At 41.8% G+C, this 72089-nt stretch overlaps 1 protein-coding gene across 4 annotated transcripts; it reads right to left on the bottom strand.

Moving 5' to 3' along the window:
* Positions 1-45926: 45926 nt before the first annotated feature.
* On the bottom strand, positions 45927-67182 carry LOC122233249 (spermatogenesis-associated protein 31D4-like). 4 transcript variants are annotated; one of them, XM_042965055.1, is made up of 7 exons: positions 67150-67182; positions 66743-66831; positions 62869-63000; positions 51967-52121; positions 51108-51153; positions 50496-50556; positions 45927-50212 (listed from the first exon to the last, which is right to left on the bottom strand). In XM_042965055.1, exons 4-7 carry the CDS (start codon positions 52102-52104, stop codon positions 45967-45969), a joined length of 4491 nt encoding a protein of 1496 aa, XP_042820989.1. In that variant the 5' UTR covers positions 52105-52121; positions 62869-63000; positions 66743-66831; positions 67150-67182; the 3' UTR covers positions 45927-45966. The 4 variants fall into 4 exon arrangements, with proteins under 4 accessions (XP_042820989.1, XP_042820990.1, XP_042820988.1 ...); XM_042965056.1 differs by lacking the exons at positions 62869-63000; positions 66743-66831; positions 67150-67182 and adding an exon at positions 52325-52338; XM_042965054.1 differs by lacking the exons at positions 62869-63000; positions 66743-66831; positions 67150-67182 and having other exon boundaries at positions 51967-52239.
* Positions 67183-72089: the final 4907 nt, after the last annotated feature.

Below are 72089 nucleotides of genomic sequence, written 5' to 3'. Positions count from 1 at the left end.
GTTAATACACACAAATTTAAAATATACGTGAAATGAAGTTCTGACTGATTATCAGGGCTACATAATAAATAGAAGGTCTTGATCAAAATTTCATTCAGTAATACATGTGGAACTTTGGATTCTCCAGGGAAATACTGGGTCCAAACAACAGCTGTTTGACAACTCTTTGACTGAAATAGTGAAGGCCAGTTCAAACTAGTTTCAGCAAAAAGGAAATTTAATAATTTACTGAATCGGGAAGCCATGGTATATATGATGTCTGGCACAGGAAAATCCATGGGCTCAAACAATATTATCAGGGCCATCATTTTTGCTCAATTTCATAATTCTATTACTCTACCTACCTACATTCTGCATGCAGCTATCCACACAAGGTAGTCCATATAGCCACCAGCAAGCCAACCATATCATTCCAGCTTAACATCCCCGGCTTAACATTTCCAGAAACAGAATTTCACTCTCCATCTATATATCAATCCTATGGAATTCTCTACTTACCCTTACCCGAAGTTGGTCAAACTCAAGGTTTAAGACAATCCTCTAGACTGTCAAATCTGCTCAAAACTTCTGACACCAACAGCAATGATCAAGCCAAAGTGCAAAATCAGAGGGAACAGTCCAAAGACTGCTTTTTAGACATCAGTCACAAGTTCAAGGATTCCAAAAGACTAGCCTCACTTCAGATCAGCTGCATACAAATTCAAGGGTTCCCATGTCCACCGTCATTTTCAATAATTCACTAGAACAACCCACAGGACTCAGGAAAATATTAGATTTATCATTATGATTTTATTAGAGCAAAAGGATACATATTGAAGCCAGCCAAAGGAAAAGATGCCTAGAGGAAAAGTCTGGAAGAGTTCATGATGCACAGTTTTCTTCATCTTCAGGGACACATTAATTCTCCCAGCACCAAAATATGACAATACTCTAAGAGCACTGACAGCTAAAGAAGCTCACCCAAGTTTCCATGTTTAGAGTTTTTATTTTGGGTTTAATATAAGGCATGATTGATGGAATAATTGCCTACATGGTTTCATTCAGTCTCCAGTGCACATACTTCCCAGAAGTTCATCTGACACCATGTGGTCTGAGGGGCCCACCATGAATCACGTTTTTAAAATACACTACCAAGTGTGTCCAAGAGGCCCACCATGACTAATAAAGACACTCACAGCAAGAAATTGCAAGAGTTTAGAGGTTACCTCTTAAGACTGGGGCAAAGGCCACACTTCTCTTTGAATTTAGGCCAAATTCTTTCTTATACACTCCTACTTACCTACTCTTAAAGAAACTGTTATTAAGGGTTAGTGAATGAAATAATTGTTTAAGTAAATGGTTCCATCCCACTGATGGAAGAATGGGGTGCTGGAGAGAAAATCCCCAAAAGGAAGCATAACAATAACACTAGGATAATACTTATAGGGAACAGACATAATCTTTACTCCACTACAAATGGTCACAAATAATACAGTAGCCCCCCCCCCCACCCTTAAGCATGATTTTGCTTTAAGATGTTTTAGTTACCCAAGGTCAAATTCAGTCAGGAAGCATATTATCCTCCTTCTGACCAATCAACAGAAGGTCAGTAGTAGCCTAACATTACATCACGATGCTCAGATCATTCACCTCACTTTTCATCTCATCAAGCATGCATTTTATCATCTCACATCAACCACAAGAAAAAGAATGAGTACAGTACAATAAAATATCTTGGGAGAGAGAGAGAGAACACATTCGTGTGATTTATATTATAGTAAGTTAAAACTGTTGTATTTTATTGTTTTCTATTGTTAATCTCTTACTGTGCATAAATAATAAAATTAAACTTTATCATAGGTATGCATATAGAGGTAACAACTTTACTTCAGTAAGGTTGCAGGATACAAAACTAATGTACACAAATTTGTTGCATTTGTACACACCAATAATAAAGCAGCACAAAGAGAAATTAAGAAATCTCCATTTACAATGGCAACAAATTAGGGGTGCCTGGGTGGTTCAATCAGTTAAGACTCCAACTCTTGATTTCAGCTCAAGTCATGATCTCACGGCTCTGAGATCAAGCCCCATGTTGGGCTTGCACTGAGTATGGAGCCTGCTTAATTTTTCTCTCTCCCTCTCCCCTTCCCCAATTCACATGAGTATGCACACACTGTGTCTCTCAAAAAAAAAAAAAGAAAAGAAAAGAAAGAAAAACAATAAACAAAAACAAAAACAAAGAAATATTAAAAACAATTGCATCAAAAATCATAGGATACCTAGGAATAAATCTAACTAAAGAGGTGAAACATGTATGCTCTAAAATCTGCAAAACACTGATGAAAGAAATTCAAGACCACACAAAGAAATGGAAAGAAATTCCATGCTCATGGAATGGAAGAACAAATATTGTTAAAATGTCTATATTACCCAAAGCAATCTACACATTTAATGTAATTCCGGTCAAAAGACCAACAGCATTTTTCACAGATACAACACTAATCCTAAAATTTGTATGGACCACTAAAGACCCCGAATAGCCAAAGCAATCTTGAAAAAGGAAAGCAAAGCTGAGCTGGAGACATCACAATTCCAGACTTCAAGTTATATTACAAAGCTGTCATAATTAAGACAGTATGGCACTAACACAGAAACAGGTGCACAGATAAATGGAACAGAAGAGAAAACCCAGAAAGAAACCCACAATTATATGGTCAAGTAATGTTTGCCAAAGCAGGAAAGAATATCCAATGGAAAAAAGAATATCCAATGGAAAAAAAGAATATCCAATGGAAAAAAGGCAGTCTCTTCAACAAATGTTGCTGGGAAAACTAGACAGCAACATGTAAAAGATTGAAACTGGACCACTTTCTTCCACCACATACAAAAATCAATTCAAAATGAATTAAAGACCTAGATGTGAGACCTGAAACCATAAAAAAAATCCCTAGAAGAGAACACAGGTAGTAACTTCTCGGACATCGGCCATAGCAACTTTTTTCTAGATAGGTCCCCTGAGGCAAGGAAAACAAAAGCAAAAATAAACTATTGGGACCACTTCAACATAAAAAGCTCCTGCGCAGCAAGGAAACAATCCTCAGAACTAAAAGGCAACCTATGGAATGGGAAAAGATATTTATTAGCAAATGACATACCCAACAAAGGGTTAGTATCCAATATAGACAAAGAACTTATAAAACTCAACACCCTAAAAACAAATAATCCAATTAAAAATGGACGGAAGGCAGGAACAATTTTCCAAAGAATGGCCGACAGACACATGAAAAGATGAAAGATGCTCATCTTCATTTATCATCAAGGAAATGCAAATCAAAACTACAATGCAGTATCACCTCACACCTGTCAGGATGGCTAGAATCAAGAACACAAGAAGTAACAGGTGTTGGTGAGGATGTGTAGAAAAAGGAACCCTCTTGCACTGTTGGTGGGAATGCAAACTGCTGCAGCCACTACAGAAAACAGTATGGAGGTTCCTCAAAAAATTAAAGATAGAGCTACCTTATGACCCAGTAATTTCACTGCTGAGTATTTACCCAAAGACTACAAGAACACTACTTCAAAGGGATATATGCACCCCTATGTTTATAGCAGCATTATTTACGATAGCCAAGCTATGGAAGCAGCCCGGTGTCCATCAATAGATGAAGAGGAAAAGAAGACATATAATGTCATATTACTCAGCCATAAAAGGAATGACATCTTGCCATTTGCAACGATATGCATGGAGCTAACGAGTATAACGCTAGGTGAAATAAGTCAGAGAAAGACAAATACCATATGATTCCATTCATATGTGGAATGTCACAAACAACAAAGGGAGAAAAATAAGGGAGACAGAGAAAGCAAGAAACAGACTATGAACTCTTAGAGAATAAATTGATGGTTAGCACTGAAGAGAGGTCGGTGGGGGATGGGTTAAATAGATGATGGGGATTAAAGAGTGCACTTGTCATGATGAGCACCAGGTGATGTATGGAATTGTGGAATCACTATATTGTACACTTGAAACTAATATAGCACTGCATGTTAACCAACTAGAATTAAATTAAAATAAAAACTTAAGGGGTGCCTGGGTGGCTCTGCCAGTTGTTGGTCTGGCTCTTGATTTCGGTTCAAGTCATGATCCCACAATCTTGGGATCCAGCACAGAGTCAGACTACACACTGAATGCAGAGCCTGATTATGATTCATTCTCTCTCTCTCTCTCTCCCAAAAATAAACAGTTTTTTGTTTTTTGCTTAATTAAAAAACAAAATAAAACTTCAAAAATTTAAACATTACCATAGGTATATATGTAGAAGAAATAACACATCATACATAGGGCTCAGTACTATCTGCGGTTTCAGGCATCCACTAGGGGTCTTAGACTATACCATTGTGGAGAAGGGAGGATTACCATACTTCATTATCCAAAAATTTTTCAGGCTTTAAAAACTAACATGTGTCTTAGGGGAGATAGGAAGAAATGATTCTAAAAAGAACTATCATTAGAAATTAATCATATCGAAATCTAAGTCAAACATTAAGCATACAATTAAGAAAGCTATTTGAAGAGTTTGGTTTCAATAAATATTTGTCTATAGTGTGAACTTTAAAATTAGGAATACATTTTTCCATTTCTTCTTTCCTTTGAACTCTACTGACAATAAATACAACTGTTGTAATTTGTGAAAGAAAAACATCATTCTGTCAAGAAAACATCAGTTTTCTTATTTACAAAATTGGGTTATTACTTACCTACCATATAGGATTATTGAGAAGATTAGGCAAATGTTTGTAAAATGCCAAGCACATTCTCTGGCATCCAACAGATAGTATCAAAGTGAGATCTGTGGCTGTTGCCACTTCTGTGGCTCCAAATTAAAAGCCACAGCTCCCATTTGGCCAGTAAGAGAACCAAATCACAATGATCACTACACCTAGGAAGAGCAGAGCTCAGAAGAATCACTTTCCAATGCTTTCCAATGAGAAAGAAGTACATAAAGGAAAGAGATTTGAGTTGGGAAACCAAAGTCCTGATTTCGTGCTTCCTTCCCACCACTTTATGTACTCAGCAACCATGGGCAAGTCACTGTACCGGCCTCAACTATCACACATGTCAAGTGGGGATACTAGTACTTAGTTTCCTACCTTACCGGACTCTTCATGGGATTTGTTGAGAAGTATTGTACAAAATGAGTGGCACCAGTCGTTATGACTATTTTTTGCCTTGTGCATATAAGGAAATATTACACAATTAGGGCAAAATATGTAATTTCAATTGCTTGCACAATTACCGTGTCATGTGAGAAAAGTTGTTCCCACTATTCCACAAACATAAAAGGAACCACACCACATTTTTAAAAGAGCATAAAATGTTAACGATATATCTAGTAATGTATGTTCCCTCAAGGGTTATAATTTATGACTAAAAAGATAAGATAGATGGCCATAAACATATATTTAGCAATAATAAAAATAGCAGAACTAACCAATGGCAAACCTGTCAACTAAAATACTGTTACACAGTACGACAGAGGATGATGAACACCATCTTCTGAATACCCAAGCTCCACGTTCCATGGGAACAAACTTCCCAGGCCACCTAAGATATATTTAATGATATTACAGATCTTTGATTTAAACAATCACTTTTAGTCTGAAAGAGTTAGCAGAATTCTAAATTTTTTAAAAATATTTTCTTTATTTTTGAGACAGAGAGGACAGAGCATGAGCAGGGGAGGGGCAGAGAGAGAGAGGGAGACAGAATCCGAAGCAGGCTCCAGGCTCTGAGCTGTCAGAACAGAGCCTGACGCGGGGCTCAAACTCAAGAACCACGAGATCCTGACCTGAGCCAAAGTTGGATGCTTAACCGACTGAGCCACCCAGGCGCCCCAAGAGTTAGCAGAATTCTAAGTTGTGACTCAAGAATAATCTAGGCCCCAGCATACGCTTTCTCATTGATAATAACCATCATCTCTTTTACATCTGAAAATGTCAAAGGGCTTTACTGACACAATTTTCCATACTGTCTGAGCATCACAATATCTCAATGAACATTGCTTCAAAGCCAGACTCCCAGCCTGGAAATCTTCAAGCCAACTTTGACCCCTCTATCCCTTCAAGCCCTCATTTTCAATCAGTTACTAAATTTCCTGGTTTTTCCCTTAAGTATGTCTCAAGTTTGTTCCTCTGTCTCCCATTTTTCCTGCCATCACTGCAGTCCACATCATCAACTTTTGCCAATACTCTAGTCTCCAGGGTTTTTTTTTTTTTCCCTTCACTCTAGCCTTTAAAACCCTGCCCAATTATCTCCCTAACATAGTACTTACATCCTGCCACACCCTTGCCCATGAGCCTATACTCCAGTCAATTCTTTGGTCCCAGAGGAGGAGCTTTTAAAAGCATTGATGCCCAAGTTCTACCTAAAAAGGTTCTGATTTAATTCATCTCGGGCGGAACCCAGTCATTAAATTTTCTTTAAAGGTTTCTCGGGTGTTTTTAATGGACAGCCAGGTCTGGGAACCACTGCGATGAATCTCTACTGCCTATGAAGTCAAACTAGAACTCCTGTAGCAGACCCTGCAGGTAATATGCTCAGATTCTTTCCCATTCCTTTCTATGTGCCCATCCCATGCTTCAGTGTGATTTTTTTTCTTTCAGTTAATCTATTTATTTTGAGAGAGAGAGTAAGTGCCAGAGGAGTAGAGAGAGAAGGAGAGAGAAAGAATCCCAAGCAGGCTCTGCACTGTCAGCTGAAGGAGCCAGAGGCAGGGTTCAAACTCAAGAACTGGTGATATCATGACCTGAGCCAAAATCAAGTGTTGGATGCTTCACTGCCTGAGTCACCCAGGTGCCCCAGAGTGATTTGTTTCTAATGACCATCAGCACATGCTACTCTCTAATAATGGCCTTCGTGTGACTAAAGCTACTGCCTCCTTGCTCCTGCAGAGAAAACAGGGTTGGGGATTTATATCCCTTGGGGTAGCCCTTAATCAATACCTAAGTAATGTGGGAGTATAAATGTCTATGGATCCGGGCATATTCTGAGTATAATTTGCACTTTGGAACGGCCTCACAGGACCAGACTAAGACAGGGACTTTACCTAAAAACACACATACCCTTGCTTGGCTTTTTCTCCTTCCTTTCACTCCCTTACTCATTTTATCTGGGAGGACTTTCTTAAGAAATCACTTGCACACAAAACCTCATCACAAGGTCTGCTTATGAAGAATCTAGCTGTCTGACATCTTGGTCAAAACAGTTCAGAACTTGGTCCCACCATGTTTTCTGCAATTATCCATCATCTACCGGGGGTGCTAGTTTTCTCATCCACTGTATTTACCCACAGAACTCTTTAAGTTTCCCTGCTATTTCCCAAGTGACCTCTGTGAGTATCAAAACTTCCTACCTTTCACAAACAAACTCTAGATATCACTCCCACCCCATGCATAGCCCATGGCCCTACCCATGGTAAGTGCTCAATAAAAATGATTTGAACTGGTGCTGTCTCCCCCATGAAATTTACTTTGACAATTCTAGCACACATAACTCTAGCTGTATTCTCCAACTTCTGTATTTAATGTCATATCCTCATTCATTTGTTGACTTATTCAACATGTATTTATGTGATTATTAGGCCCCAGGGACTGTGCTCATCATGAAGAATAAAACAATGAGTAAGGATATTTCTGACTCCATGGAGCTTACAGTCAAGTTAAGGATACAGATGTTCAGCAAATAATCACACAAATAAATGCTAATTTATAACCATGAACATCTAAGGTGAGATAAATGGTGCTATGAAAGAACAGGAAAGTAATAAATGTCCTTAGCTAAGATTTCTCTGAATAAATAGTGAAGAAATGATGACCTAAAATTATTGTCCTGTTCTCTATTTTAGGGGTTCTTGGTTGCACCCCCCCAAAATTGCATACAAATTTTGTGTGACCATGTATTACTTTTATAATAGATTTTTCAAGGGGTCCATAATGACAATTTCTGCATTATGCCAATCCTATACAAAATATGTGTTGTTTATTAATTGCCTCCTATGTATGCCCTGTCCGGAGGTCCCTGTTCATAGAAATGTTGACTTTTTTTTTTTTCTATTTCATATCATTTAGTATAATGTTAGCCATATGGTCATCACTTAAAAAATTATTTGTTTTCCTCCCCTGTTCTTAGCCTGAGTATTTCCACAGAACTCAGACTTTCAAAAATAAAGTGTCATTCTTTATTGAATAAGAGCCCATTTTGAGCAGTGGTGGGTGGGATGAAAATGATTATCTTGGTTTTGTTTGGGTACCAGGAAAACAAGAGCAACAAAACAGGATTTGCATGTTAAAACCTGCTTGTGCTAGGCCAGTGCCAAACAATTGTCACTGCATAGAAGCTTCAGAGTCATGCTTCTTCAGAGAATTAACACCCTCATTCTGGGAACTCTCTGCAATTGCCCCATCCCCAAACCTTAGCTATCGTAAAAGTACACTTGTTACCTAAAAGGTAAAAGCAAAAAACATTCATTTCATACACAAAAAGTTGAAATCTGATTACTTAATCAGGTATCCTGATCAATTTCAAAGAAAAATAGAATAAAAAATTAAAATTTAATTTCAAATGCCACTGAAAAATACCTGTGACTATATATACATTGAAAATGAATATTATATATGTACAGACTAAAATATAATATGAATTTATCTATTCCAGATATTAATACTTTTAATTCATATCTTTAGTAAGGCACTTAGACATGTTACAAATAGAAAAATGTATACATAAACCACAGTTCTTAACTGACGTCAGTAAACATAGGAACATAAAATCAGAAAAGAAGATTATGCCAGAATCCAATATATCTCCAAGGTATTGCTAAAAGTGCAACAATATGAACAAGTTGTACTTGAAACCCAGGTCCAACAGACCTGACATAATGGTGCAAAATGTGCAAAACACAAAAACCATTACAATATTAAAGAGAAAAATATTAAAGAAAGAATTAAATTGAATAATCAAAAGACAAAAAAGCATGAAGTTAATTGTACACACCCATCAAAATCTAAGAGGGAAAACGACTTGTATAATTCTACATTCTCATTCCATGCTTTTCTTAAACTTGAAACTCAGAGTTTCAAAGATTGGTTGTTACTAGAATATCCTGAACAGATGACACCATATCCACACATCCACATGTTAATAGACTGCCACTCTTGAATGACCCAAACCATCTGGGACCAAACACCAAATTTTAAAAATGTATTTCCTTTTCCCATTGGTTGAGAACCCTTGTGCCTCTGTCCTCCTGCTCAACACTTCCATCATAGGTGTGCAATAAAGGGAGAAGACATCAGATGCAAACAATGCTGGCACTTCAAAACAACTCGCATACAAAGTTTGATAAAGTAGTTGAAATCCACAGTTCATTCTCAAAGCAAGATTTGATTTATGGTTTCTCACTGAAGGGTTTTCCTTTCTTTTAACATATATGATTGAATGCATGCTAAGTAGCTATATATTAGAAACCAAGTCTCAAAAACTACTTTAAGAAGGAAACATCAGACACCAAATTACTTTCCACACAGGGAATGAGGACAGAGTATGAAGGAGTGTAAGACTCTAATTTTGCCATCTATCGCTTCTATTTTATAGGGCCTTTGAGCCTTGATCTGGTTCTTAACATGTCCTCCCAGGAATGTCACACTCCCATAGACATAGTCAGCAATTCTCCATGTTAACTCCACCCTCTCTTCCGCTGTTTCAGTGCGAGTAAAGGAAAAATAATTTTACTATAAACAAAAGCAGCTTTGATCTAACTCTCATTTTTTAAAGTAATTTATTCTGAAACATCAGCATTTGAATTCTTAATGGCAAATTATCTGCTACACGTTTCATGAGTGATGAAGATTAACCAATATACTCATATCACAAAGTAGATATGGCCTCAAACAACGAACACTAACTCATCTATTCTAACCCTGAGGTATCTTGCATGACGTCACAGAACTCAAAGAAAGACTTGGTAGCCATTTAGTCCTATATTTTGCAGCTCCTCTGTCTGGAACTCTCCCATACACTGAAAGACTATTATAATTTTTCTTTTCTTCCCTACTGACAGTTCTACCCAGGGTGAGGGGAATGAAGGTGATGCAACCATACTAGAAAAAGGAGATAAGCTAATGAATACGATGGAGGAGGTTTCACATTCACATATGTGTGTTGTATATAATGTGATCGTGGATGAGTGCCGTGGATGAAATGATGTGTTTCAGGCCAGGCAACTGGCGCTTCACTGTGCCCAAAGAAGGTTCACTGGGCTGTCACTGACAGGAAAGATTCACTAATATCAGTGAGATAGGCCCTAAATGTTTTTAGTTCACCTCATTGTCAGCCCAAGTGCACCATTGTTCAAATAAGATTCATAGTTGGGTTGCTTTCACTATACAAATAAAAGAACCCAAGAACTTTCCTATAACAATGGATTTTTTAAATTGGCATGTTAAATCCCTCCCTCCTCCATTCCCAAGTCAAGGCACCCCTCCAATGACTTTGATTAATCCTTTTGTAGAATTATGAACTTGGAGAGCTTTTTAAGGAGAAAAGGATTATATGCCAGGTGGGATGTAGTCAAAGCTGTCACAGCCATGGTTGTTTCCCATCATAATCCATCTTGCTGAATCAAAAAGCAAACTGTGAATAAACAGCTTAGGCAGTTTGTTTGAAGATACACTCCTGGGGCGCCTTGGTGGCTCAGTTGGTTGAGCATCTGCCTTTGGCTGGGTCATGTTATCATGGTTCATGGGTTTGAGCCCCACATTGGGCTCTCTGCCGCCCCCACAGAACCCACTGCATATCCTCTGTCCCCCTCTCTCTCTGCCCCTCCCTTTCTTGTGCACACTCTGTCTCTCTCTCTCTCTCTCTCTCTCTCAAAATAAATAAATAAATAAAAACTTAAAAAAGATATACTCCTGTCTTTCTAGGAGGGATTAAGTCATGGCTACAGTTTGTTTGGAAAATGATTATCCATATAAAAATTATTAAATTTATGTGGCATATCATTGAGCCAAAATGTTTTATAACTTTTCATCTCTGGATCAGAGTGATAATAATGCTATAGTTTTCATACTGACACAGAGCTTCATCACAGTCTTTGAAAACACTGTCAATTTTTTGCATTTGCCACAAGAATACACAAGACGTTGACTTTCATACTTTTAAGTAATGAGGATTCAGTCTCTACCTTTAAAAAGAAATCACAGCCATACCAGTTATGGAGGGAAGGGGATTATTTTAGTATTTATTCCAAACAACCATGCTCCATAGAAGTCACATTCATGTCCTGCTGCAACAGGGACACAAATTAGGTAGCTAAGAGCTTGAGCAAGAAGGAAAAGATAAAGCCACTCCTGTGATATATTTCAAAAGTAAAGTGTTTTCCCTTACAATGGGAGTTTTCATCGGGCACCTGGGTGGCTCAGGCAGTTGGGTGCCCAACTTTGGCTCAGGTCATGATCTCATGGTTTGTGGGTTCGAGCCCCATGTTGGGCTCTGTGCTGACAGTTCAGAGCCTGGAGCTTGTTTCAAATTCCCTGTCCCCTTTCTCTCTGCCCCTTCCCCATTCGTGCTCTGTCACTTTCTCAAAAATAAATAAACAAAAAAAAATTTTTTTTAAAAGAATGGGAGTTTTCATCCTGGTAAATGGAAATAAATCTTAGAATACAATATAATGTCTTTAAATATCTAAGCAGTCAGCCTCCTTTGTATCACCAACTACTGCATATTTGATACTCAAGGTATTTTTGGTATTCAAATAATCCTTGAATTGAGATGGGGGCAGGAGATTGTTCAACAAATACTAAATGGTTGCCATGTATCAGGCTCCATGGCAGGTCTTAGATAAACAGGATTAATAAAATACTGACCCTCCCTTCTTGAGCTCAGAGTCTAGTAAAGGAGACAAACACGTAAACAATAGACTACTAAGCATTATGATAAAAGCCACAATAGACGGGTGACCATTGGGTTGAATAGGCAGAACTCCAGAGAATATGGGGGGGGGGGAGGGGAAAGGAGGAGTGACAAACAGAATATTCATGTGTTCCCGTCACAGGCCCTTTGTAACCAATCCACAGACTCATTTTTCTCTTAACTCTTTGAAGGAAAAGTTGGGTGAAAAGAGATCCCATAATTTCCTTAAATACTCTACTTTTAAGTCAGCTGTAGTGCCAAGAATAATCTAGCTCCGTAATTAAAATGTCCAGTCCATTTTATTAATCAAAACACCAAATACACTTAAAGTGAAAAATTCCCTCTGTCAAATTGGTAGTACTTTTAGGCTGGGAGGAAAGAAAGATATTGTCTTCCTGTTCTCTATTTCCCTGCCATGCCATTTTCTTACCCACCCCTTACCCAGCTCCACATACAAATTTGCCTCTGCTTTCACCAGAGATGGAGCCAGACAAAGGGAAGACAAGGAAGCATCAGGAAGTGTCTTGACTCAGCTGGTACCCTTAGAATCTGAACAAAATAGATTCTTTCTCTCATAAGGTGCTTTCATGTATTTATTCCACAAATATTAATTGAACACCAATTACATGCTAGGCACTGTTTCAAGCATTGAGGATACCTAATAAGAAAAACAAAGCCTTTGAGTCTATGGACTTTATAGTCTAGTGAGGACTATGAGAAAAAGAAAAAATAAATAGGAAAAGGAAACAGGGAGCATGTAAGGGGTAAATGGTATTTTACCTAGGTCAATCAAGAATTCTCCTTCTGGTAAGGTGATATTTGAGCAGAGATTTAAAACACAAACAAACAAAAAATCTAAAGGATTTAAGCCAGCAAACACCACAGTAAAGAGCACTCCAGACTGAGAGATAATAATTGCAAAGGCCCTGAGGCAAGCAAATGCTGGGTATGTTCAAAGAATAGCAAGAAGGCCAGTAGCATGGCTAGAGTACAATGAGGAAGGAAAGAATATTGGAGATGAGGCCATATGGAGATCATATGGAAGGTACTCAGAGGCCACTGGGCATTTTTTTCTTAGTGAAAAAGAGAATCTTTTGAAAGTTTTGAGCAGAGATGGAAAATTACATATATATTTTAAATATCACTCTGATTTCCCAGCACCTGGATGGTTCAGTCAGTTAAGTGTCCAACTTTGGCTCAGGTCTTGATCTCACGGTTCATGAGTCCGAGCCCCGCGTCGGACTCTGCGCTGACTCCAGAGCCTGGAGCCTCCTTCAGATTCTGAGTCTCCCTCTCTCTCTGACCCTCCCCTGCTCATGCTCTAGCTCTCTCTTTCTCAAAAATAAATAAACATAAAAAAAAATATTTAAGTCACTCTGGCTTCAAGGTAGAAAACAGAGCATAAGGTAAGCATGGAAGCAGGAAGACAGTTGGGAAGCTACTTTAAGATTTCAGACAAGAGATGATGGTGGCTTGAATTACTATGATAGAGAAGAAGGAAATAGAATTGGATAAATTCTGGATATACTAGAAAAGATTTAATGATGGACCAATTATGGAATATATGAGTGAGAAAGAAGGCAAAGGTGACCCCAAAGTTGCGACCTGAGAAACCTAAAGAAACAAGCTGCTATTCACTGAACTGGGGGGAATTGTGACAAGATAAGGTTTGATTAAACAGCAACAAACAAAAACAAGGGTTTTATTTTTTTTTATGACCTAGGTGTCATAATAAGTATAGAAATAAGTATAGAAATAACCTGTTCAGTATTCAATATAGGAGTTCAAAGAAGTCCAGCCTGGTAAGCACACGTCATATGTAAAGACATAAGCATGGAAATGTATGGGTTCAGAGTGATATCAGGCTAATTACCTGAAAAACAATAGTTGAGACTACATTTAAGATACATCAAGTTATTAGGATGAAATATGTTATCATTAATAAATCAAATATCACCTTTAACTAAAGATTCCTTCATTTCAAAACACGTAAGTATGAAAAAGTAAAACATTTTATATCTACTTCCAATGTTAACCATTTATCATGGAAAGTAAAATGGTAGCTGACAGGTTAGAAAATTATCAAAAAGATTGTCCAACTACAGAGAAAAAGATTTAAATAAATGCTTAAAATAAATTCAAAGAGAAGTGTTCATAGTTGCAACTTGGAATCAGTTGCCTTATTGCCATTAAAAATGTAAAGTCAGTAAGATTTTTTATAAAGACAGTTTCATGTCAAATAATTCATTTCCTTCATTTGAAGTATGATTATCTCCTGAGATTTTGCTTCTCTTGAGAGTGATAACACAGTATATCGATTTAAACAAAACTGTTTTTAAAACAGTTTCAAAAAGTCACTAAAGAACCTGGAACCTACAGCCAGAAACAACTAAGCCTGAGGATGAGTAGGAATCTGATTTCCAGAGTTACAACATCCTAAAACTCAAAATGTCCAGTTTTCAACAATAAAGTATGAGGAATGCAGAGAAATAAAAAAGTATGCTCCACTCAAAAGAGAAAAAAGGAAATTACCAAAAACTGTTCTTAAGAAGTATAGTCATTAGACTCACTAGACAAAAACTGCCTAAAATATACCCAAAGAGCTAAAGGAAACCATGGACAAAGAACTAAAGGAAATCAGGAAACTGACATTTCAACCAATATAGAATATCAAAAAAGAGACAGACTTACAAAAAGGAATCAAATAGAAAGGTTGAAGCTGGAGGGGCACCTGGGTGGCTTAGTTCATAAGTTTGAGCCCCCTGTCGGGCTCTGTGCTACAACTCAGAGCATGGAGCCTGCTTCAGATTCTGTGTCTCCCTGTCTCTCTGCCCTTTACGTGCTTGTCCTTTCTCCCTCTCTCTCTGTCTCTCTGTGTCTCGCTCTCTCTCACTAAATAAACACTAAAAGAATAATGAAAAACAAAGGAAAGAAAGAAAAAAAAGAAAACTTGAAGGTGGAATGTACATTAGCTAAAATGAAAAATGCACTAGAGGAATTTAACAGCAGACTTGGGCAGGCTGAAGACAGAATCAGTAAACATAAGATATGTGAAATGTAATTGAAAGAAAAAAGAAAGCTGATGTACTTACATTAACATCAGACAAAGTAAATTCTAGAGAAAAGAAGATTACATGAGAGAATGAGGGTCATTTTATAACGAGAGAGTGGTCAAATGATCAATAGAACATAAGAATCCTAAACACTGATGTACCTAATAACAGAGTTTCAAAATATACGAAGGAAAAATAGGACTTACCGGAGAAATAGTCAATCCACAATTATAGTCAAAGATTTCAATAGTGCTCTCTCAGTAAGTGACCAAAAAGACAAAACAATCACTACGGACATAGAATATTTGAACCTAACGTCAATGAATTTGACATAATTAACATTTATACAATACTCCCCAGGCAACAAAAGAATATACAAGTACACAGACAAGATTTACTAAGATAGGAGCACCTGGTTGGCTCAGCTGGCTAACGTCCAACTTTGGCTCCGGTCATGATCTCATGGTCATGAGTTAGAGCCCCACGTCCAGTTCTGTGCTGACAGCTCAGAGTATGGAGCCTACATAGGATTCTGTATCTCCCCCTCTCTCTGCCCCTTCCCTGCTCACGCTGAGTCACTCGCTCTCAAAAATAAATGAACATTTAAAAAAAAAAAAGAAAGATTTACCAAGATAAAACACACTCTGTATTGAAACATAAACATAAATCTCACACACACACCACCACTACCAACAGCAAATAAATTTAACTATTAAAATTGGACAAAGTGTGTCCACCTACCACAGGGAATTTTTTAATCAACATCAGAAAAATCTGGGGGCACCTGATTAGCTCAGTTGGTTAAGCATCCAACTCTTGATTTTGCCTCAGGTCATGATATCACAGTCATGGGACTGAGACCCACATGGGGCTCCACAGTGAGTGTCGAGCCTGCTTTGGATTCTCTCCCTCTCTCTCTCTCTCTCCCCCCCCTTCTCTCTGCCCCTCCCCAGCTTGTGCACATGTGCTCTCTCAAAACGAACAGACTTTAAAATAAAAGAAAACTCTTTCAAAATCCTCCAAATACAGTACAACCTTGGATTACAAGGAACTTGTTCTGCAAGTGTTCCACAAGAAGAGGGAACATTCCTAGTAAATTTTAACTTGATAAATGAGCAATGTCTTGCAATACGAGTAGTACGTGATGCCAAACACCACGTAATCACAACTGAGCTGATGGTTCTTCTCTCTCTCTCTCTCTTGCTGCGGGATTATGGGAGATCGTCTCCCATGCTCAGATGCTCGGTCTCAGGCCATGGTATTTGGGAGAAATCAGTGATTTTTCAGAACACTGGAAGGTGCCCACAACTGCCACTAGTGTAAATTTTTGTCACTTCAAAGCACCTATGGATAGTCCTTTGCTTTTCCGTACAAGAGTAAGGTTAGGAATGCTTTGCTTCATTCTAGGTCAAGCTGCCTGCAGATATAGACCTTCTCCTCTGCCGCCTTATTGCCAGTTACATTAAAACAGTACATGACAACAGTTTACTAGTACTGTAGTGTAGTCAAATTCCATTAGTGACAGTGACAGTCATCCTACACAATAACCCGCCTCTGTCATCTCCCTCACCCCAGCCACGAAGGTTTTCAAAGGTTAGTGCAGGTTAATTCTTTATTTTTCTTTATATTTTGTATTTCTTTATTATTTTGTATTATATGTGATTATACATGATTCTATATATATATATATTTTATATGATTATTGTAATCACTTTTATATGAATATTTTGGGGTTGTGGAATGAATCATCTGAGTTTCCATTATTTCTCATGGGGAAATTCCCTTTGATATACAAGTGCTTTGGATTACAAGCATGTTTTTGGAATGAATTATGCTTGCAAACCAAGGTTTTACTGTATTTGGAAATTAAATAAAACTTCTAAATAACCCATGAATCGGATCAAAGAAGAAACCAAAAGGGAAATTAAAAGTATTTTGAACAGTTCAAAAGTATTTGAACATACTGCAATGCAGTTAAAGCAGTGTTTAGAGAAAAATTTATAGCACTAGATCCCTGTATTAGAAAAGTCTCAAATCAGTGACTTTAGCTTCTACTTTAAGCAACTAAAAAAAGAAGGGCAAATTACAGCCAACGTAAGTAAGAGAAAATAAATAATAAAAACCCGAGAGGAAATCAACAAAATAGAAAACACATACAAAAAAAAAAAGTAGAGAAAATCATTTAAACCAAAAACTAGTCTCTGAAAAGATTAATAATAATAACAACAACAACAACGACAAACCTCTAACCAAACTTACCAGGTAAAAACTAAAGAAGTCACAAATTACCAATATCAGGAATGAACAGGCGAATATCACTGCAGACCCTCAGCATATTTGAACAATAATAAGGGAATGTTCTCAACAATTTTTTACCAATAAGTCTGGAAACTCAGATGGAATAGGTAAATTTCTTAAGAAATGCCAACTATCACAACTCGCTAATATGAAATAGATAATTTGAATAGCTTTGTAACTGTAAAGGAAATGAATTTTTAATTTAAAAACTCCCAAGAAAGAAAATCTCCAGAGTCCTATGGTTGCACTGGAAAATTCAACCTAGTGTTTAAAGAAGAAATACCACCAATTCTACAAAATTTCTTCCACAAAATCACTTCCAGAAAACAGAGCAGAAGGGAACACTTTCTAATTCATTTTACAAAATACAACCCCGATACAGAAATGAGAAAAAGTCAGTACAAAAATAAGGAAACTACGGACCAATGTCATTCATGAATACACATGTAAATATCCTTCACAAAATACTAGCAAACAGAATTCAACAACTACATAAAGGGAATTATATACATAACTAAGTAGCATTTACTCTAGGGATTCAAGGCTGGTTCAGTATTAGAAAACCAATCAGCATAATCCACCTATTTAAGAGACTGAAGACTAATCACAGGATCATATCCATTAATACAGAAAACACTTGATGAAATTCAACATCCATTCATGATTAAAAACTCTCAGAAAGAAACTTAACAGAAGACCATAGGGGAGGGGAAGGAAAAAAAAAAAAAAGTTAGAGAGGGAGAGAGCCAAACCAAAAGAAACTCTTAAAAACTGAGAATAAACTGAGGGTTGATGGGGCGTGGGAGGGAGGGGAGGGTGGGTGATGGGCATTGAGGAGGGCACCTGTTGGGAGAAGCACTGGGTGTTGTATGGAAACCAATTTGACAATAAATTTCATATTAAAAAAAAAACTCTCAGAAAAAGAGCAAACGAGGGAAGTTCTTCAACTTGACAAAGTGCAACTACAAAAAACCTACAGTTAACATGATGTTTACGGTGAAACACTAAATGTTTCCACCCTAAGATATGGAACAAGGCAAGTTTGCCCACTCTCACCAAATAAACACAGTGTTCAAAGTTCTGGCCTCTGCAATAAAGTACAGAGATAATAAAGGGGGAAATAAAACTGCCCCTATTTGTAGATGATATGATTGTCCAAAAAAAATCTAAAGGAATCTATAAAAACATCTCTGAGAATTTATATGTGAGGTCAGCAAGGTCAAAGAATACAAAATAAGCATACAAAATCTATTCTATTTGTATATATTATCAGTGAGAACACAGACACAAAAGTTTAAAATGCACTATCACATACAATCACTACAAAATAAAATATTTATGTGTACAAAACATGTTCAGAACTCAGATGCTGAGAGTTACACAATATTTACGAAAGAAATTTAAGAAGACACAAGTGGAGAGCTATACTATGTTCATAGTCTGGAAGATTCAACATACTAAAGTCAGTTCTCCCCCACTGACATACAATTGCTATCAAAATGCCAGTAGATTTTTTTTTAATAGACACAACTGTCTACAATTTATATGGAAAAGCAAAGGAACTGGAGTAGCTAACACAATTTTGAAAAAAATGAGCAAAGCAGAAAGCATCAGTCTATCCAATTTTAAAACTTAGCTTAATACAGCTACAATAATCAAGACTATGTGCATAATTAACACGGATAGACGCATACATCAATGAAACTGAATAGAGAACCCAGAAATAGAACCATACAAATATGTTCAATGAATTTTTGACAAGGTACAAAAGCAATTCAAAGTACAACAGCCAGCTTTTCAATAAACAGCACTGGAGCAAGTGGACATCATTTCGCCAAAACAAATGAACTTCAGCCAAAGTCTCATACCTTACATAAAAACTAGGGGTGCCTGGGTGGCTCAGTTGGTTAAGCGTCCAACTCTTAATTTTGGCTCAGTCATGATCTCCCTGTTTGTGAGGTAGAACTCTGCCTCTGGCTCTGTGCTGACAGCACAGCTGACCTTCTTGGGATTCTCTCTCTCTCTCTCTCTCTCTCTCTCTCTCTCTCTCTCTCTCTTTCTCTCTCTCTCTCTGCCCCTCCCACCCCCACTCACGCTCTCTCTCTCTCTCTCTCAAAATAAATAAACCTTTTAAAAAATTAACTCAAATGGATCACAGATTTGAATATAAAACATAATACTATAAACTTTAAAAAAATAGGAGAAACTCTTCAAGATCTAAAGGCAGGCACAGAGATCTTAGATGTGACACCAAAAAATGACCCATAAAAGGAAAAGTTTACCAACTGATCTCCATCAAACTTTAAAACTATTGCTCTGCAAAACACTGTTAACAAGATGATAAGACAAGCTATAGACTGGAAGGAAATACTACTTGCAAATCACATGTCTCACATAACGTTAGTGTCAACAATATATAAAGAACTCTGGCAACTCGCTGGTAAAACAAAACAAAACAAAACAAAAACAAAACAAAACAAAACAAAACAAAAAAACCAAATGATCCAATTAGAACATGGACAAAAAACACAAAGAGACATTTTTTCACCAAAAGACAGATGGCAAAGAAGCCAAATAAAAATGTTTAATATCATTTGTCATTCAGGAAGTGCAATTCTAACCACAATGATATATCACTACACACTTATTGGAACGGCTAAAGAAAAAAAGTTTTTTAATAGTGACAACACCGATGCTGGCAAGGATGATGAGAAACTGGATCACTCACGCTGTTGATGAAAATATAAAACAGAACAGCCACAGTTTCTGCATCTTAAAAAAACTAAACATGCAACTTGGTGATCATCCTACTGGGCATTTATCACAGAAAAACAAAGACTTATGTTCATACAAAAACCTGTACACAAACGTTCACAGTGTTTTTATTCAAAACCAGAAAACCCCAGCTGTTGTTCAACCAGTGGTTAAAAAGACTGGAGAACATCCATGCTATGGAATAGTATTCAGCATTAAAACAAAGTGAACTGATACACACAACAGCCTAGATGAATCTCCGGAGAACTAAGCTGAGTAAAAAAGGCAAATTCCAGCAAGTTACGTTAGGATATGATTCCATATATGTAAAATACTACTGGAATGGCAAAATTATAAAAATGGAAAAACAGATGCAGGAGGGTACGGGCATGTGGGAAGTGTGGCTATAAAATGGCAATTGGAGGAAAAGCTTAGTGACAGGAGTATTCTATACCTTGACTGTATCAATGTCAGTATCTTGGTTGTCATATTATAATATAGTTTTGTAAGATATTCTGATTGGAGGAAGCTGGATAAAGTATACATGAGCTCTATTTCCTTTTTTAAATTTTTGTTATGTTTATTTAGTTTTGAGAGACACAAAGAGCATGACCACGGAATGGACAGAGAGAGAGGGAGACACAGAATCTGAAGCGAGCTCTATTTCTTACAACTGCATGTGAATCTGCCTACGTCTCAAAATAAAAACTTTAATTTTAAACACTCAAAACGAATGGGAAGATATGAATGTTTGTGAGCTTGATTACGATTTCATTCAAAACTCATCAAGTTCTGGGGTGCCTGGGTGGCTCAGTTGGTGAAGTGTCCAACTTGAGCTCAGGTCATGATCTCGCACTTCATGAGTTCAAGCCCCATATCTGGCTCTGTGCAGAGCTCGGAGCCTGAGGCCTACCTCAGATTCTGTATCTCCATCTCTCTCTGACCTCTCCCCCACCCCCGCCTCATGCTTTGTCTGTCTCTCAAAAAAATTAAGAATCATTAAAACAAAAGACAGTTTCAAACTCACCAAGGGGTACATTTTAATGTGTATGCAGTTTTTTGCATATCAGTTATGCCTCAAGAAAGGTGGGTAGGGGGAAGATACTGTATTTCTCTTCCTTTCCCTTTCTGAGTAATTCAGTCTTAAAGCCAATAGGTGAACCAAGCAAAATGGGCACAGACACCAAAAGGGCGAGAACAGGGCACTTAGAGAGGCATCGGCAGTGTCCCAGAGCTGAAAGTCAGAGCCTAAGCAGCATGAAGAGAGGCTTGGCATAGAAGCGTTGCCTGGTGCAGCATGGGTGTCTAGGTGACAGAGCTGCCACACACATTGATATCTAAGCAGTAGAAGTGGATATCCATACATGGAGGAGACAGTGGCAGTGATGAGAAATTGCTTCCATACAGGATGACTGATTGAACAAGTACGTATATTAAAAAAGTAATGGAACCAGATTTCTCACTGTTAGAGAAAGAAGTTAAAAACTTGGAAAGGTAGAAAACTAGAATGAACCCTGTGGTGTTAGATGGTAACTGGAGGTACTGGTGTGAACTCGTGAATCTCAACATATATAGATATAGACAGAAATAAACTGAGATTTAAATGTGTGAACACGTGTGTATGTGTGTGCATGCTTATACATACACATATTCTCTAGCTCTGTTTACTGAAAGAATCTACAAGCAGCAACGTCCTAATAATAACGAATACATCTACCACACTGATCTTGGCTTATCAATACCATTCTCCGTTAAAGAAAACAGGGCTACCTGGAAAAATGGCTGAACCCAGGATTATACAGGGAAAAGTATACAGTGAGTCTAAAACATCTTTTTGTGTCAGAAAGTAGAAATCGATTGAGAGAAATCAAGAGAACAGAGAAGTCAGACTGAAGTCATGAGCTAAATGTGGCAATTTGGACACCAAAATATTGATAGTGGCAGACTGAATTAAACCAAGTGGGAAACCAATTGTCTATATTGATATAAATAGCAAGGAAATTAATTAACTACTTAATTGACGTGGAATGAGACACTGGTTTTTGTTTTGGAATGAGGTATTCAAATTTAATAAAAATGTTTCAATATTGACTCAGGAGAATGTGAATATATATTACTAACACAATTAAAAATTAAATACAAAAATGTAGCTCATGACCTGAAGGGTCTTACCTTCCATTTGGGAGGGATGTGATATATTGTGAGACCTCTAGGACTTTTCTGCACAGCATATTTTTCCAGTTCCTCTAGGTAGTAGCTGAGTAGCTACAGGAAAAATGAAGAGGGAGGAAGGTAAAATGACTCTTGTATTTCTTCTTTGGATGTTCAGGTGCTGCGGATACTGAGACCGTCTGGGGAAGGGAAGGTTGGAGATAAAGGAAGACAACAGGTTAACTTTGGAAGATCTTACACTGAGGATGTGTTAGCAAGCAGGGGGTTTCCTTGCTTTGAAACTCAGAGGAGTACCGGCACTGAAACGCCTAACCACGTGAGCAGATAACTCACCTAAAGAGGCTGGAGAAAGAGAAAGGATTTGGACCAGGGCAGATTCCTGGGTTAATCAGACATTTAGGAAAAGCTTTGTGCTGTTTGGAACAGGATGGTTTATAAGCAAGCACAATTATGACTAAACATGGTAAGCAAAATACTAAAAATTCAGAGTCAGAAACCACCCAAATGTCAACAGAAAGTAGAATTTCATATTCTACCACTTCATAAAAAGTTATCATACAACAGTTATGAAAGTTCACAATGACATAAATATGTTTATGGTAGTGTTTTTCATTTGGACTACATATCACTTAAGCAATGTTAAAAACAGGCACACCAAGGGGTGCAGGACTTTAGCCTAGGTCATGATCTCACGGTTCAGATCACGGGTTCAAGCCCCCCGTCCAGCTATTTGCTAGCAGTTCAGAGCCTGGAGCTCCTTTAGATTCTGTGCCTCTGTCTCTGCCCCTCCCCTGCTCACTCATTCTCTGTCTCTCAAAATTAAATAAACATTAAAAATTAAAAAAAAAAAAAAACAGGCATAGCGAAATCTCTAGGATGCACGAAAGGGGTAAGGGTAATTGTTTTGAAGCTGGGAATCTATGAGGTTTCTCCTCTACTACTTTTCCATATCTTCCAAATACACTAACAGTGCACTTTCTAGTAGGGGAAATAGTCACGAATACGATTCTCTTCCACCTCCTACTACGATAAACATGGTGACGCTTCCCAACACGGAACCAGGACACACAGAGGCATCAATACATCAATACCTGCAATTTAGGGCAATTACCTGAGAGTTTCTGCCTAATAAAAAACATGATATCCGCTTCATGGAGAGACTCACGTCCTGCTATCCCTGATCTTGCAAGGCCGAAAGAAGGTTCTGCCTCTTCCTCTCCATCCAGAACGCCTCCATTGGCTTATACCTGGGGTTCGCCCAAACCATTCCCCCTGGACTCACCGCTAGGTCCAAGCAGCAATTAAAGCTCTTGTGGCTCCTTTGAAAACAACTAGCAGACTGTGAGCATCCTACCAATTACCGGTTTCGCAGGGAATCAGAAATGAGGGTTCCTAATTTAGGGTACGAACTTGCATCTTGAAGCCTCACTCTCCTGACTGGTGCAGGCATTTCCAAGGCACTGGCGTCTAGGGGCTGCAAGGCCCACGTGGTCACCATCTGCACCCCCAACCCGTGCAGTAACATCGGCGCTTAACACTACTCAAAACTTCATTTGATCATTCCAGGCCTCAGGACCACCCCTATGAGATATTTTATCTCTGCACCTAGAGATGACGTCTGAGAAAGGCTTCTTGGGCAAGACCAGGCAGCTGGTGTAAAGTGACGTCTTAACATCAGCCAATATCGCCGCTACAGTCCACACTAGGTTCACCCGCGCAAGCCCCATCCAGTGACCTGGGCAAAGGGGGCCTCGCGGCCCAGGCGCAGCCCCACCCCCGGGCGTCAGCACGTTTTCCCAGGCAGCAGCCTCCTGTGGGAGGGAGTCAGGGGTTGCGCGGCCTGAAGGAGCAACCGCCGGGATGGAAATGGCAGACTTTGGGAAGGATCCCTCTGTCAGCGCAGGAGACGAGGTCGACCAGCATCCAGAAACCTTCGTCGAAATCTATCTTGGAGGCAAACAAAACTCTCCTCTTCCAGAAGTGATGGACACAGATTCCAGAAGTCTGAGGTGAGAGGGCCAACCGTTAGACTGCCCAACATGGCCGCCATCGCCAGGGCAAACACCACAACCTCTCGGGGCCGCCCCTGGGGGTGGCTCCCGGGACCGTTCGCCCCTGATATGGCTAGCCCTGAACGTCGCCACGCCTCTGTGCGTGTCCCCAGCAGGACGTGGCCCCGCCCTTGGTGCCGCTCCCTTTGGGCGCGGAGCCGCCCCTGCGCGTGACTCCCTGGGCCCTACTCGCCCCGCTGCGTGGCTCTCCGGGACGTCGCCACGCCTCTGCGCCTGTCCTTAAGGGGACGCGGCCCCGCTCTGGGTGCAGCTCGCTTTGGGGGCGGAGCCGCCCCGGGGTGTGACTGGCCTCTGCACGTGGCCCAAGGCCAGACCGACCTCCCCTGGGAAAAGCCTCCCTTTGCTCCTACTTCCCGCCAGAGGTTTTCGAGCTCCGTTGCGTCTGCCAGCCAGACTGTGGTGAGGTACGCATGGTTCGGTCCTCTAGAAAAGCAGATGACTAAGCCAAACATTCCAGCACAGGGGGAAAAGTGTTCTAAATTGGGAAGCGGGGACAGATCCCCGGGGAACCCTTCACAGTATAATAGGAAGGAAAGAGGAAAGAAGGGATGGGGATTCACGTTTTGGTTTGGTTACTCTTTGATATCTGCTAGCGATGAAAAGATCCGGTGACTTCTCATTTCCCGGTGGTGATCCAGTACCCATGCTGGACGAGTGGGGATTGTGGCGAAATTGTAGGCGAGTGAAACCGTTTTGAGCGCTTAGGCAAGAGAATTGACTGAGGAACCGTCCTAGAAGCTCCACGAAGACAGGGAGCTTTGTTTCCTTCCCCGTGCGCCTCCAATGCTTAGAAGAAAGCCCAGTACACAGTAAACAGCGAGGGAAGGAATGGAATGTCTTCAGGCAGTGTTGGAGCTGACCACTGGTATGGAACATTTATGGTGGCATCAGTTACTTTCTTGTGTGGTTTTATCCAAGAGGGGTCAGCCCCTTATCGGAAGACGGGTCTAAAAAGGACAGAACTGACTTTGGCAAGGGTGACAGATGAAAGGCAAGTGGGGAAGGCTGTTGAGAGTAGAGCTCTTTAGGTTTGGGGTTAACGAAGTGTTCCTTGGAGAGGGAAGAAATGAAGAAAAACGCTGTCCGAGGCCCAGGGAGACGTGTAAAGTGGCTTGTAGTTCCTGCTGAATAGGTTGAAGAATTGGCATACTGAGGGCATAAACTGAAAGAAGAAAACCGGGTGGAATGTCAGACTGCTTTTTCAGGAGGCAGAAGTGTTCCCGGTGATAAGTTCTGGGCTACGGCCACAACTAGACTGGAATGCAGGTAAAGGGCTCTAGGATGAGAAGGGGTAGACAGTGAGAGGGCGGATTATGGGATGGTCTGTCCACATGGACGTTGGGGCCTGTGATTGCTGCCACCTCAAGTTCCTGTCCTGGGCCCCATCCCACTTCTGGCCTGTCCCAGGGCCTGTGCAGAATCAGCATTTCCTGCAACTCCCAAGCATTAGTCAGTGGCATAACTCCGGACAAGAAGGCAGAACTGGGACAGTGAGAGAGAGGGATGTAGCCGATCTGGTTTTGTTTTGACACCCAGCATTCACTCACCTTCTGGAAATAGTTCCTCTGTTGACCCCCAGGGAATTAACCCCATTCTCAGTCTCAGTCCATGTAAAGATGGAGTTGTCTTTCCCAGACGGTCTTATTTTAAGATGGGTGTATAACTCAAGGCTTGGCCAAAAGATGGTTTTATGCTTTTGGGCAGCAGTGACTGGTCGGGGACGGCATGTGACCCAGCTGGAGACAGTAAGGCACAATGGGACTTTTGCAGGGACTATGAGAGAGACAACCCATTTTCAGCTCTACTTAGTGCTTGAAAAGTACACGTGAAGGTACAAAATGACAGATAGAAAGTCAGTCCGGACTATAGTGCCAAGAAACGGATACAAACTGAACCTTGATGGCATCAACTGAGCCCCAACTTGAACCATCCTGCCTGACGCCAGCCTTACTGCTAGATTTTCTCAGGTACCTGAGTCAACAGATTCTCTTTCTTAAGTCAGTCCCATTGTTTTTGCTGTCATTGACAGCCAAATAATTCCTCACAGTGCAAGGGCACTCTCCAGCCTAGCTCCCTCTTCCCATGCTAGCACACTAAATATATATTACCTTCTCTGTCCTCCAGATTGCCCTTCTACAAGAGGGGATTAAGAAACCCACTGTGAAGGATCGTAAATGTTAAATGGGAAAATACACATAAAAGCATGTTTTGCAAAATTGAAGTGCAATAAGCATTGCCTAATTTTTCAGAATTAAATTAAATCTTGTTCAAAGCCCCCATGTCAAAGGAAGGCATCCTATATTAGTCATGACTGTCAGTGGGGTTGGTGGGGGAGGATTTTGCTATCAAGCAAATATTCGCTATCAGGCAGGTAAGTATATACCAAAGAGCCTCTGTGATTAAGCCCACCATGGTTGCTACTGGGATGGTCATTGTCCAAGCTCATTTGGCCCATTGAAAGGCAGCTGGTTGTAGAGCCTCTATTCCGAGCGCGGGCAATGTGGTGTTTTGTGGCAGCTCCCAAATAATGGGGCTTGATTCACCGTCTCAGCAAACATCATTTCATCCTTTGAAAGAATTGTCTCGTCTGCTAGAGAACTGCCACACAGAACCCTCTACGTAAGGAACACATCTTTACATCATTATGATCAAGTCGCTGGACCACTGGTACCTTAAGCAACTCTCCTTTCACCCTAGCACTTCTGTCATCCCGTCTCTCCTCTCTCCTGAGGACACTTGGCCAGATTTTCATCTCACTTATAAGAGTCTTGAGAGGACTGTGCGATACGTGCCTCGCAACTTCTCTTTGGGGTCAGAAAACATAAAGGCTGTTTGTGACCCCTGAGAGGAGAAGCCCAGAGCTTCCTGTAAGACTAAAGGGGATGTTAACTTTTTATTCCTTTTGGAGTCACCTCTGACAGGGAATAGAGAGGAAGCATTCAATAGTTTGGTCAATTATCCTGCCTCAAATGAAGGTTACCCAAACTTGGAAAGAATCCCTACAGAGGAAAATGACTCACTCTTGTCATTGCCAGCCCAGCCTCCACCCCAGGGGGAAGCACTGCTACACTTAATTTTTATTTCATGTTCATTTATTTGTGAGAGAAAGAGAGACTGAGCCCAAGCAGGGAAGGGCAGAGAGAAAAGGAGACACAGAATCCTAGGCAGGCTCCAGGCTCTGAGCTGTCCACACAGACCCGACGCGGGGCTCAAACTCACGAACCATAAGATCATGACCTGAGCTGAAGTCAGATGCTCAAGCAATTCAACAGCCCGGGTGCCCCCACTGATACACTTCTTTAATAATCGGTTCTTTCCCTGCTCCCCGACCCCACCTATGAAGGAAGGAACAGACCTTGAGTCGCCTGGGAGAGAAGGAGGCAGCCTCCACAAGTCTCTGAACCTGCCACTTCGCCTGCCTAATGAAGACTGTATGTGCCCTTGGGACACAGGAAAATACCCTGATTTAGTCTCTGATGCAGGGCCAATGGAAGTCCTAGGGGAAAAGCCTCAAGAGAAGAGCCCCTTCTTGAGGCCTGAGCTCCTTCACTGCGACTGCTGATTGGTACACAGTTCTCAATGTTAATCCCTCTGAAGGCTGCCTCAATGAACTTGATTGCCTTAGGCGGCACCTGACAGCAGAAAAGTTCCCAGTGCCTGAAGCTGGGATCTGGGGTCCCCATGGCCAATCCGTATCAACGTATCAACGTACCAATCAATTCATGCATTTTGGCAACCCTGACATTAGGTTTGGAGTTAGATTTAAGGTTGTAAAAATTCAGGTAGCCCATTCCCACTGCATTATAAGTCAGTGAAAATTCTTGAGGCGCAACACTATATCATGTAAATGATACTCCCCCGGCTTCTCATAACACAGCGATACTTGAGAGTAGGCACAAAGCACATCTTTTTCTGGAAAAATTGATCATCTGTCCAGTCATTTTTCAGCAAATACAATTTCTTGCTTTTTATGACAGTACTGCTTTCCTATAGGAACAAGAATCTGAAGAAGGGGCAATAGTAATCCTAGAAGCCGAAGAAAAGTATAAGATCATTCATGGATGGTACTACCATATCATTTAGACAGATGACGTCCTGGATGTTCTGAGTATGCAAATTCTGTCTCGTTAACTCATTCAATATTTTCTCAGAATGGAGGCAATGGACACTAGGTGTGACTTGTCATGTGACCCCAGGCCGTTAATTCAACCCCTTTAAACCAAGACATCTCCTTTGGTTAGAAGTCCTCAAGTCATAGGTACATGGAAGATATCCCAAGATGGGAGTTACATCCCAAGATGTTCTTAGATCCCAGTGCTAGCTTTCCCATCAATTGGGAGACTCATTCTCTCTGATGTGCTAGGTTGAAGAATCAAATTTGAACTCAGAGATGTGCTATACTAAATATATTAATAATAGGAATTGAGTCTTGCAGCCTGTAGGGTTTGCTTCCTCTCTCGGTTTGTCTATATCTACAGAAGCTGAAGGTTACTTCCTTAGCCCTAAGGCCTGGGAGCTAGGGCAAAGTGGAGAAAGTGGTAGAGATAGGATGAGCCATACTGCACCTAAGCTTTCTTCCCCTCTTAAGTCTGAATGCTGGGGAGTCAGGTGCTTGCAAGTGTTCATTTTACTTTACTTTCAGGATGACCCCACACCAACTTTACCTCTGTATCACCTGTTCTTCCTTCCTTGGATGCTCCAATCTCTTGGATGTTTTGTTACCAGCTGCCATTCCACATAGCCATTAAACAGCTTTGACCTTGAGGACATGGATATGGATGAGGAGAAGGATCCAGTTGGCACCTTTGGCCCCTTTTGCTTCAGTGGACTGAGTAGGGTGTCCAAGAAGGAACCCTTGCCTTAGGAAGACTCCTAAGATTCCAATGATCCCCACCTCCTGAAGTTTACAATTGTGGGTAATTACCCCTCCCCTTGAGCACTGGTTGACCTTAGTGATTTGTCTCCAACAAAATAAAGGAAAGGTAATGGGATGCCACTTCCATTATTAGTTTATAAAAGATTATAACTTTTGTCTTATTTGCACACTCTCTCCTAGTTTTGATGAAGGAAATTGCTGTGTCAGAGAAACCCACATGACCAGGAACCAGCGAACTCCCACCCAGGGCCAACAGGGTATTGAGGACCTCAGGCAAACAGGCTTTGAGGCATGCATCTTGCCAACAACTGTAAGTGAATACAGAAGTGGGTCCTTCCCCAGTCACGCCTTCACATGAGAACCTAGCCTCAGCTGACACCTTAATGACAGCCTTCTGAGAGACCCTGAAGCAGAAAATCCAGATAGGCCTAGCCTGAGATTCTGACCCACAAAAATTGTCAGATGATAAATATGTGTTTTTAAGCCACTAAATTTTGGGATATCCATTACACAGCAATTCATAACTAATGCACCTCTAAATTACTGTCACTTTGGTGTAAAATGTAGCATGTCTGGGAAAGCAGGCGCCATATAGGAGCACAGCTTCCCTGACAACATCCTGGAGGTGCTGTCTTCACGCTCAAAGACGATCTTGTGTTCTCTTAGGCCAAAATGGTATCCCTGTGCTCTCATAAGCCCTGAGTAGGCTCCGGGAGGTGACGCCTACATGCCATAGGACCTCATCGCACCCTACAGCTGTATATATGTCAGGATAGTTTGGGAGCAGATGAACAAACAGGTGGAGCCAAGGTGTAGACTTTAAGGGGTTTTCTCACTTGGTGAAGGCCTGAACGTTTTCAGAGTAAGCCTTTTGTACTTTTTATGAAAACAATTCTACGTCTTAAATACAGGACCCCTGAAAAGTGTCAAATAAAGGGCCCCAGGATAAAACTGAAAAGGCCACTGTCAAGCTTCTTACAAGGGACCAGTATGGATGTAGAAGCCCAAAGAGGAAATCGGTAAGAGCTGAACTCACTTCTTCCTTTCCCAAAGCACAAGTCCCCCCTCCTGTACGCCACCACCCCACAATCCCAGTGCACTACACAGAAACACCCCCACTCTCTATTAGAACAAACGTTTATTGAGGAGGATTAATATTCTTGGTTGTGCTGAAGAAAGATTGTTCTGATCAGAGGATATGTTATTGTGAAAACTGTGAGCTTTCTCAACAAGGACTAAATGATTTCTTTAGGGAAATTTCTTCTCCCTCAAAGTGCTGGAGAAGCATTTTCTGCTTGAATAGAAGAGTCAAATGTCTGAACAGAGTACTTTCATCAGCGGTGAGGGGGGCTGCAAGGACCTGGCATACTTGATGCACACAGGTGGGCCTAGGTGATGCACGGGCTCCCTGGAGGACAGAGAAGAAGCGAGTTGGCTTGGAGTTAATAGCTGCTTCTTGAAGGCCCCAACTTTCTGGGGAATTCCGGTCCTGTGTCTGTTCTGCCTGACGCTTGTAAGACACTCTGTTCGCAGAGACGGCTTCTTGGCTACAGAACTCGATCCTGGCCCGTTTGCCGTGTGGTGTGTCAGAGGAAGCCTGATAGTTGGAGGGATGCCTCTTGTCAGGCCCTGCCTGGGCCTGGAGTTCCTCCTTCTGCTGGCTTAACTCTGAGGCCTCAGATTCATACCTACCTGCCACCTTCATGCCTAGGATCTTCCCAGTGGCAATCATGAGCTCATGAGCTTCAGGAGGCCCAGCACTCACAAGAGCAGTCAGTCACACTTTCAACTGGGTCTCGGTGCTGGCAACTTTCCTGCTTTGTGATTTTTTTCATGGCCTTGATCCACTTGATACATCGCCTCATCTTTTTTCTGAAGTACCTCTCGGGAAGCAACTGTTCACTGTTCATTCTGTGACAGAGGTGAGGAAGCACTCTCTAATTTTCTGTCCTCAACACGGTGACTCTTCTTTCTGGCTACCGATGTCCCTACCCCTGAATCCTCCCTTCTACATTTTCCTGCTTTGGAACCCTGAGGTCTCACTTTCTCTGCACTTTTTCTTTGTGGAAAATTCTTAGGCTGGCACTTACCTAAGACCAGCTTAGAGGGCCAGGACTCCTGCTGCTGCTCCGTGCTGTGTTGTCCTCCAAGTGGACATGCGGCACCTGGGACGCTCCCATATCCCCACTACAGTCACTCTGGGACTGAGTCAGTGAGGCCTTGGACGTCAAGCTGTCGGAAGTAAGGGGCATGCCAGTGGCATCCATGCTTGAGCTTGATTGTGGTCCTCCCTCTACAGTTTCAACTTTAACTCACTAAGGAGCTGTCTTTTAAGGTCTGATCGTTTAGAATCTTGGGGAGCCAGTGTTTTTGGTGAGGGCTGTTCAGTGGTCGGCACAGCTTCTACCTTACTCAAATTGACATTTGTCATTTTGGAGCTTTCCAACTCACTGGTTGTCAAGACTTCACAAGATTGGGATTGAAGAGTACACAGCTCCTCGGTGTTGAATACGCCCCTGGACAAGTTGTGCTTTGCAACATGGTCTAAATTCTTCTGCACCATCACTCTGCCCTGAGCCATTTCAGTTCCATCGCCAGGACTCACATTCTCATCCTTTGGCTCATATCCAGCTTCAGCTTGCTTTGGGGGTACCTCTGGGCCACATCTGCTGTCTAGTACAGCCGCCCTCGGTCTCACTTGAGCTATGATGCTGTGTGTAAGGGACTGGAAAGTCTGACTTCCATACGCAGCTGTCTGGATACCCTGTGCAAGCTCATGGTTGGTGTCAGAGAGTGATGCTTTCAGGGCCCTCTGTCCTTCATTGCCCATAGGTGACATGGCAGGGAGAGAATGATCCAGGGTGGGGACTGAATTTGGTATTCTCCTCCTGTTGCCATGAAAAGTTTTAGAGCTTCTCTCACGGGGGTTAGAAAACTCAGCTTTGGAATCCACCAGAGAAATATGCATGGCTGAGGAGGGAATGTCTAAATGGGGAAGAGGCCATGTTGTGGCTTCTCTCAACATACAGAATTTTATGGATTCAAGAACCCTGAGTAGTAGACCCCACCTCTGACTCATCCGAAATCTTACAATATGGGCCTCTAGCAGCCGTCGGGTATCGGGATTGAGAAAGGAAGGCTCCAGAATGGTAATCTGGCAGCAAACCCTACCCACCATTGTCTTTTTTGATTTGTGGTTTCCATTTTAGTCTGGGAACTCCCACACAAAGGCAGTGCATTGTCATCAGCCAGCCATGAACAACACACACCTGTAGGAATCCTACCCGCAGTAATCTACCAAAATTTCTTGTTCAAATGTAGTGTAAGGTCAGATTTCATTTGGTTCTGGTCTGTGTCCCTCCTTGAGACATTTAGCAATTCATTCCCTGAGTGACTCCTTGAATGACACACAGTTACTTTTTGCCTCCAAAGAAGCCCTAAGACCCTTCGCTAGGTAGCATTCTGAGACCCTTTGTGGGTGCCTTCTGGGCTCTTCTCTGGATTTACCCAAGATCCTCATCATGTTCATCCTTAGCTGGAACTCTGTGGGACCCTCTCATGAAAACTTCCTGGGAAACTCGATTCAGTCTCTGCTAGATCCCTTGGCTACTGTGGCCCTGGAGCTCAGAGAATTTTGAGCAAACATGTCTGCTTTTTTGCTGAGACATTTCTGTTCATGTACACTGAGGCTCCATCAGTGCTAGAGACTCTAGGTTTCTACAGGCATGCAGGCACCAGCATGGGATTACCTTCCTTGGACCGTGAAACTCCAGTTTCTCCTGGGGTTCACAGGTAATATGGAAATGGCCAGGAATGATGGAGCCTGGTATACTGGCATGGATTGACCGGCTAACCAATGGAAAGTTGGGGGCTTGAGGACAAATGGCTTCAGGAGATCTTGGGAACCCGGGGACTAAACCCCACAAACTTTCCTGGTGCTTCTTCAACACGTGCCATGGCACATGCTGGTTTTCAGTCAAGATAGGAGAGTCTGACTCATTCTTGGATCCTTGGAAAAACACTCCACAGTCCCTATTCGGGGGTGAAGAAGACTATGGTATGATTGGTAGGCGAGGTTGAAGGTGGGCCTGGGGGTTCACCTGAGTGAAAGGTAGCGGCTGGGATTGGGACAAGTTTTGAGGCCAGGGTCGGGAATATAAACCGGGGAGAGGAAGGCGATGGGAATGAGGGTGGAGTAGAACTTCTTGATCCTGCATTTTGACTGCGGAAGCATTACGGCATCCGTTGAATAAGACAAAGTGAGACCCTAGTGGGGAAGTACTAGTAGAAACCAGGAGAGTGGCTACTAAGGACTCACTATGCAAGGAGCGAAGACCCCAGACGAGCTGGCTATATTTCTGATACAAGTTTTCCCCCAAACACTTGAGATCGAGGAGCTGCTGACAAATGCGCAGGTGCTCTGGTTTGCCTTCAACATTCCAGCCAGTTTTGGGGGCTGTGGTGACCTGTACATCGAAGGGCTGCAGTGAATTCACTGAAGATGTCCTTTGGTATTCTGGCCACGTGTGTTTTGAAAATGGTCCCTCTTCTTTTTCTTTCTTCTCCAAAATCTGGAAAGGCATTCTCTTTTTCATTTGTCTCTCTAAGACTGCCTGTATGTTAAGGTCAAGGAAAGAAACTCCATTGGCCTCCTTGTGCCTGTTAGCAGGGTCTCCCCAGAGATGGCTTTCTGGTAGATGGAAGTAATCTTGCTCTTGCTGAAAATTAGAGTGTGATAACCCGGGGGGGAAGATGTTCTGTGCATGAGCCTGCCAACAGGAGAATCCGGAAATTGACGAGCTTAAATGACCACTACCTCTGATTATTTGGGTATAAGTGGACCATCCACCAGGGCTATTTGGAGATGAGTTCTCTGGAACAGGCTTCAAGGAGATTGAAATCGATTTAGATTGAGTCGCAGTTAAAGTGCAGTCTGGTGGTGGGGAAACAGACAGGGCTGGTGTGCATGACGAGCAAATGAATCAGTGGGATTCTTTGTCTGGGACAGACGTGGTAAGAGGTTGATGTCTTGGAAAAAGGTGGGGTCAAGAGAAAAGATGGTATTCAGAGGTAAAGTGGACTCTGCTTGGGCAATAGGACCCCCTTTCTGAATGTCATGTAGTAGGAGAGGGGTAAAGGCAGTGGGTTGGGGTGTAGAATGGCCCATGGGAATCTGGAACTCAAAGGAGGAAAAGACTCTGGTGGCAGAGAGTGACCTGGTCATGAGGATAAGAAAACCTTAGGTGAGAAAAGGGAGGGGTGGTGGGGACGGCTCAGGCAAAAGGGCTGGTTTTAGGTCTCCTGGAGGGACTGCTGTCAAGGCAGGGGATGGACAGAATGATGAGTCTGTCACAAGGGCTGTGGCAGCCAAGGGGATCACAGAGAGAGTAGCGTCTTCCAGGACCTCCAGGAACAGCAGCCGATTGACCTCAGCAGTTGTACTATTACACACCTCACAGAAGGGGTCTGGACATAACAGTTGACGAAAGTGCATGGTATCATGATGCCGGCACAGGGGGCTGCAGGAGACAGGAGGTACAAAGCTGCAGCCACGGCCAAAACAAACATAGGTGGCTCTGGCAGTTCTGGCAAAAGTAGTGCCACCCCCCATCCCGAAGGCTTTCCCATTCTGACTCTGAGGATTTTCTATCCCATGTCAGCCCCAGGCTTCCCTGAAGCCCTAGAAATTCATAGACTCTGCTAAAAAAGGTGGGGCGGGGGTGTCAGGAAAGAAGGTAATGTTTAGTCACCTTTGCAGAAGAGAAATCACCTTTCTTATCTCCTCAACTTCGTTCTGGCAAGTTCTCCAACCTGGGAAACCAGGAGATTGGTGAAGGTCGAAGCAAGAGATATTATGAGAGGCCGAGTACAGTGTCCTTTAAGAGATACCCTTGGTAGATTGGATTTGGAGAGCCCCAAGAATGAGGATATAAGATCACATAGTCAATGATAATAACAAGACTCACATAGGTGTGTTGTTATAGTGTTCACAAAGGACTTTCATATATACTATCCCACGTGATCTTGAAAAAAACTCTATGAGGGACATAGGTCAATGATTACTTTCAAGAGGAATCTGAATAGGAATGATGTCTCCAGTCTTTCACAAAGTCAGGAGACAGAAGTTCTGACTGTTGACAGTCACTTGGCCACCTTGGGCGACACCCATTGACCAGTTCCATCACTGCTTCGTGCTCAGGGATGGGCAGAACAAGGAAAACTGAGAAGGGTCTTAGCCCCTGACTGCCTTTCTCTGACACTTTTCTCTGAGGCCCTTCTTTTGTGTGAGGGAGACTATCTAGCAACTGATGTCCTCAGAGATCATGGACCAGGGGCCCCATGGAAAGGACAGAAAGGGTCACCCTTGGAGAGCTCAGGTGGAATAGGCAGAACCTTACATTTTAGTGTCCCACCTTTCCTCCTCCTCTTGGCTCTGCCCTGATGCTAGAACAAAAATGGAAGAATGAGGAGCTAGGACTCACTTGTCCGTCTCTCTTCTCTCTGGGAAACAGGGAAATTTAATATCCAGGAATGCTATGACTCTATTTTCAGTAATAGAATTTTGTGGTTCCTGCTTTTATCAATTTTTAAAGGTGATGAAATGTTTTCAATATTTGCTACTTTGAAAAACTCAAGGAAGGATTTTGTGTATGAGGTCCACACTTGATAGTCTCAGCCAGAAGTCCTTTGTTCAATGAGGACACAGACACGGAGGCCAGCAGTCACATCTGTGCTCCCTGAGGTACGACCGTGTATTGTGGGACACAGCTCAGAACCCAGTCTCTCCTCAGAGGCTTTCAGAGAATCGGCCCAACATGAAGGAAGGCTTGGTCGAGTGAGGCTTGACATGGGATGGAACTCTCGATCGAGTGCGAGTGAGCTTTGTTCTCTTTCACAGATCCCATACTCTCTAAATAACCCAATCCAGGAATACGGAATCACTGTGTTTGGGATTTTACCCAAGACCTGTCACCACATCCAGATAGTTTGTGAGCTTCGAGTGGAAATCTTAGTCATTCCTTAACCCGTAGCCCTGCCAGATCTCTTTTCCTAGAGGAGTGAATGTCTCTTCTTTAAAAATTCCCATTTTAGGTGTCTCTCTGACCCAGCCAAACTCATTTAGAAATGTGGGATGAAGAACAGGAAAGTAAAGAGTTATTCTCTGAAGGACAACTTCTGGTCCCAATTCTCACATTTAAAAAAAAGCCTGGAGTCATCACTTCAGTCTTTGAAAGAAGCAAACTGAGAATCAATGACTTTGCTTGCAGCCATAGTAGGAACCACTACCCTAAATCCTCAGAGAGTGTGAATGCACACAATCATAGCTAAGATCAGCTTACCTGGGACAGAAACCACTGGAGGCTGGGGATTGCTCTCCTTCTGTGAACACTTGAATAGACACTTTGACAAATTGCTGGAGGATGCATGTGGGCTAGCATGAGGGTAAGAAACTCCTGGCGTCACAATCTAATGGGGGCCCACGTATTCCTAAGTTTTATTACCAGGAACCCCACCTGGTTCTCACACTAAAGAGCTATGAAAACAATGCTCATGTTTCTGGCCAGGGAGTATAGGGTTTGAGAGAAAATTAACCATTTTGAAAACATTGTGAAATATTCTCAGAGTTCTCCATAACACAAGCCTACTCAGTAGGGGAAAAAGACTACCACATGGGAGAAGGTAAATTACACAACTAAGGCAGCCCATCTGGCCTTCTTGTCTCATCTATGGAGTAGGAAACAACAAACCATCTTCCAAACACTTATGAACATCACAAGTAAGGGGCACAGGCCCATTAAAAGACAGACATTTAATCATATCCCCTGCCCCAAGATCTTCCGGGTTCTCCTGGAAAAAAGGAGACAACACATAAGAACACATGGGGAATGTAAGCATAGATATGAGAAACTCTACGAATCAAAAGTAAATGTTAGAAACCAAAAACACTATGACAGATGTAGAATGCCTTTGATTGACTCATCTGAAGGTTACATATGGTCCAGGAAAGAACAACTGAGTTTGAAGATATGGCAGTAGAAATGTTCCATGCTGAAAATCAAAGAGAAAAAGAATTTTTAACACTAAAATCTAGAATACCCAAACATTATAGAAGCTCTGAGAACACCAAGCAGGGAATTACTAAAAAAATAAAATAAAATAAAATAAAAATAAACTATACCTGGACATATCATTTTCAAACTGTAGGAAAGCAAAAGATAAAATATTTAAAGAATTCAGAAGAAAATAAACACCCCACCTCTAGGAAAAAAGATAAGAATTACGACTATTGTCATAAGCCATACAGGTAAGAGATTGGAGTGAAATATTTAGTGTTGCAATTTAGTTTGAAAGAAAAACCACCAATCAAGAATTTTATATGTAGTGAAATTATCCTTCAAAAATGAAAGAGAATTAGGAAGTCAGAGAAAGAAAAGCTGAGGAAATTCAGCAGCAGCAGACCTGCCCTGCAGAATGTTAAAAGAAGTTCTTCAGGGAGAAAGAAAATACTCAGATCTACAAAAGGTGAAGGAAGATAAAATAAAACTGTTCTTAGTCTTATTCTCAATTGACCCAAGAATAATAACAATAATGTGTTGGGTGATTATAGTATATGGATAAGTGAATGACATCAGTGTTACAACTGACAGGAGGAATTGGAAATTCCTGCACTACCTATTAAGTGGTATAGTATTATATGAAATTTGTACATGCATGTTACAAACTCTAGGGCAACCATTAAAATAATTTTTGTAGAAGGGCTTGGGTGATTCAGTTGGTGAAGCATCCGGAAGATCGGAAGGTCTGAAGATCAAGTTCTTCATCGAGCTGTGCACTGAGCATAGAGCCTGCTTGAGATTCAGTCTCTCTCTTCCCTCCCCCTACTTGTGTGTGCTTTTTCTCTCTCTTAAGTAATAGAAAATGTTTTTTAACACACAGTAATTGTGCAAAAAAAAAAAAAAGGTGAGAAAGTGGAATCATATATAATGCTTGCTGAACACCAAACACACTAAATGAAAATTACACTGAATGAAATTTACAATAATTTACACAAAATGAAAATTAAAATACAACTTAATCAGGGTGCTTGGGTGGCTCAGGTGGTTAAGTGACTGCCTTCAGCTCAGATCATGGGCTCATGGCTTGTGAATTTCAGCCCGGAGTAAGGCTCTGTGATGACAGCACAGAGCCAAGAACCTGCTTTGGATTCTGTGTCTCCCTCTATCTGTCCCTCCCCCACTAGAGCGCGCTTACTCTCTCTCTCTGTGTCTCTATCTCTGTCTCTGTCTCTCTCTCAAAAATAAACATTAAAAAAATTTTAATACGGCTTAATGTGTAAGATTCAGCAAAAGCAGTAGTTGGAAGTTGATAGCTTGGAATGCATCTATTTGTAAAGGAAGATTTATTATCTCTGACAGACTCTACTCTATTTACCTGATTGATGTCTCTGTGCTTCCAGAATATTGGCAAACACGGATTCCTCTTTAGGTAACAGCATCAGAAGAAGGACCCCACCCCACTCAGGAGGGCAAGGATGGGGATAGCTAGCAAGTTCAATTGGAGTTCAGCCATGGTGCAGTAAGGCCTCTCAGACAAAGATGGTTCACAGCATTGGAAAGGTATTGCTGCCTCGGGCAGCTGGGCATTGAGAGTACATGTTGTAGACTAGAGTTCCAGGCCCACATCACAGAGCTTTAGTACAGACACCAAAGGTTCTTGAGGGTAGGGGAGGGGACAACACAGGAAAGAGAAACCCACATGCAACTCCTCCCCCATCGTCCAGCCCAGCAAATCTGTCCATCCTTCCATGATCTCTTAGGTGCCTTAACTTACCTTCCAACTCCACCTATTCACCATTTCATATATTTACCTCAGTGACATCATCATATTCCACCTGTTTCCCTGATATTACCTGAGACCCTTTTTACTGCTTGGTGATCTCCTTTGGGACCCCACATTGTCGCCGAAGGTTTGCTATGCCCAGAGATCTACATCCCCAACATCTACTCTGCCTTCAGCTGCAGTTTTCTCCAGTAGTGCATTTTTACTTTTATGAACTGAGAAATATACTGAGAGGCAGCCCTACCCCCCATATTTCCTCAAAAGAATCCACACTCACCAAAGAGCATAAGAGAGCAGAGTAGCCTCTACCAAAGAACAGAAAGCATGGCAAAGAGGGACACGGGGGCATGGCACCCCATGGACCTGTGGCAAACAACTTAAAATCCTTTAGTAATTCTTTTATTTCCCCATACCCCTCTTAGGCTATTCATGCCCTAGAGGGTCTCTTCTACCCATACGGTGTCACGGTGTCTCACCCTGAGGCTCCCTCTTCTCTCTGCCTAATGCCACCTCTCCCCTCAACATTTGTATTTTTTTTTTTTTATTTTTTAAACTTTATTTTGAGTCACAGAGGGCTTGTGAGCATGAGCAGGGGAAGGGTAGAGAAGAAGAGAGAGAATCCCAAGCAGCCTCCAGCCTGATGGGGGCCTCGATCTCATGAGCCACAAGAGCATGACCTGTGCTGAAATCAAGAGTCGGACCAACTGGTTGGCCTGAGCCACCCAGGCGCCCCTCCCCACAATTTTAATTATTCCTTTGTTACAGAGCGGTAATGTTGAATCACAGCCCACAGGACCAAACTCATCTTAATCTAGGAAGCGGGCTTCTCTTTAGCATAACGTCTCATGAGCACAATTGTAATTATATGTAACAATACCATTTGGAGTATTTTGAATCACACCTGTGGTTACTTCTTCCATGAAAAGTTTCATTAGTTTTTCCCAGCATAATTGTTAACGTTTCACCAAAATACCTATTGACATCTCCATCCATTTTTTAACAATAATGTCATTCTTGTTCATGGTGTATATGTATTCATCTCCCCATGCTAGCTAGTCATTTAATAGTTGTACCCCTTACAACTAGCTTCATTATTTATATTACAGACTGTTGAAATTAAGCCCTATATCATCTCCTGATTTGACTTGCCTGCATTCCGTCTCTGATGAATCAGTCTTGGCCACAGACACCCAATTCTTTCCCTCTGATATGAGGAGGGTTTATCAGTAATGGTAACTCCTTCCTTTACCTCTCTTCTCCTGCACCCACAGCTTCACCATTGTCTCTACCCAGAAGGAAGGTGCACTTCAAGCTCAGCCCGCCTGGGGCACATACCTTCCCTTGACTGCAGGAGGTTTCTCTGTTAGGGAAAATCCCTGCACATATCTTTGCATCACTAGTATTTCTTTTTAATAGAAAGGGTGGTCCTGACGGTCCCTAAGGCTCCTAGGACTCACTCACAACTATAACAATATCCTTTAACATCCTGCAAGATCAGTTCCAACAAAAAAAAAGTTTCTAGGTGAGGAGGGGTTATAAATATGGCACATCGGATATAGTATTCAAAAATGGGCCCTTATTATAAAAAAGCCTAAGAAACTGACCCAGATTAAAGGAAACTAGAGAGACACAGCAACTATGTGTAGTATGTGATTCTAGACCGAATCCTGTAAAGGAAGTTTAAGAAAAACTACACAAAGGACGTTACTTGATTTAAATCCACAAATTTGGGGGCACCAGGATGGCTCAGTGGGTTAAGCATCTGAGTCTTGATTTAGGCTCAGGTCATCATCTCACAGTTTCTGGGATCAAGTACCCCCTGGGGCTCTGCGCGGATGTCTCAGGTCCTACTTCGGATCCTCTCTCTCCTGCTCTCTATGCCCCTCCCCTGCCACATGCACATGCACTCTCTCTTCAAAATAAACTTAAAAACATAAAGTGACAAAAATGGAATATGAATGCGAAATTAAAAACTTTATGTCAATGTTAAACTGTTATCACTGCGATAACTGTGCTGTAAGAGAAACTTTTCTTAAGAATACACAGTGAAGGGGCGCCTGGGTGGCTCAGTTGTCTAATCGTCCAACTTCATCTCAGGTAGTGAACTCGCGGGCAGTGAATTCGAGTCCCATGTCGGGCTCTGTGCTGACAGCTCAGAGCCTGGAACCTGCTTTGTATTCTGTGTCTCCCTCTCTCCCTGCTCTTCCCCTACTTGCACACTCTTTCTCTCTCAGGACTAAATAAACGTTAAAATTAAAAAAAAACAAAAAGAATTACACAGTGAAATATTGAGGGCGAAAGTACATGATGCATGGAATATATTCTCAAACGTTCAAGAACATATGTATGTTTTTCACACATGTATCTGTGTGTTCGTGTGGAGAGAGAAGAGAAAGGAGGAAAGCAGACAGAAATTGTAAATAGTTCAAACTGTTAGTAGGTAAATCTGGGTAAAGGGTATATGGCTGTACCATCTATGCGACTTCTCCACAATTTATTTTCAAATATATATACTTTAAAAATGAATTTAACCCAACCTTTGAGATTTCTGGCTTTGATTCCAGAAGCTGCTGCCGCCACCATACCCAGACCCCAGAAGTGCGCAATGCCAACTTTAAAACAGTTGTCTCGAGCTCTGTCCCAGACGAGAACCCTGGGATGGTCTGCACATATGAAGCATGCTAACATTTCACCAAGGTGTTAACAAAATACTGGCAAAGAACAACCCCATTCAAAACCAAAAAAAGAAACAATATTTTAGAAATTATACACAATATAAAACAAACAAAAAGAACAAAACGTCATCATGTATACTACTTGCAACCCCTAACGTCTTTTTTATCTAGTGCTTCCAGGTTATTGTCTTCTGGGTTCTGCGGTGTGAATTGGTTTGCTAGCACCTCATTTGCTCTGCTAGTCAGTTACTGCTCCTCCACCAGATTCCCATCTTCCAAAAATGTGTTGACATCTTTTTCCTTACCCGCTCCCCTTTTTTGTCATCCGTAAGTACTTCTTTTCCACAGCTTTATTGAAATATATTTCACATACCATATAATTCACCCATTTGACGTGGATAAGTCCGTGATTTTCAGTATATGCACAGACATGTGCATCACAATTCTAAAACATTTCCATGACTTCAGAGAAAACCACCTGCAACCTTTTGCCTATCATTCCCCTGTCCCCTCAGCCCCCCTCCACCCCACCTCCAGGCCCCAGCTCTAGGCTGAATCTACTTTCTGTCTCCCGATTTCCCTATTCTGGACATTTCATGTGAATGGAATCATGTGTGGTCATTTCTGTCTGGCTTCTTTCACTGAACATGTTTTCAAGGTTCATCCATGTTGTGGCATGTATTGGTCTTTTTATTGCCAAAAAATACATCGTGTGGGTATGTCCTGTTTTATTTACCCATTTATCAGTTGATGCATGTTTGTGTTGTTTCCATCTGGTGACGTTATGAATAATATAGCTGTGAACATTTGTATACAAGTTTTTGTGTAGACCTCTGTTTTCAGTGCTCTCGAGTAGACACCTAGGAGTCATCTGCTGGGTTATATGATAACTGGATGTTTAACATTTTGAGCAACTGCCAGACTGTTTTCCAAAACAGCTGCAATAGTTTCCATTCCCACCAGCATCATATGGGGTTCTAAATTCTCCACAGTCCCACCAACACTTGGATTATCTTTTTGATTCTAGCCATCCTTGTGGGTGTGAAGTGCTGTGAAATACTGGTTTTGATTTGCATTTCCCTGATGGCTAATGGCATCGAGCAGTTTTTCATCTAATCTTTTACTTTTAATGGCCTTTGGGGAAAGAGAGGAGTGTTTGATCTACTGTGTTTAACTTGAAACACAATAGTTCGTTTTAAAAGTGGCGGGAAAAGTTTTTCTTCTAAATATTTGAAAACACATAGAGCAGTGTTGAGTCTTTATCAACATGTATAGTGTTCTTCTATACTTTTTGCATGTTATACTTACTGTGTGATGAAGGGACAGTGAGATCGTGCCCTGAATTTGCTCTGTAAGATTACTTCTCATGTGGAGGTGAGGAATTCACTCAAAGGGCTCCTCAGGGTTGACTGCAAGGCAGAGCAGAAGTGATTGCCAAAGTGCCTATAAGCTCAGTGCTTTTTTGTCACCAATGCTGCATACATCTATTGTGAATAAGTATGTTCCACAGGTGATAAATATCAAAGAAATGTGAGAGCTTTGGCATGGGCACATAGCATATGTCTTAGAGATGGATGGCGAGATGTTTATTTGTTTATGTTTGTTTATTTTGAGAGACAGAGAGAGAGAGAGAGCACGAGGGGGGAGAGCAGAGAGGGAGGGAGGAGGAGGAGCAGAGAGAATCCCAAGCAGGCTCCACACCAGCAACACAGTGTGTGAGGCTGATGTGAGGCTGGAACTCGTGAACCTGAGATTTTTACCTGATCCTAAACCAAGAGTCAGATGCTTAACCGACTGAGGAGCCCCTAGATGGGAAGATCTTACAAGGGGCTTTTGCACTTTAATCGTAATCACACCTGCCAGATGATAATGGTGCAACTTGGGTGAGGGGCGTGTGGGAAGTTCTATTGTTCTAGCTGCTCTTGTGCATGTTTAAACATTTCTGTAGTAAAAAAGCTGAAAAAAGTAAAAGAGGGAAAGGAGCAGGAGGAGACCTGGCAAGGGAGGCTCAGTCCCATCAAGACTAGAATACAGGGATCTCTCAATAAAGAGTATTTCCTTCGACACTGGGAAGGAAGGAAGAATGGGGAAATATTGTTGGAAGGTTTCGCTGTGTTGTGTTCTGATGAAGAGCTCCCATTTCATGGCTTTCTAGCTCCTCTGTGAACTGTGGTCCAGCACATCTGCGGGGAAAATGAAGAGGGCCTAAGTTGAGGAAAGTGAAGGAAATTTAAAATAGATCTGAGTAGAATTGGCAAGAGAACAGATGAAGGAAATAGTGACCTCGCTCCAATTCTTTTGTTTACATGTAAGCCTGGGATAAGTATTTGTGAGATGAATGAATGATTTGCAAGTAGTGCTGGGACTGAATTTCTTGTGCCATCAATAGACTCAATTGTGATATTTCCAATAGCGATCAGTAACTTGGAGAAAGGTATTTCTAGAAAAAGCAGAGAGACGAGAATTTGCCAGACAAGAAGGACTGAAGGGGATTGGATGGGGCCCATTTGTACTGGAGGTTTTTATTTAAAAATTTTTAATGTTTATTTATTTCGAGAGAGACACGGGGAGAACACAAGTGGGGGAGAGGCAGAGAAGGAGAGACAGAATCCCAAGCAGGTTCTGTGCAGAGCCTGTGCGAGATCATGACCTGAGCGAAGAGCAAGAGTCAGCCGCTAAAATGACTGAGCCACCCAGTCAACCCTGTTTTTTTAATTTTTTTTAATGGTTATTTTTCAGGAAGAGAGGGAGAAACACTGAGTGTGAGCTGACGAAGGGGCAGAGAGAGAGACGGAGACACAGAATCCCAAGCAGGCTCCAGGCTCTGGGCTGTTAGCACCGAGCCCCACGTGGGGCTGAAACTCACGGACCACGAGATCATGACCTGAGCCGAAGCTGGACGCTTACCCGACTGAGCCACCCAGGTGCCCCTGGAGCTTTTTAAATGTTGGTTACCTGATAGATGATCAGGAAGACAAGGCCTTGGAATATAGACAACAAGTAGAAAAATGAATGATGTGGAGTTGGTACCAGGGGGCATATAAGTCGGAAGGATAGGAGGAGGAGGTAAAAGGACAGAATGTCAGACTATAATATTCCTGATGGCAGAAGTATTCCCAGTATTAAGATCTACAGGGTGTCAGTAACTGCACCGGATGGGCAGTAAAGGACTCTAAAATGAGATTATGTAGAAACTGGGACACTGGGTTATTGGCTGATCTATCCACATAGATGTTACAACCTCCAGTACTTTCTCTTCATGTTGCCTGCCCTGGGCCCCATCTCACCTATTGTCTCTCTCGGGACCTCCACAGAATCAGACTCTGCATTCGTTCTGTGACCTTAATGTTCAGATACTGTAGGGTCAATGGCATGACCCTTGACCAGAAGGATACCACATTTGTATCTTCTTGTTCAAAGAGGGCGTCAATGGTTTTTTAACACTGAACATTCACTAGGACACTCACTCCATTTTTGAGTTCCAGCCTCATGTGGCATCGCCTTCCCTCCAGAATCCTATTGTAAGCGTGGGAGAGTCCTATTGTAAGGGTGGGTAGGTGTGCTGTCTTGGCCAAAAAAAAAAACCAAAAAACAAAAAACAGCATTCCATGGAAAAGCCCCCAATTATCTGTATGCTGGTGCACCGTGTAGAACTCACCTCTGGTTCATAAATTGCAGGTCTTCTGGAGGAGATCTACCTTGGCTCCACTAAGGCCATGAATATCAAAGGTGGTACCTCCATCGTAATGGGAGAACTGTCCACACTAAAGGCAAGATCTTGTATATTGCCATCAAGTGTGGAACTTTTGACATGGAAACCCCCATGTCAAGTTTAACATGACCCACACGACAGATGCTTAAGCAGCATGTATGCTGTTCCTCGACCCTACCCCAACCAGCCCAGACACTCCCATTCAGAGTTCACCCACCTGTGGGATCCTCTGGTAACTGGAAGCCACTGTAACACTAGCAGGCAAGAAGGAAACAGTGGCTTAATCATTATGTTCTGAAAACCATACCTGTCTTTGATCCTCCTCAGATAGAGAAGACTTACTCTAAAAGGTATAAAGCGTTCAAAGAGGGTAAAGGAGAGAGCTGCTAAGAGGCAGCAGAACAGAGCCCATCTCCTCAAATTTCATCAGAGAAGAAATGGGCTTGGACTACATGGTCCCCCAAGAGATCCCCCTCAACAGGGGGACTGGTCACCTTGAACCAACACAGTACACAGAACAGACATCACTGTTAGAGGAATGTTTATTGGGGAGAATCAAAGGGATTATTTTGTGGGATTCAGGCTGCGAAATTTCCCCCTCTCGAAATTCTGGACAAGGGTTTTCTGTCTAAATGATAGACACAGATCTCCAAATACCGTGCCTTTAGCACTGGTGAGAGTGGCTGGAGGCCCCTGGCCAGCTTGATGCCTGCAGGTGCAGTGTGGGTGGGGCACAGGCTCCCTGTGGGACACAGACAGGCGATGGTTCTGACACAGCAGCTGGCCCTTAAGTGCCACAGCTTCCTGGGGGTGTCTGCCCTTGTCCCTGATCTGTCTAATACTTGGAGAATGGCTGTGGCCCACAAAGACAGCTTGTTGGTGACAGGACTTGGTATTTCTCTCTTTACAGGAGGGAGCCCTGTAGCTGAGAGGAGGCCCCTGGGCAGGCTGTGCCTGGGCCTGCACTTGTGCTTCCTTCCGAGTTTTCCCAAACTTGGCTGAGGACAGAAGGGGCTGTTGAGGACAGGCGCTATCTGTAGCATGCCGGTGCCCCATCTTCTCTTCTAAGAACTTCCCACCATCTTTCCTGAGTTTCTGAGCTTCGGTCCTCCCAGTAAAGGCAGCTCTACCTTGAACCATGCCTCTGCTTTGCACACATGGCAGGATGCCCTTTTCCTGGGAGTTTTCTTGTCTTTTGCACTTTCTGCCAGGATTAAGCCATTGTAAAATAGCCTTCACTTTTTTTCTAAAAAGGCTTTCACGGGGAGGCTGACCTTTCTGTGATAGGGTGCGGGAGGATTGGCTCCCAGGCTTCTCCGCCAGTGCCACGTCCCGAGGAGGGCAACTCTTCCTTACAGGCTGGGATGTCCCCAACCCTGCATCCCCTCCACCAAACTCTTGTGCTTTGGAACACGGAGGGCTCACTGTCTCTGTAGCTGGTGGGAGATTCTTGTGCTGGTGCTTCCTTAAGACATGCTTAGGGACCCAAGTATCCTGCTGCTGTTCCGTGCTAATTCCTGTGTCCTGCACACGGACGTGAAGCACCTGGGAAGCTCCCATGTCCCCACTGGAGTCCTCCTGGTCATGAGTCAGGGAGGCCTTGGAAGTCGAGGGGGGCAGGTCGTTGTCTTTGCTCTGGGCCCACCTCTGCTGTCTTTGCTCCAATTTAAGCTTTAATTCCTTATACAGCCGTTCTGTTAAATTAGGATCCTGGGGAATTGATGTGTTTGCTGGGTGGCTTTTAATGGTCACAGTACGTTTGTCCTCATTTACATTCACATTTATCATTTGGGGGCTTCCTGGCTGGCTGGTTGTCAAGATATCTCTAGGTTTTGATTGACGCCCATCTGGCTCCTCAACCCTGAATGACTCCCTGGACACTTTGGGCACAGAAACAGGTTCTGGATTCACCACCATCTTGCCCTGTTGCATCTTGACTCTATCACTGGGATTTACGGTCTTATCCTTTGGCTCATGCCTGGTGCCAGCTTGCCTTGCGGGCTGCTTTGAGGGCCATCTGTTGGCTGGTACAGTCTGTGTCTGGCTTGCTTTGCCTATGCTGCTCTGTCTGATAGGTTGAAGAGTCTGTCTGCCATCCTTCATTTCCTGAACTTCCTCTGCAAGCCCATGGTTGATAGGATGCGGTGATTTTGCTGGGATTCCCTGTCCTTCCTTGCCCACAGTTGAGGTGGCAGGGAGAGAATGATCCAGGATGGGGGCTGAATTTGCTGTTCCCACTTTGTCTCCATGGAGAGATTTAGAGCTTCCTCTAAGGGACTTGAAGTCCCCAGATTTTGAGTTGGACCCAGAAATCAGGTTGGTTGAGCAGGCCAGGTTCGAATGGGATAAGGACTGGGATGGGGCCTCTTTCAATTTAAAGATAGCTATGGATTCAAGGTCCTTAGGGGGAAGGCCCTCTACCATTCTGTGATGGCATTGTTTAATATGGGACTCCGGCATCTGCTGTGCATTGGATTCAATGAAGGAAAGCTCCCGGGAGGTATTCAGGCAATATTCCCCACCCACTGATGGTGGCAGAACTCTCTGTTGTATTTCAGTGTGGGATTTCTCAGGATGAAGCAATGTCTGACTCATAGTATGCCATGAACTATGCACGGTCCCGGGGAGCTGACCCTCATTGATTTCCTCCAACTTTTTGCTCAGATGTATTCTGAGGACATTTTCAAGTTGCCTTTGGCCTAGTCTCTCCACAGATGCCCTTGATGTATTCTCGGGTGGGCTCATAAGTTCTTCCTCAGCATGATACCCCATATCCTTATCTGAAGAGCTCTCTGGGTCACTCAACAGATGATCTTTTGGCCCATTCTCTGGGTTGTTTCCCAGATCCTTCCCAAAGGGGTCCTCTAGCTGAAGCATTTCTGAGTCCCCCTCATGGAAGCTTTCAGGTTGGCTCAACCCAACATTTAGAGTGTTGCTACTCTGACTCTTAGAGGTCTGTTGGAGTCTACGATAGTGCCCCACCTCAGGTATGTTTGAAAAATTCTTCGGAGGCCTCATCAGTGATAGAGACTCATGGATCCTGCGGGGAAGGCCCCACCGGTGCTGGATGAGCCTCTTTCGGAGGTGATGCTCTAGTTTCTTACGAAGCTCATCACTGAGAGGAAACTGTCCAGGAAGGATAGAGACTGCACCATGGGCCTGGAAGGCCCGGCGGTTAGACAAGTTAGGAGCCGAAGGACAAAAGGCCTCATGGGATCTTTGAACCACAGCGGGTAAACCCCACAAACTTGCCTGTTGCTTCTGCAAAACATTCCATTCTAGGTCTTGAATTTCAGAGGGGATGAGAGACTCCAACTCATTCTGGGGTCTATGAAAACACACTCCACAGCTCTTAATCTGGGGTAGAGGACTAGATGGCAGGATTGGGAGTGGGGACTGAAGGTAGGTCTCAGGCTGGACTTGAGTGGGAGGTAGGGGCTGGGGTTGAGGCTGGGGTTGAGGCTGGATCTCAGGCAGGGCCTGAGGAAGTGGAGGGGGAAGTCCTGGGGATTCCTGGTCTGTGGAGGTAGAGATTCTATTGAAAATAAAGGTTGAGGAACAATCCTCTGAGACATGGGCAACAGGGGGCAAAGACTCAGTATCCAGAGTTGGGAGACCCCAGAAGAGCTGCAAAGGTGTTGGCTGTAAATGGACCTCTACCAAGGTTGTAGGATAGGGGGGCTGCTGATGCACATGTAGCTCCTTTGATTTGTCTTTGCTGTTCCAGAAAGGAAGGGAGGCTGCTAAGTCAGGCTGGGCAGCAACTGACTCTGACATTTTTCCCAAAGAATTTAGTGTGTAGTCTGGCCTGAGTTGTTTTGGAAAAGAACCCTTCTTTCCCTTCCATATCAAGAAATCACTCCTCTTTTGGACTTGTTTCTCCAGAAGTGCCAGGACTTCAGGGCTGAGGAAAGACAGGCTGCCAGGCTCTACAACGTAGGGCACAGGGTCTCCCCTGGAAGAAGCCTCAGAACGGAGGGCAAGAATCTCTTGGCTGAAATCACATTGAGCCAAGGTAGAAGGGAAGAAGTCTTTGGCATGAGTTTTGCACCAAGAGAAGTCTGAGACACACAAGCTTGCATGGTCAGTGCCTGTGGTTGTTGGGATATGAGTGGACAATCCAACAGGGCCATCTGGAGATGAGTTCTCCGGAACAGGCTTCAAGGTGATGGAAACTGATTTAGATTGAGCCACAGTTAAAGTGCTGTCTGGTGGTGGTGAAGCAGACAGGGTTGGTGGTGCATGATGACAAGCACAGGTCTCAGTGGGATTCTTTGTCTGGGACAACTCCGATAAGGAGTTGACATCTTGGGAAACGGGGGAGTCAAGAGAGAAGATGGTATTTAGAGACAATTTGGCCTCTGGTTGAACAACAGGGTCCACTGTCTGAGCATCACATGGTGGGAGAGGGGAAACGGCAAGGGGTTGGGGTGGGAAATGGTCCTCAGGGAAATCAGATTCCAAGGGAGGACAAGGCTGTGGTGGCCAAGAGTGATCCGGTGGTGAGAGTGGAACATAGTCAGCCAAGGGGGTCATTGGGTTAGGTGGGAAGGTGGAGGCAAGTGGCAGGGAAGGCTCAGGCAGAGAAGCTGATATTAGGTCTCCTGGAGGGTCTGCTGAGAAGGCAGGGGATGAAGTGAACAATGAGTCAGTCACAGGAGCTGTGGACCCCAAGGGAGTAGCATCTTCGAGGGCCTCTGGGTACAGCATCCGATTGATCTCAGCAGTTGTGTTATTACACACCTCACAGAAGGGGTCTGGACATAACAGTTGACGAAAGTGGATTGTATCACGTTGCCGGCCTAGGGGGCTGCAGGAGACAGGAGGTACAAAGCTGCAGCCAGGGCCAGAACAAGGGAAGGAGCCCCTGCTGACCTGCCAAGGGAGGGGCCACCTGAAGCCTGCTGCTCCTTCACAATGCCCCACATTTATGACTTCATAATACACTCAGTAACCTTCACCCCAGGGCCCTCATTCACGTACCCATTCCTATGGCTACCCCCCTCCCATGACTGGCAGGTTGCACTGAATTCATACAATTGCATAAATCATGCTCTAGGAGGGATCAGGATAGAAGGGGAAAGAGTAGTCACCTCCTTATATTACACATCAGCGTCCTTATCTCTTCCTCTTCTCTCTGAAGGCATTTCCAACCTGGGAAACCAGGAGAGTGGGTTATATGTAGTGAAGGTGGAAACACAGGTATTATACAGGAGTCCCTTTGTGACACACCCTTGCGATATTAGATTCTGGATGCCCCAATAATCGGTAGATGAGGTCAAATGGTCAATGATGTGACACATGGTATAGCATTAAAGTATTTCATTTACATTACATCATGTGATGCTCAAACCACCTCTGTGAAGCACAGAAGTCAGTGCTTACCTCAGGGAGGAATCCTGAGTATCCGTGACGTCACAGGTCTTGCACAAAATCAGGAGACAGAAGTTCTGACTCCTGACATCTCACACGGCCACCACTGGGCAACAACCATTGATTGCCCAGGTCCACCATGGCTCCACACTCAGGGCTGGGCAGAGCAAGGAATCTAAGGGCCTCCAGTTCTGAGTGTTCTGAGGCCTCCATTTTCAGGGGGGCACTGTGTCTAGTAGCTGACATCCTCAGAAATCATGGAACTGGAACCTCATGGAAAGGACAGGAAGGGTCACCCTTGGAGAGCTCATGTGGAACAAGCAGAACCTTACCTTTCAGTGTACCGCCTTTCCTCCTCCTCTTGGCTCTGCCCTGACGCTAGAATGAAAATCAAAGAATGAGGAGCTTGGGACTCATCTCTCACTCTGCTCTCAGAAATGGAGACATTCTTGGGGTGCCTGGGTGGCTCAGACAGTTAAGTGTTTGACACTTGATTTCGGCTCAGGTCATGATCTCTGTTCACTGGTCTCCAGTGAATTCAAGGTCCCCATCTGTGCTGTCAGAACAGAGACTGCTTGGGATTCTCTCTCTCCCTCTCTCTGCTCCTCCTGGGGCCACCCTCTGTGTGTGTGTGTGTGTGTGTGTGTGTGTGTGTGCCCGCGCGCGCGCACGTGCGCATGTGTATACTTTCTAACTTAAGGAAAAAAAACAGAAACTGAGGACCAAGTGTCACATCAGTGCTCCATCAGGTAGGACCCTGTATCCTGGGACAGAGCTTGGACCCTAGTCTCTGCTCAGTGTGTCTCAGAGGCTTAGCACTCTTCTCCTGATCAGCCCAACATGAAGGCTCGGTCGAGTGAAATCTTACATGAGAACGTGACCCATGATCAAGTGCTGGGGAACCTTGTTCTCTTACACACATCCCATACTCTCTAAACCCAAACTAAGACTACAAAATCCTTATGTTTGGGATTTTATCCAAGACCCGCCACCACAGCCAGATAAGTACTAAACCTTAGTACTTTCTTAACCCTTAGCCCTGCCAGATCTCTCCTCCTAGAGGAGTGAATGTCTCTTCTTTTAGACTTCCCATTTTAGTTGTGTCTAATCCTACCAAACTCATTTTAAAATTTGGGACTAGAAGTAGAAACAATACGAATGTCTGTTCAGGACTCCCCCAGGATTCCTTACCTTTTGGATGGGTTTGGTGTTCCCAGTTGGAAATGGAATCCCCATCAGGTAGCACAGGAACAGAAGAAGCAACCCCAACCCATACAAGAAGGTGAAGTTGGGGTCAGTCTCGAAGCATGTTGAGCCAAAGCACAACATGGTTCAGTAGCACTATTCTGAAATGAGAGAATCACAAAGCTGCCTATAGGTAACTGAATCGCAAGGCTGCCTATAGGTAACTGAGCTGCGAGTGTGCCGATGCCTGACTATATAACTCTCCAGGCTTACATCACAGAGCACTGAAAAGTCACAAAAGGTTTCTGAGGGTTGGTGGAGGGGACAATTGGAGAGGGTGTGCCCCAAGCCCCTCCCCACCTACCAGCCCAGAAGGTCCCTCCACCTCTCCTCCTGCAGGTCCCTCTGCCCTACCCTGCCATCCTCTGTTTTTCTACCTCATCTTTTCATCATATTGATGAGGGAGCATGAGGCTGGCTGAGGGGCCAAGCACAAGCTAGCACACAGTCCCCTACCTGCCAACTGTGGACAATGTGTGATATTCCTTAGATAACTCCAGGCTACTCAAAACCAAGAAAGGACAAAAAACAAATGGCTGAACTGATAAAGAGTCTCCACCAGTTCACCAGAAAAAGGCAATCCTGTCAACAGCCTAATGTCCAGGAACCCCCTACTGTCTTAATGTTAATGCTTTGCCTGAGGGAAAAACAACCTTATCCTGACTATAGCCAGGCCTCCAATTATCTGAGTCTTTAGACTATGAAAATCCCTTTAGGAACTCTCTCTTGACTTTGTCTCCCCCTACTCCATAAAAGTATCCCCCAACACTTATAGTCCAGCTCTTTCTGCCCATGGGTCCTGTCCCTGTGCTTTAATAAAACCACCTTTTTGTACCAAAGACATCTTCAAGAATTCTTTCTTGGCCATCGGCTCCAGACCGTCCCCCCACCGTCACCTCAAAACTTCATCATTTCGTCCCCAGCATGGCACATTGAGTCTTTTCATTGGGACTCTGAGACGGTGCAAATTCAGTGAGTATACTCTCTTTTCTTCCTTTACTCTTATTTCAGGGGCTTTCCAAGAAATATGGTCTTATTGGAACACTTTCATATTGATTTCTCAGGCTGCAATTCTCTAACCCATGGCTACTCTACGGGGAGAAGAAAGCCTGCCTTTTGGCTGGAAGTTAGTACCCTGGCTAGCATGGTAATAAGACTCAGAAACTTGATCCCCTCTCTTTATTCTTGTCCTTTATACAAAGTTGTCTGTCTTGGGCATGGGACAGCCACCTAAATAACCAGGACAGCTGCCAATCTTAAGACTTTCATGTGAGGTTTCCTCCTCATTGGTCTAATGTGATCCCCTCCACATCTCTGGTCTAGCAGCTTCACGCTGGGAGACCTCCACTGGGAGCCAGCCAAATCAGTACCTGATTGAATTAAAACCCAGTCAGGGACCGTTTTCTAGGGAGTTGGCTGTAAAGGCTATGTGTGTTGGCATGTCACTTAGATCATGATGGATTCCTATCTTTACTGTTTTCAGTCAATATCCTCTACTAACTACTTAAAATACAAAATGGGGTAGCTCTCCCCCACCCCGTAAATTTTCTCGTGTTTTTCATGGGCTAAAAATCTTAGGTTTTTCAAGAAACTAAAGCATGGCCTCCACAACATGCTCATCACAGACTAGGTAATCAAGGCATGGCCATCAGGGCATATTCTTCAAGGCATGGCCTTTTAGGGCACTGCTTTCAAGGTACATTATTTTGGTCCCTACAACAGGCACCCGTCTGTAATCTAGAATGCAATGGGGAAGCAGTGGGATGGTAGCATTCCCCCTTCAGGAGTCCTTGGTTGGCTGATTGGTGGTCATAGCAACTTCAAGAAACACCTCCGGTCACTTTGACACCAGGAACCTTTGACATATCCTGCACAAGGGATGCCACCTGGGAGATGGGGGTCATTCTCAGGGATAATGGACCTTCTCTCTCTTTTCTACTTTTCTCCTAAAGAGAAGCATAGGAGCTTCTTCTTTCATCCCCAAAAATCTCCCTTCAGATGCCTTTTGGCCCTCTAGAAACTGTGATATCATGACCTGAGCTGAAGTGGGACGTTTAACCAACTGAGCCACCCAGGCGCCCCAAAGAGCCTTCAAAATTTAAAGGAATGAGGGATTGATGGTACACCTGTTTTTAGGGGGTTTTTTGTTGTTGTTGTTGACAGCACTGAAATTACCTCCACTGATATTTAGTAGGGGAGGTTCACAGCTAACATCAAATACAGATAATTTGCCAATGTCTATGCTAACATCAATTATAAATCATTTGCCAACACTTAAGCATTTTACTTGCAGCAACCTCAAAATCACCCTATGATGCAAGCAGTTTTCACAATCACCCATTGATGTAAGCAGGACAGGTATCTACTGCCCCTTTTATCAAAGAACAAAACTGAAGCTAAGAGAGGGTAAATGACTTCTCAAGATCACCTAGCTAGAAAATAGCAGAGCCCTGACAATGAAATCCCCAATGTTCTCAACACCTCTTTTAAACATTAAGTGACTTCTTAAAATAAAGAGTCACCCTAGTCCTACAATTAAAGCAGTTGTGTGGCTGTGAATATTTACTTTGTGTATTAAATGCTAGAAGAAAATTTTTGTTGTTGTTGTTATTCTATCATCCCCTTAGGTACTTTTTCCTTTTCATTCGTGGCACCAAAGTCTTTATAGGTTTCTTCTATTGCCCTCTGAGAACCTGCTTTCAAGAACTAGATTATGTACGACTCTCAGGAAGTCATAAATGAATAACAAATCTTAACATGCCATACATCTCACAGAGTTTACATACATCTAACCCTTAAGCCTTAATATAAAGCTCTCACAGGAGCAGTTCAGGCAGCCATCCCGAGGTAGCAGAGATGGCTTTTGGTAGAGTGAGGTGTTCTCACATGTCAGCTGTGACATCTTCCCAGCTGACCTGTGTCACCACATAGAAGTCTGGTTCATACTGTGCTAGGTTAGATTGTGTCCAAGAAGCAGTATTTTCCAAAAGCTCTAGGACAGTGATATGCTTGTATTTGAAGACATTCCATATAGATAAGTAAGGAGAAGTCATTGGTTTATGATTCTCATATGTTTGGGGCACCAGGTGGCTCAGTCTGTTAAGCATCTGACTTCGGCTCAGGTCATGATCTCGTGGTTCGTGGGTTCAAGCCCCAAATCAGGCTCTGTGCTGACAGCTCAGAGCCTGGGGACTGTGTCTCCAGGATTCTGTGTCTCCCTCTCCCTCTGTCTCTCCCCTGCTCTTGCTCGCACGCTCTCTCTCTCTCTCTCAAAAAACAAACATCAAAAACATTTCAAATGTTTTTATTTATTTTTGAGAGTGAGACAGAGAGACAGATGGTGAGCAGGGGAGGGGCAGAGAGAGAGGGACACAGAATCTGATTCAGGCTCCAGGCTCCGAGCTACCACCACAGAGCCCGATGTGGGGGTCAAACCCATGAACCTTGAGATCACGACCTGAGCCAAAGTTGGACGCTCAACCGACTGAGCCACCCAGTTGCCCCACATTAAAAAAGATTTAAAAAATGATTCTCATATGTTTTCCATTTCCTAGGTCCAGTCCCCAGTGCTCTCTCTTTCCCATCCTCATAACTGTCCCTGGGATGAGCCACATGGGGAACGGCTATTTTCAGGATTCCAAAAAGCCTGTAAAACCGAGTCTCGGGCAAAATCTGTTTAAACTGCATTTAAGATACTAACTGGCTATAAAATGTCTCTCGTTCCATCACACACCAAACTTTTATTGAACTCTACAGTGTAGTATTACTAGTAGAAATATCAACAAAATATGGTATCGCCTCAACGCTTGGGCAGGTCATAGTTTAGTGAGTCCTGTAAATGGCTACGAAAAGTGATATAAACAGTAAAGGAAGTAGGAATAAGAACATAATGAAAACGCAGAAATCAGAGTAATCAGTTCTTCTCCCAGGAAGGAGAAGAGAGAAGGCCAGAGAAATTTTTACAACAGGTGCCAACTGAGCTGAGCCTTGTGAGGTATTCGGGACTTCTTCTTCCTCTTCTTTCTTCTGTTTCCTCCTTCTCTTTTTCTTTCTGTAGAGCAGTTTTAGGTTCACAGCACAATTGGGCAGAAAGTACAGAGTTCCCATATGCCCCTCTTCCTCCCTACCACACACACACAGCCTCCCCCCACTATCAACGCCCAGAAACAGCATGGGGCAGTTATTACAATCAGTGGACCTACACTGACACATCATTATCACTCAAAGTCATACTTTACATTAGTGTACACTCGTTGTTGGACGTTCGATGGGCTTGAACATGTGATGACATGTGTTCTCCACTGTAGTGTCACACAGAGTAGTTGCACTGCCCTAAAATCCTCTGTGCTCTGCCTATTCATCCCATCTTGCCCCCTTATCCCTGGCACCCACTGATTTTTTACTGTCTTCAGAGTTGTTTTTTTTCCAGACTTTCATATCGTATGATTATACATAAGGTGTGTGGCCTTTTCAGACTGGCTTCTTCCACTTAGTAATAAGCATTTAAGGATCTTCCATGTGTTTTCATGACTTAGTGGCTCATGCCCTTTTAGGGTTGGATAATATCCACTGTCTGGAGAAACCAGAGTTGATTTATCCACTCACCTATGGAAGGACACCTTGGCTGCTTCCCAGGTTTGGCAAGTGTGAATAAAGCTCCTATAATCTTTTGTTTTAGACCACTTTATTGAGACTTAATTCACATACCCTACAATTCACCCACTAAAAGTGTACAATTCAGTGGCTTTTAGTGTATTCACAGTGTTGTGCATTCAGTCACCACAGTCAACTTTAGAACTTTTTCATTATTCAAAAAAGAAGCTTTTCCCCGTAGGTTTCATGCATCCTTCAGTCTTCTCATTCCTCCTGCCCCCACACTAGGTTACCACTGATGTATTTTGTCTGTTGCAATTTGACAGAATATTTGAACCTAGTAATTTAAATCTCAGGTTTGTATTTTGTTTGTCTTGTTTTGTGTCTCATTTTTTCAGTGATTCATTTACATTGTATTTTATGAAAGTATCAGCCCACAGTAGACGGAGGAGCAGGGGAGGAAGCAAACTGGTCCTCCACCACAGAAAGTTTGAGAAACTGTGGTCTAATGAACATACTCCACTGTGAAGCCTGGTAGTGAGTCAGCATTCTGGAAGCACACAGGGAGACTTTGGAGAGATCTTTCCCTCATGCCATGAGAGGGGGCAAAAATAAAAATTTCCACTCTAATCATGGGACTTAATTTGGAAAGGAATGGATACTTACCTCGGCTCTCACTCATTTTCTCATGCCTTCTTCCTTGTTGACCTGCCCTTATACAGAGTCTCTGGTAAGAATTTACACTGCATAACCTCTGGATACAGCCATATTAATAGGCTAACCATTACATGCACATTCACCTAGCCTCCACATTCGAATCCCTTTTTGTTTTTTTTTTAAATTTATTTTTGAGAGTAGAGAGACAGAGTGCAAGTGAGGGAGGTGCAGAGAAAGGGAGACACAGAACCTGAAGCAGGCTCCAGGTTCTGTGCTGCGGGGCTCTAACCCACAAACCATGAGATCATGACCCCAGCCCAAGTTGGACGCTGAACTGACTGAACCACCCAGGAGCCCCAAGACCAAATCAAAATTAGACTTGTTTTACAAGCAAAATAGTCTTCATTTGGCTATCTCTGGAAATGAGGGTTGAGAGAGAAAAAAAAAGTTTCAATGACATACCTTTATTGATGTGAATTCGAATTCTGATTGCTTTAAATGGTAGCCTAAACTAGGCAACTTGAGGTAAACTTCAGAGAAATGGTGACAATAGCACAGATATGCCAATCTTTGTGCCTGTTATTCTGTGCAGATAGTAACAAGACACCATGGGCATATGATTACTTAAGTGACTGGAAAATGGGATGGATTCCTGCACCAATTGTACATAAAAGACTTTTCTCACTGTAGACCTATCAATAGATAAAACTATAGTGCTTTATTAAATTATTCATTTGAGGCCTGGGTGATTCATAAATCTCTAAACGAGTATGCCGACCATGTCCTCCCTAAACCTGATCTGACAGTTACTAGAACTGAGAAGACCCAGTTTATTTAAAAGGCAGACAGGCAGACAGAAAGGCTGACAGGAAGGAAGGAAGGAAGGAAGGAAGGAAGGAAGGAAGGAAGGAAGGAAGGAAGGAAGGGGGAAAGGGAAGTAGGGAGGGAGGAAGGAAGGAAGAAAGAGAAAAGGAAAGAAAGAAAGAAAGAAAGAAAGAAAGAAAGAAAGAAAGAAAGAAAGAAAGAAAGAAGGAAAGAGAAAAGAAAGAAAGAAAGAAAGAAAAGAAAAAGGGGATTTAATTCCAAAATGGAAGGGCACCACTACAACAGGGAAACAGGATAAAATGGCAGAGAGGGAAGGGTTAGGACCTGAGGTCCCTAGATGGGGAAAAACACACATTTGGGAACAATGCTGCAAGTGTTTGACTACAGCAAACCCCCTCGGGCATAAGGTCCCTCTTAAGAATGGAAGAGACGCACCTACTCCCCCTCAGGTTCCCGTCAGGAATTTGACAATCAAAATACCTAGCTAAACCATAAAACTTACGTCATACAGGGGACAGTATAACCAGCCTGACTCCTCACACAATGGAGTTGAGCCAGTCAGGAATGGACAACCCAGCACCTACAGCTGTCCAGTCAATAATGGTAGAACCTGAGAAGGAATGAGGGAGAAGGGAAGGGGGTGCTAACCAGACCCTTATAAAACAAAGATCTTTGCCTATAGTCTGCGGGCATTCACTTTTGAATGTCCCCTCTCTATAAAGAGACTTTTCCTACTATTCTTATTTTCTAAACTTATACTCTAATAAACTTGTGCCTGCTACACATTTTGTGTCCACCTCTTCATTCTTTGAAGCGGCAAGACAACGAATCCCGGGTACTGTGGTAAAAAAAACCCTGCAACCTTACTATGGGGGCTCGTCTGGGATATCAACATCTTCTATCTGTAAGGAAAGAGCAGGCAGCACCCCCTCTTTTCTTTATCTCAACAAAACTCTTAAACCACATAACGGGCACCCTTCAGCCAGTTAACAGCGAACAGCGAGGCTGCCTTTCTCAAGTCTCTGGTGACAGGATCCTTGGTCTCCTCCCATCTGATCCCCCAATGTAGTTGGGAACATTGGCATCGTGCAATCCCAATTTCCTTTTGAGGAAAACCTCAATCGGAGGCCGAACAGGAACTGATGAATCCTGGCCAAGGCTACTCTTTAGTGGATGCCTGAAGGCTGTCGGCAGAACCTGATCCCTGACCTCCAGTTTGGGTATCGGTGGAAATCTCCTCTTTCTGTCTTGGCCAGCCTCTCCCTTTGGGAAATGGGTGGAAAAGCCCAGGACTTATCCCTGGGGTATCCTCCTAGGAGTGACCTGGGTGACTTCCAAGGGGTCCTACTCACAGGTTTCCCAACTACAGTGGAAGGTGGCCCTCTACTTGCTTCCATTTCTGACAGTTTGACATGGCTCACCTCCCAGGTCCCCATTTTTGTAAACCTTTCATTTTCAAGCATCTCTTGTAGAGTACAGAGAAGGACTTGGGTGCACCTTCCTCCTGCTCCTGATGCCCACGGTGGGGATGGGAGAGAAGACATTTGGCAGGCTCCCACAAAATGCAGATGATAATTAGAACCAACTGTCTCTTGTTAGGCTACCTCAGGACCGGGACTTTAAGAAATATTCCCAAGCAGCTGCCAAAGTCCCTTTGCTTCAGGAACTTCCCTATCTTCTCTGGCCTGACATGGACTCCCCATTTCCACTTGGTGGTGGAAAAAAAAAAAAAAAAAATTGCACCTGCTCATCTGTTCAAGCTGACAGATTTTAGGACTGGGAGACCACTTTCTCTACCCTCTGGGCTTTTGTCTGCCTCTGGGCTTCTTGGCAGAACCTCACCTTCCCCTTCCTCCTGTTTCTGCATCACCTTGGGTGCAGCCTACAAACTGGTTCCTATACTATCCTCCGACCCTCAGGTACCACTGGCTCCCAACTACTCCCACCCTCAGGTCAAGGAGCAAAGAGCTCCCCACTTGGACCTCCCACTTCAGATTCCCCACCAGTGTCCCAGGAAAATAATGGAAAATGGGGAACAAATTGATTAACGTTTAAATGAACACAGATGGAATATATTCGGGTTTCAACTAATACAACTTTTGGTTATATAAGATATACATGTCTATAGAGTTATCAGTATTAAAAAATAAAACTTGTCTACTTAGGTCTACTGAAGGTCAAATAAGCTTCTCTTGTCTCTATTGCAATTTGTCAGCAAGAAAGATGACTTAAAATAATAATTAGGTCCGTCTAAAAGTTGCCATGTGTAATTGTTAAGTGAGCTTTCAGGGTCTTTGAGAACCTGAAACGTTAATGTTTGGCTTGGACGATAAACTAGATTAAATGAATTGGATATTTAGTCCTTTTCTAATCAGATGGAATGCTGAAGCATTCCTTACAAAACATAGGTTTGACCTTTTGACTAATGCAGAAAACTAAGGGTATTTGGATATGGATATTTGGATAACATGCTCTGTGCTTAATTGATTCATAAGTTTGGCATAAAAGGAATTCTGATGTCACTGACAGTTCACAATTGGTTACTCAATTAGTTTTCACTGGAGACTAAGGTTTCTAAGCATTAGAATTCTTCTAAATGCAGTCAAGACTGATGGAAATATGGAAAGCAACTAAATATGCAAAGAAATTAGGAGATGTGTAAGAAAAATATAAGAATGGAAACACATTTTTCCTGAAGGTTAAAGAATGTATTTCATCCTAAATGAGACTGGTTATATTCTTCAGTATCTTGGATACCCTTACCTTTTAAGAAACCACTCATCCAGTAATATCCTGCACTCTTAATGGTTGACCCTAGCTCACCTTTCCTCTCTTAACATTTAATATCTACATAATTCTAGTGATTTATCTAGTCTATTGATGTTGAATCCCACCTGAAAATCACAGGAGGCTGAAAACTCAAAAAGAAGAGATAGGCAACCTCCAAAAACAAACATCTCTATTTCAAGAGAAAGGCCATACTACCAGACTGACAGTTCCTTGATAACTACACCTTACAATGATGGGAAGAGACAACCAGGAAGATGCTGCAAAACACCATAATGACAGAACAGATTCTCCCTCTAATTTATGAGGGCCAAGTCAAAATGTGTCATTTTGAGTTAGGTTGAAAACATACGCTTCATGTCCAAGGGTTCAGTCAGGAATCATGAAATCAACAAACCAACCGCGAGATTCTTAACCTACATAAGCCTTTGTCTCCTTGTAAATTGCTTATAAAGATCCCAAAGGAATCCAAGTTCCTATAAATGGGGCCCTGGCAAGAACAACGTAGGCAAACCTTGTTTTATTATACTTCTCCGATACCGCGTTTTTTACAAATTGAAAGTTTGTGGCAACCCTGCATTGAGCAAGTCTTTCAATGCCAGTTTGCCAACAGCGTTTGCTCATTTCATGGCTCTGTGGCACGTGGTTAATTTTCATAATATGGCAGACTTTTCCATTATTATTGTATTTATTATGGTGATCTGTGTGATCAGTTACCTTTGATATTACTATTAGAATCGCATTTAGGGCACCACAAGCTCTACCCTTAGGAGATGGCAAAATTGTATGTGTTTTGACTTCACCAACCAGCCATGCCATGTGTCTCTCCCTTTCTTCAGGACTCTCTATTTCTTGAGACACAACAATATTGACATTGGGCCAGTCCATAACCCTACAATGTTCAATACTGTTCAAGTGAACAATAACCCTCTCAGTGTTCAAGTGAAGGGAAGAGCCATGTCACTCACCTTACATCAAAGGTTAGAAATGATTAAGCCTTGTGAGACAGAGATGTTGAAAGCCTAAAAAGACTCAGCCTCTTGTGCCAGTTAGCCAAGTTGTGAAGGCAAAAGAAAAGTTCCTGAAGAAATGAGAAGTGCTACTCCAGTGAGTACAGAAATGGTAAACACACACACACACACACACACACACACACACAACCCCACCAGCCTTGTTGCTGATATGAAGAAAGTTTAAGTGGCCTGGATAGAAAATCAAACCAGCCACAACATTCCTTTAAGCCGAAGCCTAATCCAGGAAAAGGCCCTAACTCTCTTCAATGCTATGAAGGCTGATAGGGGTGAGGAAGCTGCCAAAGAAAAGTCTGAAGCTAGCAGAGGTTGATTTATGAGATTTAAAGAGAGAAACCATCTGCATAAAATAAAAGTGCAAGGTAGAGCAGCAAGTACTGATGTAGAAGCTGCAAAAAGTTATCCACAAGATCTAGCCAACTAATTAATGATGGTGGCTACACTAAACAACAGATTTGTAATATAGACAAAACAGCCTCTATTGGAAGAAGATGCCATCGAGGACTTTCATAGCTAGAGAGGAGAAGTCAATGCCTAGCTTTGGAGATATTAATTTGAAGACAATGTTGACTCACCATTCTGATGATCCCAGGGCCCTTAAGTATTATGTTAAGTGTACTCTGCCTATTCTCTATATTACTCATTATTTTAAGCCCACTGCTGAGACCTGCTCAGAAAAAAAAGATTTTTTACAAAATATTAGCGTTCATTGACAATGTACCTGGTCACACAGGACCAATGTATCTGGTATTCCATCACTCCAATGGATATCTTGACAAGACTAATGTTCCCATGCCTGCCAAGACATCATTCTATAGCCCGTGAATCAAGGAGCAATTTCAACTTTCAACTCTTACTATTTAAGAAATACAGTTCATAATGCTATGGCTGCCACTGACTGGGATTCCTCTGATGGATCTGGGAAAGTAAATTGAAAATTTCTGGAAAGGACTCACCACTCTGGATGTCCCTAAGATCATTCATGGTTGATAGGAAGAAGTCAAAATATCAACAGGAACAGGAAATTAGAAGAAGTTGTTCCAATCCTCATGACTTTGAGGGGTTCATGACTTCATTGGAAGAAGTACCTGTGGGTGTGTTAGAAAGAACAAGGGAACCAGATTTATAAGTAGAGCCTGAAGATGTGACTGAACTGCTGCAATCTCATGATAAAACTGTAACAGCTAAGTTGTTTCTTGAGATGGAATCTACTCCTGGTGAAGATGCTATGCAGATTGTTGAAATGACAACAAAACATTTAGAATAATATATAAATTTAGTTGATAAAGAAGTGGCAGAGTTTGATAAGATTGACTCCAATTCTTAAAGAACTTCTAGTGTAGATAAAAAGCTATCAAACAGCATTCATGAAAGAAAGACAATTGATGCAGCAAAGTTCATTGTTGCCTTATTTTAAGAGATTGCCACAGACACACCAACCCTTAGCAACCAGTACCCTGTTCAGTCAGCAGCCATCAACATCGGGTGAGATCCTCCACCAGCAAAAAGATTGTGACTCGTTGAAAACTCAGATGACAGTTAGCTTTTTTTTACCAATTCAAGTACGTTTAATTAAGGTACACACATTGCTCTTTTAACAGACTATAGTATAGTGCAAAGATAACTTTTATATGCACTGGGAAATGAAAAAAATTTATATGTCTCATTTTACTCCAATACTCACTTTTTTGCGGTAGTCCAGAACTGGGCCCACAATATCTTTGAAGTATGCCTATACCTCCCATTTAAAAAATCCTATTCTCAATTAGATTTTAAGTTTCCTGTGGTCAGGGAACCACAGTTTGCCAATCTTCTCTATCCTCCTCAGCATCTCATTGTCTTATACAGACAATGCCTAGCAAATATTCCTTGCCTTGAATTATATTAATCCACAGAGATAAGTTGACAAGATAATTCCCTATCTAGCAGAGACCTAACAATGTAATTATCAAGAAGTCAGGGCTAAACAGTGGTCTATATTAAAGAGGGGAGATTTGATTCTCGTTCTGGATCCCTTTAGCTATCCCTGTCTATTTTGCAGGTGGCGGATCAAGAGAAATCCTTCTCACATATGGAAAAACTGAAGCACACAATTAAATTTCATACAATTTAAGATTTAACAGGTATCAGAATATCAGTTATCCTATACATTTAGACAACTCATTTAATTTGTGACAGTGAGTTTTTATGTTTTTAAGTTTATTTATTTATTTATTTTGAGACAGACAGAAACAGCCCAAATAGGGGAGGGGCATACAGAGAAGGAGAGAGAAAGAATCCCAAGCAGGATCTGCATTGCCAGCACAGAGCCTGATGCAGGGCTTGAACCCACCAAGCCGCGAGATCATGACCTGAGCTAACACCAACAGTTAGGCACTTAACCAAATGAGCTACCCAGGTGCCCCAACAATGAATTTTTTTTAATAAGAATTGTTCATATATACAGAAAAACAAGTGTTAATGTTGTTCCTTCTGAGATTTTGAAAAAATTATTTAATTTACTAAAAAATGGAATGCCCTAATGTTTTAAGGCAAACACTCTTCCTTGGCTCCCAAATGTTTTCAGAAATAACTTTTTCCTTGTTAATTTACAAATCTTGGCTGCATTTCCTGCTCATTTCAAACATGTGTTATATATGAAATGATGAGGGAGCATAAGGCAAGCTGACATGCCACAACCTATCCCACCGCCCCCACCCCCCCGCCCTACAGGTGGAATATGTGTGGTATTCCTCAAGCACTCCTGACTGCCCAAGAACAAAGGAAGGGACAAAAAACAAATGGTTTAACTAATCGAGTCTGTATCAGTTTACAAATATTTTAGCAATATTACAAGAAATAGGCAATCTTATCAATAGTCTAATCTCTAGGAACTCCCTACTATCTTAATTATAATGCTTTGCTTGAGGGAAAAACAACCTAGGTTTGACAATAGCCAGGCCTCCAGTAATCTCTAAATCCTCTTTAGCATATGGGAATGGCTTTAAGAAACTTCCTCTTGACTTTACTTCTCCCAACTCCACAGTATATAATCCATCACTCTTCACAACCCCAGCACAGCTCTTTCTGCCCACGGGTCCTGTTCCCATGCTTTATTAAAATCACTTTTTGCACCAAAGACATCTTCAAGAATTCTTTCTTGGCCATCATCTCCAAACCCCACCATTGCTCCAAAAACCCCAACATGAAATAAGTTATTTTTCCGAGCCTAATTTTGGCAGGAGGGCATTTTGGAACTGTTATAGAAAGATCTGGGGACAAACAAATAGGACAGCTTGAAGCTACCACAATTTCATAACAATTTTTTCTCTTTCATCTATCTGCCGGTGTACAAAGGCAAAGGCAACAACGAGGGGTAAGTGGTCTGTAATAAAAATTTCAACATGAGGTAAAACACACCTTGAAGTTATATACCTGACCCTGTAACTTGCTTTCCAAAAGGAATCACTTCTAGATAGTAATAACTTTTTTTTAGGATAGAGGATGTAAAGTGAAATTAAGACCATGATAACCAGAGTAATCCAATTCCAATATTATCACTCTATTTCCCTGAGATTTATAGTCAAATGAAATAAATGGGTAAAGTAATGTGAAATAATTCTTCTTAACCTTCCAAAGTTTCACTGTACTGATAACATTTGGAAAACACCAGACATTTCCAAGTATATAAAATCTATTTTCTTCAGATCCTCTAACACTGATTTTGTGAAGAAGTACTTAGTACTCAATAGATAAAGAGAATACGATTGTATCACAGCTTTCTAGATCAGTACTTGAGGACCAAGACATACACTAAGTCACAAATGTTTTTTTCCCAATGAACATTCAAATTTATCATATAGGTAAATAGGAAGAACAGTTTGTAACATAAAAAGAAACCCAGTCTGGAGGCACGAAACAGGGTCCTAATCCCAATTCCATCCGTTTCGAAAATAGCGGATTGAATCCGTGGCCATGATTATTCACCCCTCCCTGTATCTATAACCTTTCAGTTGTTACTTTGCAGTTCATCAATAGCTAGAGTCTATTCTCTCAACCTTTGTGACTTGTGAAAGGAAGTGATATTTTGACAGTTCCAAACCTAAGCCTCCAAAGATACAGTACATTTTCTGCGCTTGCTCTCCACACCCCTTTCACCACAAGAACATGCCTGGGCTAGCCTACTGGAGAATGGCACACATGGAACGGAAGTAAGCGTAATGACCCAGACATGAGAGAACAGGTCAAGGTTAGCAAAGTCACATACCAGTTCACAGCTGACCAAAGACACATGAACAAGCTTCACCAAGCTCAATCCAAATCAGTAAAAACCCTCAGCTGAGTTACATACTTAGTGTTCTAAGCTTCTGGTTGCTATTTGAAACTTCTAAATATGGGAATTTTAAAAACTTTTTAATGCATCTATAACTACCCGATACCTACCTTTAGCTTATTTAAGTAATTTTCTTATTTAACTGACATAATAGTATAGGTAATTAATAACAAGTACCTTTAAAGATTCTATGTAAATTACTACTAATAAATTAAGTGTTACGAAAGTATTAAATTAAAAACCTGCAAATGCTTCATTGCTTATAATGATCTGCATGTTTCATCTATTGGAATTAAGTATTAAATTTAGGCCCAAATGCAAAAACTGGCTCTGTTACAGATCAGCAGATGGCACCTATTCAAATACCAAGAGGAGCTTGATTCACAGATTTGAAAAGGTTTAAAAACTCAGACAATAAAATTATTTTTGTATGTCCCTGATTTTTAAATGAAGAGATTATTTTAGCGACTTAAATCATTCACTTCAATTTTTAAAAACTTGTTTGCACTTAGACTTACTTTTAAATTTCCTTTAAGACTAGCTTAGTCTGGGAGATTTTAGTTCCAAGTGGCATTCAGCCGGCTGCCACTCCCTTCTCCTAAAATGCCTATAAGGAACCAAAGAAAGAGATTAAATACAGTAACATTTAAAACTGACTACCATCTAAATTTGGGGGGAATTTCCTTTAACAATTAAACCAATGAAACTGAAATGAGCAGAGCAAGTAATGACTGATCCATGCATCACTCTGAAAACAAGGATGGCCCACATAGAGAATAAAAGTTTCTTTCTCATTCAGTCTGACCCTCTTGCTTAGAGAAACATGCCTACATCCAACCAGGAAAAAAAAAAATAGATAGATAGATAGATACAGATATAGATATTTCTGAACTGACTGGAAGGAGATACGATATAGCCATAATACCCTTTCCACTTCCCCTTCTTAAACTTCTCAACATCTTTTTACATCCTGCAGCACCTAAAAAATAAGAGGACAGAGAAGTCAAAGCATACATGAGGATCAGAAGTCACATATTACATGCTGGTGGCATGATTCATAATTTTATATGATAGGGAGAAGGGACTGGAGGAGACTTTAAAAGTTTCTTTTAGGAAACTAATAAATACTCTATTAACTCAGATTGCCAGAGAATCAAATGTGGGGCTAAGAGGCAATACTATCATAGTTTAGCTAAAGCAACCAACTTAGGAGGCGCCTGGGTGGCTCAGTCAGTTGAGTGTCCAACTTCGGCTCAAGTCATGATCTTGCAGTTCATGAGTTGAAGCCTCACATTGGGCTCTGTGCTGACAGCTCCAAGCCTGGAGCTTGCTTCAGATTCTGTCTACCTCTCTCTCTACCCCTCCCCCACTCACACTCTGTCTCTCTGTCTCTCTGTCTTTGTCTCTGTCTCTCTCTCAAAAATAAATAAACATTAAAAAAAAATTTAAAAAACCCAACTTGGTAAATTCCTACAATCTAGACACTAGAATTTATACTAGAAATTCAGTATATCTACCCATCTTGCAGCTAGATATGGGTTGAGTCAACTCCCAAGTACACAATAAAAGAAATCTATCTTCATATATACTTTGTTGGTTGATACTAGATTAAGGATCAATATTATCTTTTAAGAAGGAGTTAAAAAAAAAGAAAAGAACTATTGGAATAGACACGGTGGGGTTCCATTTCTGAGAATATGGAGCTGCTATGTAGAACTAAAGAAACTTGAATGTCTTTTATATAAAACAAATATAGAAGCACTCTGAAAAGTAGGGAAAAGATGTGATGAAGGAAGGATGGATGTGAAGGAAGGATGTGAATGTGAGTTCTCCCGGTTTTCTCATCACATCATATATCCTAAATTTGGCACCGAAAAATCTGAAAGCCAGAAAATGCCAAAGGGTACAGACTGGAAGAAAGAAAAAAAAAAAGAAAAAAAAGAAAAAAGCCCCAAATGAAACCTACTCTTTCTCTAGCAAAAGGACCAGGAAGGGATATCCTTATATGACACAAAACTTTTAGACAATAACAACTTTACTGCAGACAAACACCATATGCCATAAGCTAAGAGGCATGTAAATTAAATAAAAATAATAATAACAATCGATATATGTCAACGCTGTGATAACACATACGTAAGAACTATTTGAAAAAAAATTTTTAAAGCTATCATACTACAGATTTGGACAAATGTATAATGACATGTACCTATTATTACTGCATCATAAGGAATATTTTAACTGCTGTAAAAATTATCTGTGTTCAACCTATACATATCTTACCACCCCCAACATTCTCTGGCAACCACTAAGGCTTGCAGTGTTTTTACAGTTTTGCCTTTTCCATAATGTCATATAGGTTGAATCATACAGTATGTATGTAGCCTTTCCAGATTGGCTTTTTTTACTTAGTAATATGCATTTAAGTTTTCTCCATGTCTCTTCATGATTTGATAGTTCATATTTTTTAGTGTTGAAAAGTATTCCATTGTATGGATGTACCATGGTTGATTTATCCACTCGCCTACTGAAAGACATCTTGGTTGCCCCCAAGTTTTGGCACTTAGACTAAGCTATGAATATCATCAAATTCATCAATGTGGCAGTTATTTTGTGGACACACATTTTCAACTCCCATGGGTAAATACCAAGAAGTGCAATTGCTGAATCATATTGCAAGAATATGTTTGGTTTTCACCTCACGCTGGTCAGAGTGGCTACAGTGAACAAATCAGGTGACTATAGATGCTGACGAGGATGTGGAGAAATGGGAATCCTCTGGCACTGTTCATGAGAATGCAAAGTGGTGCAGTCGCTGTGGAAAACAGTGTGAAGTTTCCTCAAAAAATTAAAAATAGATCTACCCTATGACCCAGCAATAGCACTGCTAAGAATTTACCCAAAGGATACAGGAGTGCTGATGCATAGGGGCACTTGTACCCAAACGTTTATAGCAGCACTTTCAACAATAGCCAAATTATGGAAAGAGCCTAAATGTCCATCAACTGACAAATGGATAAAAAAGATGTGGTTTATGTATACAATGGAATACTAATTGGCAATGAGAAAGAATGAAATCTGGCCATTTGCAGCAACATGGATGGAACTGGAGGGTATTATGCTAAGTGAAATAAGTCAGGCAGAGAAAGACAGAGACTATGCTTTCACTTTTATGTGGATGCTGAGAAATTTAACAGAAGACTGTGGGGGAGGGGAGGGGTGGGAAATTACAGAGAGGGAGGGAGGCAAACCATAGGAGACTCTTAAATACTGAGAATAACTGAGGGTTGATGGGGGGCGGGGGAGAGGGGAAAGTGGCTGATGGGTGTGGATGAGGGCACCTGTTCGGATGAGCACTGGGTGTTGTATGGAAACCAATTTGACAATAAATTATATTTAATATAAATAAAGAATATGCTTGGTTTTGCAAGAAACTGCTAAACTGTATTCCAAAGTGGCTGTATCATTTTGCATTCCCACTAGCAACGAATGAGAGCTCCTATTATTCTACATCCCCACTGGCATTTGGTTTTTGGATTTTGGCCATTCTAATAGGCTTATAGTAGTATCTCACAGTCATTTTAATTTGCATTTCTCTGATGACATATCATGTGGTACATTTTTTTCATATGCTTACTTGCCATTTGTATAAACCCACAAAATGTACAACACCAAGAGTGAACCCTAATATAAGCCATGAACTTCAGGTGATTATGATGTGTCAGTGTAAATACACCAATTGTAACAAATGCACCTCTCTGGTGGGGTATATAGATAATAGGAGACTATGCATGTATGAGAACAAGAGGTTTATGGAAACTCTGTACCTTTTTCTCAATTTTGCTGTAAACCTAAACTATCTTTGAAAAAAATAAGGTCATTAAATATAAAAAAGAAAAGCCATCATAAAAATGCATCAAGAAATAATTATAAACACATTTGACAAAATAGAAAATACTGCAAATGTCAGCAAAAAATACAAAATCTCAACAAAGAAATAGAAGATTTAAAGAAGGACCAAATGGAAATATTGGATCTAAAAAATACAATAACCAAAATAAAAAACCCACCGTATGAGCACAACAGAAGAATGGAAGTGACAGGGAATCACTGGACTTAAAACAGTACAATAGAAATTATCCAATCTGAACAACAGATAAAATAGATTAAAAAAAAAATGAACAGAGCCTCAAGAATTTTTGATTCTATAACCAAAGACCTAACATTTGTGCAATAAAAGTCACATGTTAGAAGAGGAAGAAGGTGAGGCTGAGAAAGTACTTAAGGAAATAATAGAAGAAAGTTCCCAAATTTGGCTAAAGACATAAACCTAAAAATCAAGATAATAAGCAAACCCAAACAGTATAAACAACAACAAAAATCCATATCAAGACAAAAAAACAATTATACTTCTGAGAACTAAAGACAAAACAAAAACTTCAGAGTAGCTAGAGAAATGACACCTTAACTACAGGGGGAAAACAAATCAAATGACAGTGGGTTTCTCACCAGAAGCCACGGACACCAGGAGGAAGTGGTATAATCATTATTTTCAAGTATCAACATGAAATAGTTCTGAAATCAGAATCCTATATTCAATGAAATTATCCTTCAGAAATGAAAGCAAAATCACTATATTCTCAAATGAAGGAACACTAAGAGACGATATCACCAGCAGACATACCCTTTAAAAAATGGTTTCAGGGGCACCCCCCGGAGCCTGCTTTGGATTCTGTGTCTCCATCTCTTTTTGCCTCTCCCCTCCTTGTGCTCCTTGTTTCTCTCTGTCTCTCAAAAATAAAATAAAATGTGAAAAAAATTTTTTCAGTGGTTTAAAGGACATTGTCTAAATGAAATCAAATAATTAAATTAGGAATAATGCAACATTAGGAATGAAGGAAAGTCAGTAAGCAAAAATACTGATAATCAGGATTGAGTTTCCTTCTCCTCTTGAGACTCCTAAAGTTTGTTTGACGGTTCAAACACAAGTATAACACTATCTAATGTGGTTCTAAATGTATATATAGGAAATATTTAGGACAATTTTATTATAAATGGTAGAAGGAAAAAAGAAAGTAAAAGGAGGTAAGGTTTCTACACTTCAATGCAAACTGATAGCTATATGTACAGATAATGTAATACTTACAGCAACCATTAAGAAGTTGTATAAAGAGATATACTCAAAACCACTGTAAATAAATCAAAGTGAGATATTCAAAAAATTTTAAGTAATTCACAAGAAGGCAAGAAAAAGACAAGAAAGGTTAAAAAACAGAGGGAGTAAGAGAAAAAAAGTTAGATAGCACACTTAAGCCCTAACATTCAAAATTGCATTATTTACATAATCTAAATACACTAATTAAAAGACAGAGATTTAAGGACTAAGAAGGATGGACTAAGAAGGATGACCTAAATCTATTCTACCTGTAAGAAGTTCATTTCAAATATAAGAATGTAGATAGGTTAAACATAAAAGGATTAAAAAATATATAAAGTAAAAATAAAAAACGTAGCTACATTAAAGCACATCAAATAAACTACAGAGCAAATAAAATTATAAGAAACAATGAGGGACATTATATAATGATATAAGCATCAATCCACCAAGAAGATTAATGATATTAAACATGTATGTACCAAACAACACAGCTGCAAATATGCAAAACAAAAGCTGTTAGAAATGCAAAGAAATAGAAAAATGTACAATTATAGTTGAAGACATCAACACTCCTCTCTCAACAATTTATAGAAAAACTAGAATGAAAAGCAGCAAGGATACAGAAGGACTCAACCACACCATAAGCCAAGGGACTTGATCAATATTCATAGAACATTCCACTCAATCAGAGCAGAATATACATTCCT

The sequence above is a fragment of the Panthera tigris genome, chromosome D4 (assembly GCF_018350195.1).
Source record: "Panthera tigris isolate Pti1 chromosome D4, P.tigris_Pti1_mat1.1, whole genome shotgun sequence".
Lineage (NCBI taxonomy): Eukaryota > Metazoa > Chordata > Mammalia > Carnivora > Felidae > Panthera > Panthera tigris.
Note: the sequence above shows the minus strand (reverse complement) of the source record. Positions and strands in the feature narration are given on the sequence as shown.

Bases quoted from the DNA above. Each gene is read 5' to 3' on its own strand.
- LOC122233249 (XM_042965055.1), bottom strand. From the start codon at position 52,104: ATGTTGTGCTTTGGCTCAACATGCTTCGAGACTGACCCCAACTTCACC. The intron at 51,154-51,966 runs GTAAGGAATCCT...TTTTCATTCTAG, and splicing joins ACACCAAACCCATCCAAAAG to CGTCAGGGCAGAGCCAAGAG. The intron at 50,213-50,495 runs GTGACTACTCTT...TGTCTCCTGCAG, and splicing joins CTGATGTGTAATATAAGGAG to CCCCCTAGGCCGGCAACGTG.